General features: G+C 47.6%; 1 protein-coding gene across 1 annotated transcript; it reads left to right on the top strand.

Annotated features, from left to right (window-relative positions):
* Positions 1-12950: 12950 nt before the first annotated feature.
* On the top strand, positions 12951-55673 carry GYPC (glycophorin C (Gerbich blood group)). The gene is made up of 3 exons (XM_043576516.1): positions 12951-13362; positions 53955-54014; positions 54969-55673. Exons 1-3 carry the CDS (start codon positions 13326-13328, stop codon positions 55166-55168), a joined length of 297 nt encoding a protein of 98 aa, XP_043432451.1. The 5' UTR covers positions 12951-13325; the 3' UTR covers positions 55169-55673.
* Positions 55674-72089: the final 16416 nt, after the last annotated feature.

Here is a 72089-nt window from a genome sequence, read left to right as displayed (position 1 = left end):
GTAAAGCTGGAACTTTCATGTCTTAGGGAAGTGGAAATGACAAGTTTTGGTTGCCAAGTATCTCTCTGGGTTTTAAGTTTACTGCTCGTTGATTCAGCATGTCCATTGTTAAGGCTCTATCATTTCAGAAATTTTCATAGAAGCACACGAAGATATATTAGCTAATAATAATGTCAACATTTTTTCAGAGCTCACTGTTTGCTAGACTTAGTGCTTTTTGAGTATTAAGATATAATTCTCAAAATGACATAGAGGCAATAGATATTTCCCTGTGTGAATGGTAAGTTGAATAGGACACTAAACCTGAAAAGGGAATGTAGGGCTTGCTTTTGCCTCACTCACTAGGTAGAAGACACGAACGTCTTAAAAGGAATGTCTGAGTGGTGGCTATCAGGCACAGATCAAAATGTCGCCCAGGTGGGTCACAGGGCAATGGCATGGAACCACGTAAATAAAGCCATAAGACTGGGCTAACCAGGTCCCTAAATTTTGATAACTGTGGGAGAAGATTTCACTACCTCCACATCAAATAATGTCCATCACCTGCTGTCTCTGTGTGCTCCACTGTGCCAACTGCTGTGGGACTTACGAAAGAATGACAGGACTTAATCTGTGTCTAAAAGTCTGGACGTGATATAAGAATAGCGTGTACTCTGCTCCAGACTCTCAGAGAAGGAGCCCTGCCCAGATATCTAGCAGCATCGACAGCACACTGTGGGGACGTTCTGACACATGTTTCTCTCCAGTGCTTGTCTATGTTCTTCCTGATGGTAACTCTCTATTGGATTCATCTCTGTTATCTTCGACACCTAGTACAGTGTCTGGCAGACAGTGGGCAATCAGTTCAATAAATGAATGATTGGATCCAGGGATAAGCAGATGAAAAGCTGAGTGGATGGGTGGAGGGGAGGGTAAGTGAATACCTCCTACCAAGTATCAACCCTTTCCTCATGACAAGAAGATGAGAGGGTCACCCTAGATAATGTCTAAAGTCTACTATAAATAGTTCTATATTCTGATCTAACTTGTGTCCATACTTCAGGATTCCAGTTTTGTGGAATTTATTTCCACCCTGTAAGTTTCATCATCAGCATAGAGAAAACTATAATTAAATTGGTGCTGTTTCCCTTAGCTGTTTTTTTTCTCTTTTCCAAGCAGAAAGCTCTTTGTATTTATTGTTTCCTGTTTCTGAGAAAACAAGCACTAACAGCTTCAGGGATGAATATGAGAGTATCTGTCCACAGTCATATTAATTCCTCTCTGCAAAGAAAGTCTATTTCATGTTTATTATTTTTTATTGTTGCCATATACAATGAAATTCTGATATGTTTCAGACTGTCATCATTGTGAGCAAATCTCAACACAGGCATTCACAGCTGAATCAAGGCATCAAAATGGCATAGTAAGAGCCAGTGGGGCTTCCAAAGCGTGACTCAGGCTGAAGAGTCATCAGCTACCAGGGGCACGCTCTTCCCATGGTGGAGGGCTCGAGGACAAGAGGTCAGGCCAAACCATGCAAACATATTCCAAGCCTCCACTGGGATGCGGCTTAGGTCATGTCCACTCACATTCCATTGGCCAAAATAAATCTCAGGACCAATCCCAATATCCATAGGGCAAGACAGCATACTGGGCTCTTGCTGGGGAAGGGAAGGGTAAATATTTGCTGAATAGTAATACAAGCTATCACAGGGGGTCATTCAAAAGTTAACTCTCAAACTCCCTGCTGCTTCCTTACAGTATCCTGGAGCTCTGCCCACTTTTTATGCTTTGGTGACTTTTAATTCAATGAGTAAAAATAACAACATAAAGAGTCATTATTTCTGGAGTACCCACTATGCTTCAGCCACTTCACATGTGTCATTTGTAATTCTCACTACAGATCTACAAAGAAAGAGTTGTTACCCATATGCTATGTGTATCGCATATGAGAAACCTACAGATCCAAGAGAGAAAGTATCACATCCAATGTCACGAAGTGCATGCCAGAGATAGACACCAAGACCATTCTAGCAGCCCAACTCACAGACCATGGGCCCTTTAAAATTTCTTGGGACGCTCAACCTCACTGATCATCTTATCTGATTTATTTATTTGTGCCATTTAAGACCACAATGAAATACTCCTACACACCCAACTGAGTAAGTAAATTTAAAGGACTGAAAATACCAAGTGTTTGGAAGACAGAGTATCAACAGCTCCCTACACTGTTGGCGACAATGGAAATTGGCACTTTAGGGATCAATTTGACATTATCTATTAGAGTCAAATGCATACTGTGTTAATACCCAGCAAGTCCGCTCCTCCTAAATACACTATGTAATATGTAGACATATAGATGTAGGCGTAGATATAGATATAAATATAGAAGTAGGTATTGATGTATGTGTGTGTGTACAAGCAAACAATAATTAAAGAAAAGAATCCTCACTTAAAAGGACAAAAGAGGAAGAAATGCCCTTAAAGAAAGCCATGCTCCTGAAAGAGCAAGAACAGAAAAGTAACATCTGACAAAAAGTTGCAGAATACAAGGGAATCTGCTGCTAGGAATGTGAGTGTTGGAGCACCAGTAGAAGGGCTGAGAGAGTCAGAGGAATGGGCAATGGGCTCCCAGTAAGGATTTAAGAGCTGGGTAGGTGAAGAGCCTGGGAAGCTTGAACTTGAGGAAACAAGAATGCACAATGATACTGATCTGGGTGATCCACTGGGAGGAGGAAAAGGTTTCTGTTTTAGAGCCTCAGCTGGAATTGATTGGTGGTGGGGCAGCGGGGAGGGGGGGGGCGTTGAGGGGCTCAGGGCCAGTCCTTTAAGGAGACCACAGAGATTGAGACACCTCCCTTAGCACACACCCTGTAAATCATGCCGCGAGCAGAATTGAGGCTGAGGACTGAGCTAAATTATGTTTCCGTGGTACCATCCATGTGCATGATTTTGAAGCAAGGTCAGGGACTTAATTTAATTTGCTGCTAAATTTCATCTTTCCAGGTTAAGCCCATTTTCTAAGCCGCCTGAAGGATTTTTGGTTTTGGGTGGGTTTTGTTTTGTTTTGTTTTGATGTTTTAGGTTTTTCCTGTGGTTTTCGAGTGTTTTTCAAAATTTAATAAATAAATAAATAAATAAATAAATAAATAAATAAATACATGATTCAAATAGCACAGAGGGCTTTTGTCTTAAAACCAACCGCCTCCCACCCCATGCCCCTACCCACAGGCCTGTTCTCCAAATGCTCTTTTTACCATCACAGATAGCGGGTCTCCAGTTGGCCACATCATTTTTCTAGATAATATGCTCATTATCCTGGTTTGTGACTTGCCAACTTCAGACAATGCATTGACTTCTTGTAATGGTTACTGTCCATTTACCCATCTCCCAGACCCATTCTCCCCTACTCCCAGCCAGAGGAGGGACCTGGGGTGTAAAGGAGTAATCTTTTCTTGTCCTCCATCAACAGTCCCCCAAAATGCCATATTTTAGCGAGCTTCGTATTTGGCTTACTTGTACAGCTTTTTGTTTGTTATTCTGGGTTTTTAGCCAACATTTTTTTTTCCTCTGTGGAAAAGCAAAGTATGCATTCTTAGTTCATTTTCAGTTATATCCAGCTGCTCAATCATCTCATCTCCTACAGCATTCTCCCTCCTGAATGTCACCATTTTCCAGAACTCAGCAAAAGCCCTGGAACCTCGCTGTCCTCCCTCCAGCCACACCTACTGTCCTCTGCATCCTGGGACTCCTCTGCCTGGTCATTCTCCCTTGGTCTGACAGATCTTATTTTCCAACAGCTTTCTTCTGCATAAGAACTAAACTTGTTGAGCCTTTAGATATCCAAAGACCTCTTATTCTTCTCTCATGATAATTTATTTATTTATTTTTACTTAAACAAAATTTTAATGTTTATTTTTGGGAGAGAGAGAGAGAGCGAGCAAGCCGAGGTAGGGTAGAGAGAGGGAGACACAGAAGCAGAAGCAGGCTCCAGGCTCCGAGCGTCAGCACAGAGCCCAACACAGGGCTTGAACCCATGAACAGTGAGATCATGACCTGAGCCCAAGTTGGATGTTTACCTGACTGAGCCACCCAGGTGCCCAGGCATGACAGTTGATTTTTTGTCCAGGTGTAAGATGTAAGGTGTGAAGTCATCTTTGCCTCTTAACTTCTACATTCTGTATTTTTGATAGGTGTCCTGATGCCAGTCTGACTTGAATCTTCTGCAGAAGATGCCAGCTACGCTCCCCCACCCACCTGTCTGTGGAAGCTTTTAAATCTCTTCTCCATATCATTGCTGTTCTGAAATTGCATAATACATAGTTATGTATAATTTTTTAAATGCAGTCCTTTCTATTTGAAAACCTGTATACTCCTTTAGCTCCTCATGATTTCTTCCTCCTTTCCCCGCTCATTCTTCTCTGTCTTCCTTATACATATTTACATGTAAATTCCTCTCTTTCATTTTCTCTGCTGTTCTTTGAGAAATTCATATAAGTTGGACCTCCTAATCTCATCACTCATTTTTTCTCCAATTTTCTCTTGTTTTGTTCTTAGTCTAGAATTACAATTGCACCAAGAAGAATAGAATACCCAGAAGTAAACTTAGCCAAGGAGGTAAAAGATCTGTACTCTGAAAACTATAAAACATTGATGAAAGAAATGGAAGATGATGGAAACAAATAGATATTCCATGCTGATGGACTATAAGCATATATTTAACAATATCAGTATTGTGAAAATGTCCACACTACCCAAAACGATCTACACATTCAGTACAATCTCTATCAAAATACCAACAGCATCTTCACAGAACTAGAACAAATAATACTAAAATTAGTGTACAATGGCAAAACACCCCAAATAGCCAACGCAATCTTGAAAACCAAACTAGAGGTATCATAATTTCAGATTTCAAACTAAACTGCAAAGTTGTAATAATCAAAACGGTATGGTATAAGCAAAAAAGTAGATACATAGATCCAACAGAACAGAATTAGAGAGGCCAGAAATAAATAACTCCACACTTACGTGGCAAATTAATCTTTGACAAGAAGGCAAGAATATCAAATGCAAAAAAAAAAAATTAAAAAGACTATCTCTTCAACAAATAGTGCTGGGAAAACAGGATAGCAACATGCAAAAGAATAAAACTGGATCCTTTCTCACAATATATCCAAAAATAAAATCAAAATGGATGAAAGACCTCATTGTGAGACCTAAAATCATAAAAATCCCAGAAGGGAGCACAGATAGTAATTTCTCTCACACTAGCCATCGCAACATTTTTAAGGCCAGAGAAACAAAAGCAAACACAAACTATCAGTTATTCCTTCAGCTTTCACCTTCTTGATTGGATTTTCACTTTAGCCATTACAGATGGTCTCCCAGCATGGTTGAACCCAGCATGGTTCAACCTAGGATTTTTGGACTTTATGATGGTGCAAGTAATACACATTCAGTATTCAGAATTTTGAATTTTGATCTCTTCCCAGGGTGATGCTGCCTCATGATTCTGGGCAGTGATAGCTCCTGGTCAGTCACATGATCACAAGGCCAAACAACCCCCACATTTACCACCATTCCGTTTTTCACCTTCTGTACAGTAGTCAATGACTTATATGAGATATTCAATATTTTATGAAAAAATAGGCTTTGTGTGAGATGATTTCACCCAATCATAGGCTGGGTAAGTGTTCTGAGCATGTGTAAGGTAGACTAGGCTGAGTTATGATGCTCAGGAAGTTAAGTGGATTAAATGCATTGACAACTTATATTTTCATCTTACCTGGGTTTACGGGGATGTAGCCCCATTAAGTGGGGGAAGATCTACACATCGTTAATTGTATAATTAATCTATATGTTGTTACTGCTAATTGTCAAAAATTCCTTTCTCATTATTTGCTTTTTCTTTTACATAGAACACCTCTCTTATTTTATGGTTTTATTATTTTCCCAAATTTCTGAGTATTAAAGTTCTGCCTTGTCCCTTGGTTTTCTTTAGATCCTCGTCTTATTTAGTTCTGTTTCTTTTTTTGAAGTTAGCTTTTTTCTTTTGTTTGGCTCAGCCATGTTCTGGCTCTTGTATGTGACTTGGTTGTCATATACAGCTGTCTATCGATGCTTAAAAAGCAAAGGCCAGGCCAATCATTCTAAAGCGTTGTTAAGGATTCTCTCTTCCATTGTCTGAATATGTTTCCTGATTAGTCTTCCTTCTGGGAGGGAGAAATCTGGCTGGGAGATCTGTGTTTCTGGACTAAATGGTCTCTGCTTTAGGATGTGTGGAAAAGACCTTCTTGACAAATCCCAGAAGGAGGAGGGTTTCACCAAAAGAGGCTCCTTCCCACACTAGTAGCCTTGACTCACTTACACAGTTTCTTAATTTTCTTAGGGACATTCACATGCTTTTGTCCCCAGGGGCAAACCTTTGTGGTTGGCCTGACATTTTGTACCCAAAGGTGGGGAAGCAGGGAGGAGTTGCTTCCACAAGGAATAAACCTTTAACCAATGTCCTTGTCTGTATTCTCACTTCCAAACCCCATGCTCCAACCTGCCACTCTGAGCCCCAGCCCCTGCAGCTCTGACAAGCTGAGCCCAACCCCCCTGCCCGCACGCACCATTGCGCGCACGCGGGCACACACACACACACCACACACACACACACACACACACACACACACACACCGGCCACCCTGCAGCCTCCCCTGGGCTTCCCCTGTGCTGGAACCTCTATCTCTCTATTTCCTCCCTTGACATACTCCATACCCCATCTTCCTGGAATTCTGGAAATCTCATACACACTGAAGGATCCCCTTAGAGCCCCTTCACTTTATGAGCTTCTTTCTTTACTATTCCTATAATGTAATTGTCATGTGCTGTAAAAAGAGTACAAAATACACTAATTCTGTTGTCTCGAGCCTTACACTTGAAGGGACTTAAGATGAGAGAAATAGGTATACAGTCACCTGTGTCCCTGTGGCCTGGACAGTAGACAGAGTTATACCTAGTTGTGTTCATGGCATACTATGTCTCTCTATGTATTACACATGATTTATTTTAATTTTTTTTCTACAGTGCTACAACACTGTACATACATTTACATCTTGGTAAATGTGTGAGCTTTTGGGGGGAATCTGCACCGACCCCTTCAGAGCACATCGGATGTAGGGGGTCATTAACCCCCTTTTGCACGTGAGAAATTTTGGAGGCAAAGTCACTGAGCAAAGTCACACATGGTGAGCCAAGAATGAGAAGCCATATCTGCCACATTCCAAAACCCTGTTCTTTCTTTGCTCATGAGATTGTTTGGGGTATTACATGAGATAAAATATGCAGAGCTTGTAGCAAAAGTTTGGCAAATGTAATTACCATTCTGGTTGCCCCTTCTTAGTCACAGCTACATACCCCAAATCCCTCTGTATTCTTGGGCCAAAGGGAATAAAAGCCACAGCAAAAACTCTAAGGAGGAAACTGCCTCCTCTCTTCGTGGGCCCCAGACCTCAGCTGGAAGCAGCTAGAGTACAATTTTTTAGTTCAGGTTCACACCAACAACTTACTCACAAAGGGAGAGGGCTGTGACCCAAACAGGACTCTCTGAAAGTTAGTAATTCATTCTACCTCCTGGGAGATAATAATTTCTTTATGTGCTGGTGGGAACTGTTGGAGACTCATTTAGCAACTCCTTGCCTCCTTCCCTTGTGTCTCAGGGTTGCCAGCATGAAGAGTGCCATCAAGCTGGGCAGTAACACCAGGGAGTCCACCGGGGCACTTGGATCCTCCAGGGACACTTGGATCCTCCAGGGACACTTGGATTCTCCAGAGACATTTGGATCCTCCAGGGACATTGGGATCCACCAGGGACACTTGGATCCTCCAGCGACAGTGGGGTCCTCCAGGGGCACTGGGGTCCACCAGGGACACTTAGATCTTCCAGGGACACTTGGATTCTCCAGGGACATTGGGATCCACCAGGGACACTTGGATCCTCCAGTGACAGTGGGGTCCTCCAGGGGCACTGGGGTCCACCAGGGACACTGGATACAGGGATACAGGAGGGGTGCCAAGGAGACCAGAGCTTTAGGGTTGGACAGTCCTTGTCCAATTCTAGCTGTCACTGAGTAGCTGTGTGAGCATGAGTAGTTACCTCTCCTCTCTGGTCCTCAGTTTCCTTTTCTGTAAAAGGAAGAAAAGGGAAAGGAAGAAAAAAAAGTCAGAAACAAAATGCCACCTACCCTGTAAGGATACTGTGACATATCAGTAACCTCACATGGGAGGGCCCAACACAGCACCAGGCCTGGCACATTCTAGGTCCTCAGGAAATTGTTACTATCTGTATATTCCTATGTCTGCTAGGATGTGTTTTTCTGGAAAAATCACACTTGCTTAAGTGTTAGAACCACCCAGGCTGACTTATGTGCTGGCTGTGTCCTTTTCACTGATTCTTCCCTGCCTGAGATTCAAACCAACCCCATCCTGACATTTCTCTATGTGTTTTTTCTTTCTTTCTTTCTTTCTTTCTTTCTTTCTTTCTTTCTTTCTTTCTTTCTTTCCTTCTTTCTTCCCTCCCTCCTTCCTTCCCTCCCTCCTTCCTTCGCTGTCTCCTTTCTTCCTTTCTTTCTTCCTTTTTTTTCTTCCTTTCTTCCTTTCTTTCTTCCTCTTCTTTTCTTCCCCCACCACCAGTCTGAAGCTTCTTCATGTGTCTCAGTCCTAGTCTGTACTAGGTGGACTCTCAGAGCTGTCACCAATGCATAAGATTTTGCTTATGGTCACTTCCAACTACCCCAGCCCACCCAGTGTTCCTGCTGGGTTTCTGTGCTACTCTTCCTCTCTTAAAGATACTGTTAGAAAGTTACCAGGGTCAGACCATTCTGGATGCTTACGACCTATCTACTCCCAGATGAGGTGCTGCTATAAGCTAGGGGCCTAGGCTGCAGCTCTGGGTCTAGCATGAGTCCCACAGCCTCACTGACCTTGGACACCCTTTGCTCTGCCTGGCATGGCCAGAGCCAGCCTTTAGTAAAGTCTAGACAGAAGAGGGCCTAGCGGCTCAATCATAGCAGACACCCTTAGACCTTCTTTCCCTCAGCCTTCAAATATCCTCACTCATGGATTCTTCTCAGAAAGATGTGTGTCCTGAGGGGAAAAGGGAGAGGCTCTTGGCCAAGGCTGCAGCGTCTGCTGCCATTGATGTCTCTGTGTTCCTCTGGACCCCACCCTCCCAACTCCCAGCCCATGTTCCTCATTACTCAGAGCTCCCCCTGCTTCTTCTCTCCACGCCTCTTAAAATATGCAGAGCCACAGTGTGGTTTTCTTAAAAGCTGCCAACTTGCCAATCAGATAAGTCAAGCTATGTTTCTGTGCTAATGAGAAAGAACCAGAAAAGGGCCCAAGGAGAAAATGTTCGCAATACACATGAAAAGACGTTGTTGTCTTTTGTGTATAAAGAGTTCAAGGAAATCAATAAAAAAAACATAAAACACCTTTCTGGATGAGAAACAGCATGAACAAAACATTCAGCCAAAAGAACATGCACTTTGCAAATAAGCATGACAGTATATTCAGCCTCACTAGTAATCAAGAAAATGCAAAGTAGAATAATTACATATTTCCCGTCCACAGAATTATCAATGATTTAAAATCTAATGCTTGATTCTGTCAAGAGGCTCTGAGAGGAACGCTTGGCTGGGGAGAAGGTAAATTGTCACAGCCACAACTCATGAATGTATCAAAACCCTAAAACATAGTCCTAGCCTTTGATCCAGCCATTCCACTTGGTGGAATACAAGCTAAGGAGAAATATATGAAAAGTAGGTATTTATGTTCATATGGTTTATCCCAGCAAAGAAAAGGAAACAACTTAGTAATTAAATCAAAGAGCTTTTATACTTGTATATGGGAAAATGGTCATGGCATAATGTTTGGTAGTGAAAACACAGCACTTAAAATCACACATTCAGTAAAATCTCAGTAATATAAAGCAAATGCCCACAAATGTGTAAAAGAGATTAGCACTTAATGTGCTAGACATTATGAGCAATTGTTAGAGTTTTTTTTTTTTTAACCTCTCCATTACATTTTGTTTTAAACAAAGAACATCTATTAGTTTGATACAGGGCAAAAATTTTAATTAGAAATTTTAAAGGACCCAAGTAAAATCTGCCTGCCTCTACCTGTAAGAGCTCACAGACAAGGACTGCAGTAGGTCCCCTCCAAGAGGAAACCAGCACTATGGGTGTGTGTGCATGTGTGTGTGTGCATTTGGGTGTACGTGTGTGTGCATGTATGTGTGTGTTTGGGTGTGTGTGTGTATGTGTGTGTGTGCATGTGTGTATGTGTGTGTGCATGTGTGTATGCGTGTGTGTGTGTGTGCGTGTGTATGCGTGTATTTGGGTGTGTTTGGGTGGGGATAAGTCAGGCAGGAATCCCCCTCACATGCACAACTCCCACCCTATGTAGTTCTGGGAAGGAAGTGAAAGTTCCCCTCTGGGGCCCCATCACACCCTCTCTGTCTGTGGTGAGCTCAGCAGGGTATCCCAGCCACATCCTGCACACATTACAGAGGCTGCCAGAGCTGAGTCCCAATCCTGGCTGCACTCCGTCAAACAAGTTCTTGTCACTGCTGCCAACCTCAATTTTCTCACTTCCAAATGGGCCGTTGGCAATATTCTCTTCGATGGTGCTTATGTGAATTAGATAACTGTTTTATTGTTATAAGATATAGCTGAGTTCTTGCTACTCCATTAATAAGCACCCAACACATCAAGATACACTGCATTTCTGTGACTTAGTATCAGACCCTTACCATAGAATCTAATTTTTCATGTTATGATTTTACCTTCTTAAAATACTCCTTGTTTCTTTAAAATTAGACACTTTTAGGATTAAACCTTCTAAACTATATCAAATGTTTCTCTGCTAGCTAAATGACTACTCACTATTAAACACTATTTATCTTCTTTTCAGAATGGCCTGAAGTCCTTACTATAAAGTGTGTCCATCAGGGGACAGGACCAATGTCTTCGATAACTTACACTTAATGTCTTTATTTGTTGAGTAAGATATTGTATTATTACATTATTATCTAATGCATCAGTCACAGTGACCTCACTTTGCAGATTGTTCCAGTTTAACAGATGAGAAAACTGAGGCTCAGAGGATTTGAGTAAAATGTTGAAGGTCAGCCACATAGAAGGCAATGAGGACTCAAACCCAGATGGAGTCCCAAAGCCTCGGTTCCTTGACGGTCCATGGTGCAGTCACATCCTCCACTTATGGCTGGATCCAAGAAGCTTTTGTTGTATAATAAATGCTACTCTGTTTTTGTATCCGAACTTAGAGTTTGTGGAGCTACCTTTCTTTAGTTTTTTGGCTTCCTCTCTGTAAGGGATTCTTGTTACATTTTGGTGCTTTAAATTTTTTTTTAACATTTATTCGCTTTTGAGAGTGAGAGAGACAGAGCATGAGTGGGGGAGGGGAAGAGAGAGTGGGAGACACAGAATCCAAAGCAGGCTCCAGGCTCTGAGCTGTCAGCACAGAGCCTGATGCGGGGCTCGCACTCACAGAAGGGGAGATCATGACCTGAGCCAAAGTCAGACACATAACCAACTGAGCCCCCCAGGTGCCCCATTTTGGTGCTTTTAACCTGTCCTACTTTGGGAAATGACATAAGCAAATGTCTTATGATTATATCTAAAGGCCAGCTGGCTGTCAGTGAGGGTCTAAAAGTCTCCCCACAGGTGTTCTCACAAGTGAGATGCAATGACCTGGGGACTTGTTCTTTGGTTACCTAGTGGCTTTTTTGGCCTCCTTTGGGCTCCCCAGCTGCATTTCAGATCATTGAAGTTCTTTAAATTATGAACTCTGAATACAGGGGATTCTATCATCTAACAAGGACTTATATGCTAAATTGTTGCTAGTTTCTAGTAAATCCCTTTTCTGTCCCACTGTTATTTATAGACATTGCTTCTGCAACTTTGAAATGCAAGTGCTCCTGTCTGCATTTTCTAGGCGAAGAAATGGAGACTCCAAAGTTTCCACACCTGGCCCAAAGCATTCCGTTGAATAGTTCCCTTCACATCAACATGTATATGTAGCATGGGAGTCTCACTAAGGATTTACAAGCAGTGTGAGTTTCTTCATCATCTAACTAATGAGAATTATGAACATTTGCCCACTGTGTCAAACAGGCCGTCCTCATAATAATGCCTGGAGTTGGTCCAGCCCACATAGAGCTGGGCAAGGAGTCTGCTCTGCACACCTCCAGGGGGCAGCGTTACATTGTGTTCAACCTGGTTGGTACTCCCAAGGGCATATACATCGTGCAGACATCTGAAATGGTGCCCCGGGACTGCAGCAGAGCATCCTTACCTGGGAGAAGGGGAGAAGGTGTCACAGCTGGTGCATTGGAGGACCATCAAGTAAACAACATGAAAAGCCCCACAGGAAGGGCCATCAGACATGAGGACAGGATGTGTCTTGGATCTGAGATTTAAAACCAGGCTGACATGGTCTCAAACTCCCTTGCCCTTCTCCCTGGTGGGGAGAGGGGAGAGATCAAATTTTGCATATAACATAGCATTCCTTCTCCATGAGGTAGGCAGACTCCATTTAACTAACCAGAGTGTCAAAATCCATCTCAAAGTTTTTAACTGTCCAAGTAAAGTGAATTCTTTACAAACTCAACTATGTCTGGAAGCCTCAGACAAAAGTGATCCAAATAAATCATACGACCTTTGTCCAAGCAATCCCTTTTTCTAAGAATCTTTTCCAAACATCAGCCCACGGATGGGGACAGCGCCCTTGAGGAGGGCCAGCCAGGCAGGGACTTCCCAGGCCAACGGTGCCCCTCAGCCCTGAGTGGCCACGCAGCCATCCAGCGGCCAAGCAGCCTGCCAAGATTCAAACACAGGTCTGTCCCTATTTGGTCACTGGCCCTAACAGTGCCCTGTAGGCCATCCTGTCACATCTGGGAGTTTTTCAGTCCTCACCCAGGGGAATTCTCCACCACAACCTCTGAGTCTGATAGCTGCAGATGGAAACAGAAACACAGAAAATGTGATTCTTGCGCAGGAAAGTTGGAACAGAGAAGAGTTCAGACGTGGGCGGGTGTGTGTGTGTTTAAAAAAAAAAAAAAAGGGTGGAAACCCCACCAGCCAAGTCTGCAGAAAAAAAAATAAATGCAGTCTGCCTATCTGGGGCCGGAGCCCCTCCCCTCGGGCCGCCGGAGACCGTGACACAGGTGCCGCTTCCTCCCGGCTGCTGAGGGTCAGAAGCAGGCCCGCGCGCCCCTCGCCACCGCTCGGCTTCTCCGTGCCCCTGGCCCGACCCGCGCCCCGCACCCGCTGGCGATGAGCAGTCTCAACAGCACGTTGCCGCCCGACCAAGGTGAGTGCCCGCCGCCGCCCCGCGGGGTTGCGCCCCAAGCCCCCGGGTCCTGCCGCTCCGTTCGCGCCTCTGTGCGGTGGCAGCGCGTATCCGCCTCGGAAACTTGCCCCAGGCCGGGAAGTAAGGAACCCCTGCGCGGAGGGAGGGGACAACGCCCGCCTTGTGGCTCGGCCGCCCCGAGACGTGGGGGCGGATTCCGAGTAAACTTCAGGAAACTCAGCTGGTGCCCTGACTCCTCTCTGGGGCGGCGGGAGGGACGTGCACGCGGCGGGGGCATCTCTGGCCTTGACCCCCAGAGCGTTGTAATTCCTCTTTCTTGTTAAGAAGGCACATGCTTTCCTGCTGACGGGAAAGAGAAATCGGATACCCCGAGCTTCTCTGTAAGGGTGTTGGGGGACCTGGCCTGGCCTCCCCCACCCCTCCTCTGCCAATGGGCTTTTGCAGTAACAACATAAACAACAACAAAAACTTAAAATTTTCTTCTTAAAAAAGCGAACGTTTATCCCTCTTATCCCCAACTCTGCCCAGGTCTGCTCATTAGAAACTGTCAGAGGGGAGACATTCTGAGTCATCCTGTTAAATAATTAACGTGATAATAGGGGTACTGGGGACACCAGCTCCTTTACAAGTTTTTAACATCCAGGTGGTTCTGTGGCCTCACCAGCGGAACTGGAGCATAGTCTACTGTGGCTAGGTTTGTGGTTGTGCACTATGTGCCTGTGTGTGTGTGGCCACTGGCATGCTTGTTTGGGGGTGCGTGGGGACAGGAGTCCTGGGGGGAGGGCCCCTCCGCCTGCATTGGCATCAGGCGTGCCACTGATTAGCCAGGGGCCTGAGGCAAGCCAGCCTCTGTCTTAGCTCCAGCACCGTCCTCATCATCAGTGAAATGGGAACATAGGATATTCTTCTTTGGGTCCTGGGAAGGAAGCTCTGTGTAAAGGTCCCAGCATGGAGATGGACTGCTAAGGGCCCCATAAATGTCAGTCATCTTCATTTTTCATTTTACAGGAGACTGGATCTGGGAGCTCATGTTGGCTCCTGTTTTCGTGTGTAAACACACGTGAGTGTGAGAGTCAGACACGTGTGTGTGTGTGTGTGTGTGTGTGTGTGTGTGTGTGTTGGGGCCAGGGGTGAAGGGCAAAGCCACTGAGGAAGTGCAGGCAGGCTGCCACTCCCCCTTCTGGAGAGGCTGGCTCCCTCCCCAGGAGCCTGCCCCGCCCCCTCCCTTAAGCAGTTCACTAGGCTTCAAGTTTCAGACCAAGACCAATGGCTGCAAACACTTCCCTTCTGGAGCTCAGAGGGATGCAGCCATCACTTGCATGCCATTCTAGATTACCCTTAGGACTCCATTTATGGCAGGCTCTTTGCTGTGAGAGAACTGTGGGGCCCTCTCTCTTGCTGCTAACTCAGGCAGGATGTGTCTATATCCTGTGTCAGTTTACATCACTGCTTCTCAGAACCAGAGGTTAGGAGAGGACCGCTTGGGCTCCGCCAGGCCTGTCCCTTACCCTCTGGTCTCAGCCAACTCCCATAAGCCAGAGTGCCACAGTTACTGCGTAGGAGTCATGTGCAGAAATCCATTGCCTTGCCCTTGGATGGAAGGGGTGATTGCTCAGTGAGGAGATGGTCAGGTTTGTGGACTTTATTCAGAATTCACTGCCTCCGGCAGAAGCGAAAAGGGTTGCATTAAGTGCCAAGTGAAATTCCATCTCAGACATTGCCCAACGGCTCCAGATATATCCATGGCGGGAGGAGTCACAAGGCATTGGCACAATCAGCAGCTGGACCTTTCCAAGGGTGTCTAGGGTTGGGCAATTATTCCTGGGTATTTGGGCAACAGAGGGGTGTGGGGTAAGAGGCATTCTGTGTTTGCAATGGAAACACGTGAGCCCATCGATAACGAGGAGGAAGAGGCAGTGCAGGGAGGTTGGCACCCCAGATCAGTTTCTCTCTTTGCATGGCAGATATTCATATATCAAATGGCCTTCTGCAGCCCCAACCAAAACACCTTCCAGAGACTGTGTGGCCACAGTGAGCCCAGTAAGCTCAAGCTAAGAACAAATTTGAACAATAAATCAAGAGTAAATAATAGGAAAGAGAAAGATACCATCCCACCTCCAGAGCAATTTATCAATTTATGGGAATCCTTCTAAAGTGTTATGTGTATACACAGCTACTTTCTGTTTTACAAAATAAAACTCACTTTATATATTCTCCTTCATCTTGCTTTTTTCTCATAAGAATATATGTTGAAGATTGTACTTCATCGTCAAATATAGACTAACTCATTCTTCTCAGGGCATTGTATGAATATATAAATAAATTGGTTATTTTATTTAACCAGTCCCTACACCAATGGGCATTTAGGTTATAGACAGTCTTTATTTGATTAAAAAAAAACAGACACAGTGCAGCCATGACAAACCTTGTAAGCAGGCCTTATGTATTTACACGAATAGGTACAAATACATGTGTTTGTATAAATTTCGAGCAAATGCCCTCACACACAAATTTGATTTCTGGGACAAAGAGTGTGAACATTCAAAATGTTGTAGATACTAAAAAAAAAAATGCCCTCTAAAAAGTCACATGAATTTCTAATACCCACCAGTAGCCCATGAAAGTCATTATCCCCCCCCCCATTCACCCTGTGTGGTTTACCTCTTAGCCAATCTAGTAAGTGAAACAGGTTGCCATTTTTGAACGTGCCTCTGTAATTCTAAGTGAGGTTCTGCATGTTTTCATATCTCCATACTGGATTTGATCCCACCTCCAATACCTGTGGGCTTTGAGGAGGTACACAGTATAGCAGAGCCTCAGTTTTCTCATCTGTGAATGGGAATAATAACAGTGGCTTCGCAGGGGTCACGTGATGAACGAGAGAATAAGGGTTTGGCATCATGCCCACGAATGGTGGTGACTGTGGCTGCTGTTGTGAACAGAATTTATCACAGTAGACCTGACCTGCGAGTGCTGGTAATCTCCAAAGTCTCCTTTACAGACAGTTGCTGTTTTGGCTTCTGATAACATAACAAGGATATCAGTACCCACGTGCTGAGCCTTGTGGTAGGGCCTTGTGTGGGTCACCTTTCCATAGCCTGATCTCATGGGCATTTTCTTACCTGTTTTGCAGATGAAACACTGCAGGCTTGGGGGACAATGTATCCCAGGCCTCCCAGGCACTGAGGAGGGCTCAGCCAGGCTATGGACACAGGCTTTCAGACCCGAGAGCCAGCAGGGGCCAGCCTGAGGGGTGTGTGCAGGCAGGGCACTGTGGGGGCTGTGGCTGGGAAGTCACTACTGTAGCTTTGCACACAGAGGAACTGCATGTGGCACGGGCGCTGAGAACCTGCCAACCAGGCCACAGTTCCTCGGCCGAGCCTGTGTTCTGACCACAGTCTATGACCTCAGTCTACCACTGCCTACTGTAGTTCCCTGTTCTGCAGTTGGGCCCGACCCACACCAGGCCAGCCGCTGCCCTTCACCCTGCCTTCCACAGCCTGCTGAGGCTGTCCCCTGGAGCCTTTTCCTGTGGACTCTCCTGATGCCCAGACTGCCCTGCCTCTGTAGCTTCATTTCCAGGGCTCTCTGGGTATCCCCACCACACAGGTACCCATGCCCGTGCACACGCACATTCATATCCACATACACACACACAGCCTGCCTGCCTCACTCCTGTTCATCCCATAAAGCCAAGTTTATGACCCCCAACCTCCCTGGGCCTTCCCTGAACACTAGAAGACCACCCACCGTGGCCCTGGGGACATTGTAGCCACCCCCCAAATTCCTGGATCTGTCTGTTTCCTGGAAATTCTGACCTCCTAAGGGGCTCCATGACCTTACCCACTCCCTCCTTGAGGCCTGGTCCAGAGAGGTGAATGCTCCCAGATCTGCATCCATTCCACATGCTGAAATTGCCTTTTAAAAATCATAGGGGCTCCTGGGTGGCTCAATCAGTTATGTGACAGACTTTGGCTCAGGTTATGATCTCACCTTCTGTGAGTTCAAGCCCCGTGTGGGGCTCTGTGCTGACGGCTCTGAGCCTGGAGCCTGCTTCTGATTCTCTGTCTCCCTCTCTCTCTGCCCCTCCCCCACTCATGTTCTGTCTCTCTCAAAAATGAATAAACATTTAAAAAAAAAATCATTCACTCAATAGCTCCTAGTCCAGCACTTGGCATATACATGGAGGTCAGTGACTAATAAGTTCAAATGGACAGAAAGTCAAAACGAAACAAACTCTAAGAACAGGGCTGCTGGGCCCTGGCACTCACCGCCTGGCTCTTTCTCACTCCTGCACTGATTCTCACCTCCTGTTCTCCCCCAACACCCCAACACCTTGCCTAGGGTTTTCTCCACATCTCTCTATCATCTGAACTTCCGAGGCAGTGCTGGCTCCTGCCTTTAGTTAGTATGCATTTTCACTCTTGCACATTCTTCCAGAACAAATAGCGTGCAAAAGTGTAGCCAATGGCAGATGCTGACAAGAGCGGTTTTCCTCTTGTGCCAGCAGGCGCCGAGCCCAGGACACTGGATTCCATCACAGGTCAGGCGGGCGTGGCAGGCTCTTTGCATGACTCCCTCAGAGAGCCTGCGAGGTTGTCACCACTGCACACACAGCCCCTGTGGCCCTAGCCACAGTGGCCCAGCTGCCCAGCACAGCGGTCTGAGCCCTTCCTCCTGGCCGGGCATCTTTACCCCTCTTGTTGGTAACTCTGACACTGGGCGGTTGCTGGAGGCTCAGTGTGGACCACTCTGAGAAGTAGAAACTCCAGGGGGACCCGGTCAGAGGGAGCCCCCACAATTACCTCCCAGAGCGCGACCTGGTTCCCACAGGAAAGAGAGGAAACTTCCCTCAAGCTTCCAGCCAGGGAAGGGAAAGGTTCACATTTTGATATCGACCAGAGCACCTGTTGTTAACAAGGCCTCCCTCAGCAGAAGCTACCGCTGACTCTTGAACACCAGGGCTTTGAACTGCGTGGGACCACTGTTACGTGGATTTTTTTCGATAAATACAGTACACGCTGTAAATGCATTTTCTCCTATTTATGATTCTCTTAATAACCTTTTCCTTGCTCTAACTTACTTTGTTGTGAGGAAACACTACATAAGCCATATAACATAACAAAATCTGTGTCAATGGACTGTTGAGGTTATTGGTAAGGCCTCTGGTGAACAGCTAAGTTTTGGGGGGAGTCAAAAGTTACATATGGATTTTCACCTGTGTGCAGGGTCAGCACCTCTCACCCCCTACATTGTTCAAAGGTCAGCTAACCCCCCAGAGGTATCATTAGAACCTATCTGACCTGGAGGAAGGGACATAACCAACACCAGCCCACCGCACCCATCCTGTCCCACCTGAAGGGTGAAAAAAGAATGAGAAACACTTGTGAAGTTCACGGTCCAGAGACACAGGCTCCTACTCACGGAACCGTGGGCCACTTCCTCTGCCCCACCCCACCACGCTGTCACTGCGGTTCCTTCTACCCAATACATCATGCCTGACTGTCAACAAAATTACAAGACCCACTAAAAGGAAAATAATACAAATTGAAGAGACAGAGCAAGCCTCAGAACCAGACGTGGCAGGGATGTTGGAACCTGACCCTGTCACTTGCAGAGCCCGTGTCCCCTTCACCTGCACACAAGGCATGTTTTTAAGAGGGGCACAAGCATACAGCCGCCCAGCTGACCCCAGGCCGAGCCCTGCCATTTCTCCCCCTTGGAAAAATTTTCTCCTGGAATGGAGAAGCTTTGCGTTTTAGCCGTGGGCACATATATTCTCACCAGAGTCTAAGAGTGAAGGACATTACGGTTTGCTAATGCCTGCCTGCCTTTTGTGTTGGGCCCCAGTCTGTGATTTCTGCATTCACCAGGCAGCATGGCCCACTGGCTATGACATGGTACTTGCTCCTGAGAGGCTCACCAGACGCCAGAACCTTGCACGCCACCTTCAGCGAGCGGAGGCTTCGCGTTCAGGTCCCCCTTCTGAGCTTTTGAAAACCGTTTAACTAAATTCACTTTGTACCAATTTGCTGGTGATGAAGAGGTCAGACTGAAGAGGTCAGAGGTTTGAATCCGAACCCGTTCTGACCTGCCTGTGGCCTTGAACGTGTCGCTGGGCTCCCTGCGTCCCAGTTCTTCCTCAAGGACAGTGCTGGCTTTGTCCTATACAGTCTCACAGGACCCCCACCCTCAGAGGGCCCCACACTCTCAATGCTCTGCAGTCACTTCCTTGAAATTCTTCGCTTTTGTAAAGGGGCTCCTGTTTTCAATTCGCACTGGGCCCCACAAATTCTATAGCCAGTCTTGAGCCACTAAATGGGGATAATAATAATTTCTACCTCAGGCGTTTGTTCTGAGGATTAAATGCATTAGCCTAGATAAAATTCCTCCAGTAGCACCTGGTGCTTGTTAATCACTGCCACTTACTGAGTGCTTGAGTGTGTTGTAAATGAATGCTGGCTCACTCCCCCTGCCCCGCTCCCTCCACGTTCTTCAGTCTCTGTCCATGTTTGCCCAATTGCTGTTGAAAATAGTACCTGAGGCCAAGATGGCAGAGTCTGCCCAGGTCTGTAGGGCCTGGTCGAGGACCTCTCCAATAGCTCTGGCAATCCGCTCCCTCCTGAGCTGTGAGTGCATCAGAGGGGGTGCAGTAGGGGGAAGGTAGCCCAGAGAGGGTGTGCAGGCCACTGTGACCTCAACACCAGCTGTGGCCTCAGCAATGGGTTTCCTTACATGGTGCCTGGTGGACCCTCCTTGTTCCATTAGCCTCATCTGAACACCAGCCCCTGAACAGTAGGGGCTCAGCTGTCCTGTTCTCCATGGGGAAGAGTAGACTCCTAAAAACACTGAATGAATGAATGAATGAATGAATGAATGAATGAATGAAAAGGTCTAGCCAATGCAAGCCAAGCCTGATGTACACAGAGTGCAGTGGGTCCCCGTAGTCACCTCCCCACCCCCACCCCTTAAAGTGGCTCCTCTTGGTTGAGCCCACCAGCTTGTCCCAGCCCTGCACTCCTTACGCACCCTAACCTGTGTTACCCCCCTACCCATCTCACCCACCACCTCTCAGTGCCTTCTCTCCTGGCTCCCTTCTCTTTTTCTTCAGTGCTGCCATTTGTGTGGGTTCACAGCCAGGACTCCGCCAGGTGCTCCTTAATGCCCGGGCTCCCCTCTCTCCTGGGAGGGCTCCCCTTGTCCAGCCTACAGCCCACCCCTGAACTCCTGCAGGGGACCTGAGCCTTGCTTCCTCTGAGACTGGCTTGTCATTTGAATTGCCATCCTTCCACTTCTACCAAAATTCTCATTTTAGTGAATTAATTTCAGCTATGGCTGACAATCCTGAGTGATCTTTTTTTTTTTTAATTTCACAATCTCTTTTTTTTTTTTCCTCTTGTTACAAATTCTAAATTATCCTGACTCACCGTCCTCTTATGGTGATGGTCTCCCTGACTCAAAGGACAGAAAGTAGACTTCACTTCCCGTATGCTATCTCATTTTGCCTTGTAGCCACCTTAACTAAGGGAGGTATTTTTATCTCCATCTTGCATATGATGGCACTGAAACCTAAGAGGCAACCAACGTGGCTTGCAGAGAGAGCCACAGCCAACCCCTCACTCTCAGGCTCACATACGGTGGATTCAGGCTCATGTTCAGGGAGTTTTTCTAGGAAGGCTCAGCCAGGACCAACCCACATAGCAGGCAAGTGCTTAGAACCCAGGGTGCTTTTAGAGATCCACAAAAATTTACATTTCTTTTACAATGAAAAGGAAGAAAGGGGTGCCTGGGTGGTTCAGTCAGTTAAGCATCTGACTCTTGATTTTGGCTCTGATGGTGCATGATCTCCCAGTTCATGAGTTTGAACCCTGCATCAGGCTCTGGGCTGACAGTGCTGAGCCTGCTTGGGATTCTGTCTCCCTTTCTCTCTTCCCCTCCCCTACTTGCTCTCTCTCTCTCTCTCTCTCTCTCTCTCTCAAAATAAATAAGTAAACATTTAAGAAATTTTAAAAAGAAAAGGAAAAAATGAACTTTTGAGACTAAACATTACATTTGTCTTTATACCTATGCCACTGTAAAATACAGCTTTTGGTATTTTGGGGGAGAAGGGACCCATAAACATAAAGCACCGAGGTCCAAAACGGTCACCCTGCAGCCCTGCCTGGCTCAGCACAGCTGAGGCCATGGGACCGGGTGCCGGCCTACTGCTCCCTGCACTGCCGTTCTCCCCGCCGGACTCTGCCCTGCTCCCAGCACTGTGACCCCTCTGCGCAGCTGTCCTGCCTCGAATCCTCACATGTTTTTCCCCTGGCGGTCCTGCCTAACCCAGCAGAACCCTGGGGGCTGCGCAGCGGTAGTGGCTGCTTCTGGGCCTGCCCTGTACCCCAGCCTTCAGGAGATTTAGAATCAAAAGTAAATGCTTGAGGGAACCTAGGTCTCTCTCTCTCTGTCTCTCTTTCCCACCCACCCTCATCTCTCTTTCTCTTACTCTCTTGGCTATTTAAGCCATGAAATTAGGTTGTTCTCCACTTTAAAAAGTTTTGAAAAGAATAAGTTTTCTTTGCCCTGTTTCACTATAACAGAAACAATCACGTTCGCTGGAGAACTATGTATATGACCAAGAGGAAAGGTGTAGGATGACTGTCTCTAGAGCGGAGGTGACTTGGAGATGCCTGTGCGGCAGGCAGGTGACAGCTGGAAGGCAGTTTCAGAGAGAGATCTGGGCAAAGATAAAGACGGCCTGGGGGCCCCAGTGAGGAGCTGGGGGCCGCGAAGAGCCTGCTGGGGCTGCATGGATCACCCCAGACAATGTGGGTCTTCACACAGGCACAAAGGGGCTGGCGGGGGGGGTGGGGGGGGGAGGGCGGGGGGGGGTGGAGAGCACTTGCTCCATGCTGTCTCTGTTCCCCTCCAGACCCAGCGACGATATACAGGGTACCTTGTTTCATCCTGAAGGCGTTGCACACACGTAGATGTTGTTTGTTCCAGTTTAGGAATACAGAAACTGAGTTTTAAAAAGTCGTGTCCCCAGGCCCTCGCCATGCACCACAGGCACTGTCCAGCCTTGAGCTCGGTGTGTCTCCCTCTGCCTCTTGCATCTGGCTCCCTGCCAGGGCAGGAGGGGGGCTGCCTGTGACCCCGTGCCCTTCTGCTCAGCTCTATGCAACTCCGAGGTCACTATCAGAAAAAAAAGGCCTTTTTTTTTTTTTATCCACCCACCCCAGGCCACTTGTGCTCAGCTCTAACCTCCACTGCCGGCCCACACCTGCCAGCCCAGCAGCTGCTAATGAAATGCCCGCAGTGGCACACAAGGGCCGGGCTGTGGCTGTGAGTGCCTTGCCAGCCAAGGCCAGCCCACACACAGGTCTCGCTTTCCCCCAGGGAAGCGGTGGGCAGCTGCCTCTCAGGTTCACCGCAAGGGCACTGGGAGAGAATGAAGCCCCCACCAATTCCTCACCAATTCCTGGGATGCCTCCACCACAGAACCACCCCTGGGCTGGCAGCTTTGTCTTCTGTTAAGATGCTGTTAAGATACTAGCAGCCGCAGGACCTTTCCTGCATTGTGCAGTACTTTGCCAGGCACTTTCAAATCTGTTCCCCTTCTTCATTCAAGAGAGACTGTTCTCCCTCTCTGTGAGGAAACAAAGTAAACTTCGGAGAAGTCGAGTGACTTTTAAGAGTTCCCACAGCCAGGGGTAGTAGATGGAACAAGGCTGTGACGCAGGCTGAATCTTCTGGGGGTGTGTTGTTTGTGCCACAGAAACTCATTCATCAGGTTCTGAAGGGAGGGATAGGATGCAAGGACTGTAGGGTCACCGAAAGGGAGACACTTTGACACTGACCCTACATTCTCTTGTATATCCACATGTACACACATGCACAAGCACACACACACACGCACACTCACGTACACACGTGCATAAACAGGTGCACACACATACACACACACACACACAGTCCTTACCACTTCCTTGCAGTCATCAGCAACAGACTGGTGTCACCCCCAGGTTCAAGGTGGGGAGGAGCTCTTTTGGGTTCTAGTTTGGCCTGGGGCAGCGTGGACAGGCGTTTAGTCTATGGGTCCTATGACCTCACAGAGATAGCTGGAGACAAATGTGAGAAGTGCTGTCTACAAGCATCTTTGGCCTTGAGCATGCTTTTGAAACTATTTCCTCTTCCACTAGTTTTCAGACAGCATCCCATTTCTCTGCCTTGGTCTGGTATCCCTGCAGTACATCTGACTATCAGCAGTCTGTTCTGTCTGTGATCTCTTTTGAGGTCAGTGTGATGTCCAGGTCAGATCCCCTTTACCACCACCCACCCCCCATTGTGGCAGACAGGGACACACAGGTCTGAAGAAGGCAGCAAGGTTGTTTTGGTTATTTGGGATTTGGACTCAGCATTGCCTCTCCCCATTGAACCCATCCCAAGTCTATTAACAAAGGCAACAGTCTATTAGTAAGTCCATTAATAAAGACAGCCTTCTCTCTGGTGGGTTATCTATGCAGCCCATACATGTACCAGTAGTTAAATTTAGGGCTGGTTTCCAGATTTGATCCTTACACACACCCTCTTCACCCCCAGTCTATCACATGATCTGGATCATGTCTTCAGGGATCCCTTGGGTAGCCAGTGACACAAACCATGAGCCTTCTGGTGAATCCAGTCCAGAGGACAATCTTCAGATCACCATAATCCAATCTGATGCACTTTGATTCTGATCCAATGAGCACCACCGTGCAAGGGGCCACACAGGAGACACAGGGGACCCTGTCTTCAAAGGGTCTTCAGCCTCACTGGGGAAGCAAGACCCAGGAACATCAGAGGGCAAAGGAATTCAGAACACCCTTCAGGTTCATGCAACTGTGCAAGTCCCCTCTGGAATAAAGGCCATGTATCCCTGAAATTCCAAAAGAAGTAGCTTCTCACCTGGGGTCTCCACTCCAAACACACACACACACACACACACACACACACACACACACACAATGGTGTCACAACTATAAATCTCCATTGCAGTTATTTTCAGCAGAAAGGACATTCCCCCAAAATAAAGTATCAGATAAAGTCTAGAAATACAAAAGAGATAAAAGTTTATTTGATGTCTGTTGAGGAGAAGAAGTGAGTGACCACACTCCAGGGGCCCCTTGTAATGGTTCACTCTCAAGTTATCACTGGACACCGAGGGCTTTGTGAAACCCAGTCTGCAAATTCCTCCTGCCTGGTGCCAAAGCCAGAATGGTTCACTGATGTCCAGTCACTGTTGGTTGTCAGTGATGATACCTGGGAGCTTGGATCTCAGAGGATCTTTCCATCGTGGATGCTTCCATCACATAAAGCCAGAAAATGCTCTCACTGTGGTTAAAGGTTTGCCTATGGCCAGATTGTAATGGATGCCTAGCTGTCAATCACTTTACCAATGAATTCCATGAGGACAGTTCTTACCAACTTCAGGACCACTATGCTCAGATTCCATGAAGAAAACCTGAAAAGTGGGAAGGGAAATTGGATGGAAGAGTCCATCATGAAAGCGATTTATGCACAAATTTTTACCAACCACCATATACATTCCTGGTTCTTCAAAAGAAACACGCATCTTGTCATCTGTCCTAGGGATTAAGGAGGAAACAGATAAAGTATAAGACAATATCCCTGCCCTCAAAGCATTGTTGGGTTTGTTGGGGCAGCCAGACACACATCATAATAGGAATAAAAAGCGACCCATCCTCCTAGGGGGAAATTTCTTATCACATAAATTCAGGTTGCAAACCAAATTGCCTATATCTTGTGATTATTCACTGAAATAGCTAAATAGATATCGAGATATTTAAAGAGTAACTTAAAGTAATATAGCCCTCAAATGTAAATTATGACCTAATATTAGCTAATATTTGTAGGTAATATTAAATTATGATGAATTTCTACTTAACCAGATAGAGTTTTATCTCGGGTTAAGATTTTGTGCTTGAAAAAACAAGTTGTCAATGATCAACATTGATTCTTGAGAATGTTCTAACTTTGGGGAATGACTTCGGGAAAGATACATTGCAAGGGTGTAAAAGGAAAACTGGTGCAAATGTATGCGGTCCCATGATGTGCAGGGATGATCTGACCTGTCAGAAGAGCTGAGAAAATGTTCACTGGTCATACTCACCAGTAGCCATCACCCTCACCATCACTGTGAGGTGGGTGCTGTGGGTGACACCCCCATCTTCAGGACACAAGACATTGCCGTGAGTGGTAGGGCTGTGATTTGAACGCGAGGGGTGGACCCCTGGGCTGTCTTTTAACCTATGTGCACTGCCACCATTGGTGGGTGCAGAAAATGGGGAGTTTGCAAGGAGAACAAAGTTTTCTTTCATAGGAGGAGGCAAAGAAAGTTGGTTCCAAAGGATTTTTTAATTACATTTCTGCATGTGGGTCTCTGGTAATTACCCCAGGTCATCTCCTGTTTAAGAATCATGGAGCTTCCGAAAAGACCTTTCAGAATGTGCTATTTTTAAACAACTCATTTGAGTGAAGTGACGTTTGTCACTCACTGAAAAAGCAAACAACTCTGGGAAAAGTCAAAATATGTCTTGGAGGACAGGGCAGTCAAAGGGGGAGGAATCCGCAGTTTTCCTTCAAATTTCAGAGCTCTGAGGCTGTGTTTCCCATTCTTGATCCCTTCTGGGCCATTTGTTTCCTGAGGCTTTGGTCTCGCCTATTTTCCCTGTTCTTCCTTTTGTTTCCAGGGTGGTGCTTCTGGGGCAAGCCAACTCCGAGATTCCACTGCCTTGGAGGCACAATTATCTGAGTTCCTGGCTTTATCTTGCCCTCCTTGTCCAGGGGCTGTGGAAACAGAAGGCTGACTGTCTAGGCAGATAAAAGGCTGACCTCTCACTGCCCTGCCTCCTGCCCACCCCCACCCCCACCGGGGTCCCTCATGGTTTTCCTTTGAGCTCCTGAGAGGGCCCTCCCCAAGGGGGAATGAGTGCTTGGCAGCATTCTCCTCCGCTCAGTTCATGATGTCTCTTTCTGAGCCGACAACCCCCTACTCAGGGATGCTCGGACTGCAGCAGGCCACTGCCCGGGCCTCCTCTGGCCTCCCTCAACCCAGCCCTTAGAATGTAGCCAGGCTGTGGCCATTTCTCCTCTTCTGGGACCCAACACCCTGGGGGCTCAGGACTCCCTGGAGAGTCCCTATGTGACAGGGCTGGGACAATCAGTGCAGTTGACCAGAGAAGGTACACAGGGCCAAATCAGAGAGGCCCAGGCCACTGCCCTCACCAGCAATGATGGCTTCAACCCCATGCAAGGTTTAACTCAGAGGCAGGACCCCACCCCACCCATGACACCTTGTCAGCTACTGTCGGCTCCACCACTAAGCAGTGAGGATGACTTTGGGATAGTCATCTCGCCCCCTTTGGCTTCCGTGTCCCTGATGCTTATGTCCTCACAACTTGATGGGATGTCCAGGATGCAATGAGTCCCAGGTGCCACCAAACTCTGCAATCTGTGGAAGCAGCCATGGCAGTGGACAGAGTGCCTGCATTCAAACAGCTGAGCATTGCACAGGTTAAATTTCATGCCTCAGGTGTGACAGACCTGGGTTCAAGGTGCATCTGGGTCACTCGATAGCTTCCTCCCTGCGGGCACCTTAAATGAGAAGATGTGGGTAAAGGCCCAGGCCAAGGGACAAATTCTTGATAAATATTAGCCTGAGTGGAAAGAGAGAGACTTAGTGACACAGACTTTAAACCAAGGGTCTGCAAATTAAGGCCCATGGCACAAATCCAGCCTGCCACCTGCTTTTATAATTAAAGTTTTATTGGAACACAGCTGCACCCATTCATTGATATAGTATCCATAGCTGCTTTGTTGTAACAGAGACCATATGGCCCTCAAAGCCTGAACTGATGACTACCTGGCCCTTTATCAAAAAAAGTTTGCTGACTCCTGACTTAAACTAACAGGAAAATCTCTAATGGCTCAACTTCCAAGCCTAGAGCCCACCTGGGCCCCATTGCCCCTCTTTCTGGAGACACCACCCCCATGACAAGAAGCCATGGAAGAAAGACCAGTGCTGAAGGTCAGGGACCAGACATCAGCCAGGAAGGCTCAAATGGGCCAGGCTGGGGACACACAAAGTGCCTTGGTTCCCATCACTTGATCTGCCAATGCCCAGGCCACCAAGGAGAGGGCCTTTGTTATAGTCTTTACTTTCTCTTGTCCTCCAATCACCTATCTGTCAGTACAGGAACTCAGAGCTCTGCTGCTACCCTGCATAAAATCCTCACCTTACCTTGACAGGGGTGGGAGGAAAGGCAAAATATCAGACAGGGCCTCCTGGACCTACAGCGAAGGAGGGCCAGCCAGCTCACCTCCTAAGTTCAGAAAACAGTGCTTCTCACCCAGGGCCCAAGCAAGGGAGAGGGACACCTCTCAATTTGGCAGGAGTTGGGCCAAGTACATTGCCTCCTGACCTTACTGAAACCTCCTACCCCCTTGTGGGGTTATCCTGTCACCCCTCTTTTCAGATTTGGAGCTGGATGCTCAGAAGCGTGTCCACATTTGACCAGTTATAAAATGGTGGATCCCTGAGTCTACACCCATCTTCTCCTGTGCCACCTACACTAGTTAGCTAGTAGGCCAGGAGTCACATTCCATGACCATGTAGTGAGGACCAACTGTGTGCCAGGCCCTGCTTGAGGTTCTGGGGAAATGACAGTGAACAAACCAGCAGTAATCCCAAAAGGGAGTTCATATTCTATTGGGGTTGGACAGGAAGACACCAGACACATGGGGATAATGCCCAGTACATCAGATAGTGCTGAGTGCTAGAGAGGACAACCAAGCCAAGAAGGGAGGTAAGGAAGACCAAGGGATGAGGAAGGTACCATTTTAAAGACCATGGCCAGAGAAGTCTTCACTGGGAAAGATGATGTTTGAGAAAGACCTAAAGGAAAGCCAGTGAGTCAAACGGAAATATCTGAGAGAGGACATAATAGGCAGAGAGCACAGCAAGTGCAAAGGCCCTGAGGTAGGAGGAGGCCTGGTCTGATCAAGGAATAGCTAGGAGACAGTGTGACTGGGTAGAGGGAGAGGAGGGCAGGAAGTGGTCAGAAGGAGATGAAGTCAGACAGGTGAGGTGGGAGAGAGACAGTGGGACCATCTGTCAGCACCATTTGTAGCAGCTGGAAGCCCACCATCCTCCTGAGTCTTGGGGCCTGCAAACCTCCTCATAGAATGCTCCAGACCCTAGGAGAGGAGCCATTGAGCACCTCAGCTAATGCTCCAGCAAAAGACTAAGGACCAAGGCCCTGGGCGAGCCCTGGCAAGTGGTGAGAGTGAGCAGGAGGGAAGAAGGAGGTAGGGAACTTCTAAGGGGTGCCTGAAATACAAGAAAGTGGGAGACAGGAGGGACTGTACCAAGAGCCGCATTTGTCCTCAGCCATCCTGAGAGGTGCCTTAGTGGAGTGCCTAGGCACTCGCACACCCAGGCCAGTTTCCAGAAGCCTCTCTGAAATTGCTAGTTGCGTCTGCTGGGTCTGAAGGTTTTTCTGCTGGACTGTGCTGGGCCCTACAGGGACTGAGTGTGAGTGCGGGGTGGCAGCGGGGGGCAGGCCCCATGCACCTGCAGTTCCCAGGGCACTAGGACCCCGGAGGAGCAGCTCAGAGCAGAAGGATGTGGATCAGCCCCACACCTGCATCTCTGGGTCCACAGAAGCCCTGGGGGCAGCCACCCAGCAGAGAGCACAGAGCAGCAACCTTCTCCCCTGGGGTGGAGGGTCTGGCCTGGAAGGGGGGTAGAGAAGACGACCCTGAAGGGGTGTGGACAAGAGTGGTCTGCCCTGCTGCTCCTGGGGTCCAGGCTGCCACCTTGCTGGGGAAGGACGTCACTGTGCCCTGTTCAGCCTCATCCAGTCTTTCCTGGCAGAATGAGAGCACAGCCCAGAATACAGGCTCCTTCTCCCTGAAATCAGAGAACTGAAGAGACAGCTCAGGCTCAGACCGCTCAGGTTAGAGCCCAGGACTCCACCACCTCAGGTTCTCCCAAGCACACCCCCAACACCCATGTGCAAGGTGCAAATTCATACAACTCCCTGCACCCCCGGAGGTCCAGTTCATAAGACCAGGAAAGATGTTGAGAGGCTATCTGCACCTGCTTTATATTTGCACGCTTTTCTGTTGAGTCTGATGAGCAGTCCAGACAGCAGTTCAGTTAAGTGACCAAAGCCACTTGAACATGGACACAGGAGCTCATCCTGTGTGCCTCCTCTCCTCAGATAATATGATCCCAGTGTGAGAATCCAGTTTCTTTCTTTTTTTCTTTTTTTTAAATTTATTTCTGAGACAGAGAGAGACAGAGCATGAGTCGGGGGAGGGGGATAGAGAGAGAGACACACAGAATCCAAATCAGGCTCCAGGCTCTGAGCTGTCAGCACAGAGCCCCAGGCAGGGCTCAAACTCATAGACTGTGAGGTCATGACCTGAGCCAAAGCCAGATGCTCAACTGACTGAGCCACCCAGGCGCCCCTGCGAATCAGTTTCTACTGGAGTGACTGACTTCTCACTTCCTCCACCCGAGGGCCTGTTGGAAGTCAGGCCACCTGGGCTGTACCTGGGCTGTACTCAGGGTGGCTGGCACACACCAAAGCCATTCACATTTCCTACCTCACTCTGTCCTCACCCAGCCTGGAACAGCGGAGCGGGGAGAGCCAGAGAGGCTGTTGGCATTTACCGAGCTCTCTGTATGCCAGGGTGCCAGGGCGGACCATCCACGTGCCCACCGGGAAGGACAGTGCTGTTACACACCGCTCAGAAGAGGAGCCCGGGGTCCCCATACAAGTTAGTATCCTGAGTGTTCCTGGAAAAGATATAAAGTCTGTCCCAAGGGTGCACGGATAGCACAGGGCACAGCCAGCACTGTGATTCAGGTGTTACCTGATCCGCTAACCTCCTCCCTGGCCAGGCTCATGGGCAGGCAGGCAGTGTGGTGTCCTTATGACACCATGCACTTTATGTGCTACAGTTTTAAAGGGATAAATGCTTCATGATTAAGCACTGTCTGCTCCCCCCAACACATACACACACACACACACACACACACACACACACACACGTCCAGGAGACCTGAAAGGCAGCACACACACCAGTACTGAACTCAGGTCTCTGTGAGCTTGAAACCTGGTGTGCAGGAGGGTCCCCACTCACTCCAGCATGGGGAAGCCTGTGGTGCCTTATCCTGAGTCCCCCTCCACCTGCACTTGACTGCGTCTAAGTGCGAGCACATTATATTTCTTCCAGGGGCCTTTTTCTCTCCCCTTCACTCACATAGCATGGAGGAGAATGAGGCCTCCACCCAGGCCTGCCTCAGATAGGACTCTGGGCGGGAAGAAAGCAGAGTTGCGCCTCTTATCAGGCAGCTGCAGTGAGAAGAGATCCGGTGCCCCGCCTGGCAGGCCTGGGGCTGATAAAGTGCGTCTGGGCCCTGGCGCTCACCAGCTGCTCTCTCAGACCTGTCCCCAGGGCCTAACCGCTCAGAAACAGGGCCAGTGAGACCCAGGAAGCTTCTTTCCGTTCTTCCCCAAAGCAGACTTCTGGTGGCCACAGGCAACAGGACCCGATAGGAAGCAATTGGGGGCAAAGGTTTGGCAAGGAGGGTCGATGGAGAAGGGGATGCTGGAGAGTTCTTGGGGACTTGGACATGGCAGCGGGAGTGGACACCTCTCCTGGACATACTCAGAGGACTTCTGTGGTTTGAGCCCCCTCAGGACCCCCCGGGAGGCACACAAGGGTTCCCATTTCTTTAATGTTTTGTTTATTTTTGAGAGAGAGAGAGAATGCGCAGGGGAGGGACAGACAGGAGGACACAGGATCTGAAGCAGGCTCCATGCTGACAGCAGAGAGCCTGAGACAGGGCTCGAACTCACAAACCATGAGTTCATGACCTGAGCCAAAGTCGGACACTCAACCAACTGAGCCACCCAGGCGCTCTCTGTTCCCATTTTTTGGATCAGACGCTCAACCTAGGAGAGGGAAGGTGTTAAGGTACTTCGTTGACTGTGGTGTGGTCAGGTTGAAAGCCGGTTGGCTGACCCCAAAACCTCAGGTAGCCTCCCTCTTTCCTGGGAGCTCTGGTTTGAAGGAGATCAGAGACTCATCCCACCACCCCTCACACACACACACACACACACACACACACGCGCACGCACACACATACACACACCTTCTGGACGACAGCCAATTTTACCTTCAAAAGTTAACTACTTTTCCTTTAGGCTGTTAAACTTCTCATCGTTGGGGTAGGGCAGACTGGGTTAGCAGACTGTGATGTTCACCAAATTGTCTCTCTGGCCTTAGTTGTCCTGTCTGTAAAATGGGCTGGTCACCCCTGCCTCACAGAGCCGCTGTGTCCAGTGCCCTGCCAGGAGCACACAGGCTCCAGAGATGGAGGGCATATTGTGTCACTGGCTGCCAGGGTCCCATCCCCAGACTCAACACTACACTGGGAGACAGGGCCAGGGGCTTTCAGGGGTGGACAGCAGTAGACCCTTGGGCTTTGAATCCTGGTTCTGACTTCAGCAACTGACAATGTCTCTGAGCCTCAGTCTTTTCATATATAAAGCAGGGATGGAATATAAAAATATATATTTTGGGGGTGCCTGGGTGGTTCAGCTGGTTAAGAGTCCAACTTTGGCTCATGGTTTTCATGGTTTCATGATTTCATGGTTCAAGATTTCGAGCCCCGCATCAGGCTCTGTGCTGACAGCTCAGAGCCTGGAGCCTGCTTCGGATTCTGTGTCTCCCTCTCTCTGCCCCTCCCCCTCCTCCCTCTCTCAAAACTAAACATTAAAAAATGCTTTAATAATAAAAAAATTAAAAATTAAAAAATATAGGGGCGCCTGGGTGGCGCAGTCGGTTAAGCGTCCGACTTCAGCCAGGTCACGATCTCGCGGTCTGTGAGTTCGAGCCCCGCGTCAGGCTCTGGGCTGATGGCTCAGAGCCTGGAGCCTGTTTCCGATTCTGTGTCTCCCTCTCTCTCTGCCCCTCCCCCGTTCATGCTCTGTCTCTCTCTGTCCCAAAAATAAATAAAAATGTTGAAAAAAAATTTAAAAAAAATTAAAAAATATATTTCATATGTAAAGCAGGTTGTTTGGGGGAGTTCAGCTAATGAGAGGTGCTCATGATTTGTGTCTGTCCCATGACACAGGATTTTGAATAAGAGAAGCATCATGAGTGGCTGGAGGTACAGTTGAATTCCCAGCGTGGAACAGACCATACAAGCAGTGGCATGGGCCCGGCTGACTTCTAGCTGCCCTTTGCCCCAGGCTCTGATGCACACGGATGCAAACAGAGTCTGAAGGACCCTCCAAGACAAGGCAGACACAGCGGCCTCTGTGCAGGCGGGTCAGGCAGGGCCTCCTGGCACCCTGGCCCAGTGACTAGAGGCTTCCCTGGAGGAGGCGGACACCCAGAGGGGGCCGGCAGAATGAGCGCCTTCAGACCACCTGCCAGGACGGTTCGTCACAGCAGACCGGATAGGAAAAGTGTGTTTCCTGACTCAAATCCCCAAATTGGGACCATACAGGTGGTAAGGCCTGACATGGAGACTGAGCTCAAGGCCTGGGATTATAGCTGGACTGTGGAGAAATGAGCAAGTTTCAGACCCCAAGGCTGACAAAGCCTGACGAGCTAGAGAAAGGGCAGATCAAGGGCAAGGGCAGAAGGACTGCCAGCATAAGGGAGGAACAAGGCGGGGACTCCTCTGATCTCTACCCTGGAACGAGCCAAACCATCACCAGACATCACTAGTGCCGAAGGATTAGTGTATGTAAAAAGTTCTCTGCCCTGTGGGGCGCCTGGGTAGTTAAGCGTCCCACTCTTGATTTCAGCTCAGGTCATGATCCGAGGGTGGTGGGATTGAGCTCACGGGATCTTGGTTGGGATTCTGTCTCTCCATCTCTCTCTGCCCCTCCCCTGCTCGTTCTCTCCCTCTCTTTCTCTCTCTCTCTCTCAAAATAAATTTAAAAGAACATTTTAAAAAAGTTCTCTACAGTGTGGAAAGATAGATGCAAGAGATGGTTTTACCACCTGGTACCTAGTAGGTGCTCAGTTAAGTTGGTTTAGCACACTCCTGCTTCCATAACCTGTCTTCTGGGTGATTTGCCTGCTGCATTTCGATGTGGTCTGCTGAGAGGAGCTTGCTCTCAGTAAGCTTTTGATGACCACCTACTTACTATGTGCAAGCCACCTTGCAAAATGCCAGGATACCGAGATGAAAGTGCCATGGCCCTTCCTGCACCCCCAGAGTTATTTTGACATGCTTTGCGAGTCTGTCTGTAGTAACAGGAGGTCACTTCCACTGGGAGGTCAGGACAGACATCCTCCTTGATGGGTACACATCCATTCACCAGGTAAGCTGGGTGGAGTGGACATTTCAGGCAGAGGGAACAGCATGAGCCAAAGTCTGGAGGTGTGGAATAGAATTAGAATCCGTGTTATGCACAGTAGGCTCACCTGGGACAAGTAGGAGGGATGTGAGTGTGTGAGATAATAAAGTGGGAATTCAGACTGGCTTGTGCCTGTTGTTCTGGGCTCAGGCCCAGGAGATCCCAGGGCTCTCCTCTGGGTGTATTCACCTTAGGAGACCCCCAGTCTACCTGGTAAGCTGACAAAGAACTAAACAGTCTGTGGAGCTGGCGTGCAATATTTGGGCCATACTTAGTATACTAAAAAATTTGTTGTTGCTTATCTAAAATTCAAATTTAACTGGTGCCCTGTATTTTGTCTGGCAACCCTAGGAGGGTGGGACCTGGACAAGAGCGTCTTTTAAAGGGTCTCGTGTGGTTCTAATGTGCAGCCAGAGTTTAGAACCACCAACACACACTCAGTGCCCCAACTCCCAGACCAGGTTGCCTGGGTGCAAAACCTTCTATGTGGATGGAGCCATCGTAATCTTCAAAAGCATCCTCGTTTCAAGCAGTGTCGAGATCCCCTTGTCATTCATTCTTCCCATCCATACATGGATGCCTCTCGCAATAGTCAAAAACGTACTTTTTATGTAAATTTGAAAATCCAAAACACAGCCTAATATTTAATACTTTAAATGATATATTTATTTGATAATAAATTATGTTATGTAACTACAATATAATTATTGTGTGATTATGGAAGTCAGTCATTAAATGGATATATTTTAATACAAAATAATAAACCATTGTTCATAAACCTCCAACCTCTTCAATTACACTGTCTCCTTCATTTAACTTCTAATCATACTCCTGTCAGAATCTCAAACTCTCCAACCCTCAAGACTCCTAGCCTTGTCAAGTGGGCCTTGCTAGCCCCTCATTTCACATCCGTACCTCTCCGCTCATGTCCGCTTCTCTCAGCCTTGTTGGTCTCTCATTGTGTCATGCTGATTCTTTCTTGTCTAAACTTGGAAGAGAGAATGCTCTCTGAACTTGGAAGAGAGAATGTTCTCCCTCTCCATCCCTGTACTACTTCAGGATTTCTAGAGAATCCCTTTTTTTCATAATCTGTCATTTGCTCATGGCCTACAGTAGTAGACACAGCTTCTTTAGCCTGATATTTAAGACTCTCTACTTCCCATAATGAGTTGAATAATGAATAATGACGTTTATTAACAATACTAAATGTGGTAGTGATGGTGGAAGAAGTAATAAGACATGGAAAAGGAAGAGAGGAAAAAAAACCCAAGATATATACTGGATTTAGCCATTCATCTCTCTCCTTCCTTCCTAAACCATAGCTTTTATATTTCCCCCTCAAAAGTTAAAAATAGATATTTGGAAGGCACAGAATTACAATTTGACAATTTGCATTGGTTTACATATGAAACCATCCTTGCTAAAAAAAAAAAAAAGGATAAAATTATTTGAAATCTGCACTTAGACCATCTGGCATATCTGGGATCCCTAATCCTAACCACTCAAACAGATCCAAGTCTATAAGTGGCTGATGTCTCTTTTGGTAACTCCATTTTCACTCTGTTACTTGGTTTGCTTAAGAAAGCAGTACATCAGTTTGACGGAATAGTAAATTGTGTCTGTACCTACCCTTTTCCCCTAAGGTTACATGTTAGATTTCAACTCCACATTTTGAAATGCTAAAAACCTTGATAAGGAAAGATGCACAAAGTCTGCTTTCCATCTCAGCTGTATTAAAACATCCAATTCACCAGTCCTGTTGGTCATGCAATGTAACCAGTTGTTGGACTTTAACCACACCACCTGCAAAATTCTGAAGTGAAACAAAGTCTAAGTTTGTTGGATTTCTTGATTGGTCTCCAGGGCATTTATCACTTTCTTTGAAAGAAACATTTAATTTAGATGGCAGTTGATTTGTGTCATGGGATTTCAACTGACGGGAGGAAGAATTATGTATGTGTTTATAGCTTCTTTGCTTTTAAAAGATTAATGTTGGAGAAATATAAATCACAAGACCTTAACGGGGGGCTGGGAAGATAGAACAGGAGTGTGCCCGCGTGATGGATTGAGACATATTATAAAGTGTCTCCATCAGCCAGAAACACAGTGGGAGGATGGGGTGGTGGGGTGGTGGGGAGTGTGCAGTGAAGAGAAATGTTTTTTCCTCCCCAAGCACAAAAACAGTGCAGTGGCCTGACTGGGGCAGTCAGCCTCCTGGCTCTGGTGCTGGATACAAAATGAGGTGAATTGGTGCCTTCCTAAAGTTCCTTTCCTGCCCTGATACCCAGAGGACAAAGGAGGAGTAAAAGCAAAGTGGGAAGCATTGGGAAGCCCAATTATTCCAGGAGATAAACAAGCACTCCCTGCCCCCCAAGTCACAGGAACTGGGCCCCTCTGCTTCCCCACAGGGGCCCTGCATCCAGGGGCCATGTGGGCCTGTACACACATGCAGGAACCATGCTCAAATAAATGGGGATTATGAGAAGAGCTTGCATGTGTTGGAGACCGCCTCTCTTGGAGCCATGCAGGTGCATCGTTCTGTTCTGGCAAGTGAGCTGAGGGTTAGAGAGGGTCACATGCCAGTGGGACTCAGAAGCCAGGACCCACAGCTCTGGCATCACTACCCACATGACAGTGCCCCCGTCAAGGGCTGTAAGATGGTTTCTATAGATGGCATATTGATATGCATTTGCCCTTTTCTTCATTACCACCCCAGGATTACACTTCCTATATATATATGTCAAAATGCACCCTCCCTTTCAAACACTGGTCCAGCCTAAAAAACAAACCACAGAAATAGCACTCACAATACTAGCTAACAGGTATCGTGTAGCAAATCATACCTTGCCATCGACATGCATCATCTCATGCCATCTTCACAGCTGCCCTCCGACGCAGGTTCTTTTATGGTCCCATTGCACACGGAAGAACAGTGAGTATCAGCACACCTCCATCCAGTGTGGAAAGAAAGCAGCATCCCTCAGTGTGGGTGCCCTCACTGGCTTAGGAGGAGGAGAAATATTCCAGGGAATGGGGGAGGAACTACTCATGCCTCCTACTCCTGTGGCTTGCCTTCCTTCCAGAATCCTTACCACATCCCTACCCTCCTGGTCCATAACCTGGAGGTCCAGCTGTCTCTGGATCACTTTGGCTTCCCTTAGCACATCCTGGGGGGAAGTGACCTTGTCTGGCTTTAGAATGTGGGTACTCTGACAGGCTCTACCTGAGGCTTTGAACCAAGATCCCCAGGCAACAGGAATCCCCCCAGCTCCCATTCCCCTCTCCACCCTGCTCCCCTCCTGCCACTCCTGCCTGTCAAACCCGGGGAGGGAAGGAGAAAAACATTCTCCACATCCTGTTCACCAACTGATGAGCCTTCTGGAAAGCCAATAACAAAGCACGGCTAACTAAATCATCATTATTTACACATGCAGCCTGATCGAGGACATTTAGTCATGTAATTAGGTACCTAATTATGCTGAAAATGCAATTATATGATTTTTTAAGTGAATTAAGTCCTCCAGAGAAGTGGGAAGGATTAGCACACGTGATCCAGCTGGAGTGCAGGGAGCATGGAGGGCATGTCAGCACGACCCTGAGCTGCACAGCGACCCAGTGATCTGTACCTAAGTCACATGCATGAGCACATGCACGTACATGCACACACACACACGCACGCACGCACACACATGCACACGCACAGTATGGTGGCTTCACTTCTGTGTCCATAAGACTCTACATTGGCCTGCTGCATACCGGGGACCTAATAAATGACATCCATTAATATCACTGAAAGCTTGGTATGCATCTGTGGAGGGACTGTTTAATGGCTGACTTGGAGACTCCTAGGGAGGTTGTTTATTTAACATGTGAGAGGCAGGTGTGCAGAAAAATGATAAAACAGTCAGCTGGGACACGTCAGAGGATATTTTATGCAACATCAGTTATTCATTCACGTAGCATTGTGTCAGATGTGGAGGTATATAAAATACAGTCCTTGCCCTCTAGTAGTTAAAAGTCAGTGCAGAGACAGACAACTGCAAAGCGTTTTAATGGTGATTTTAACGAGTTGTTCAGCCTTCAGGCTAAACCCAGCCTGTGGCCTGCTTTGGTAGAGTCAACCAGCTAAGGATGGTTTTTACATTTTTAAAGTATTGAAAAAAAAAGCATACAAACCAACCAACCAATAAAATAAAGAAGAATATGCAATAGAGACCATATGTGATCTGTAAAGCCTAAAATATTTATGAGGAAGTTTGCAGCCTTCTGCAGGGGTAGAGGAAAGGAGCGCACAAGCCATTTGCAGAAGTCAGGGAAGGCTTCCTGGAGGTGACGTGGTCTAAACTTGACGGCAGAGAGGAGTCTGCAAAGGCCCGCAATCACTGTGGCATAGTGCAGAACCTTGGCCTCCCAGAGCCTCCTGCCAGCCAGGCGGCCAGCAGCACATGAGAAAAAAGAAGAGGCAAATTTAGAAGACTTGCCCCTGAAATAAGGGCTGTAGGCACCCAGAGGTTCTGAAATGTCAGGCAGTGGAACTTGGACTGGATCTTCAGCAGAAGGAGCACGAGGCATCCGGCCAGACACAGCTGGACTGCCCCCAATGCCAGTCAGAGGGGAGGGACAGACGACTCAGCTTCTCAGGCCCCTTGTGGCCCAGATGCCACTGATTTAGCCCTTGAATCATCAGAGGGTCCCTTCTGGGGATGGAATGACAGGGAAGAGAAGAGCGGCTGAGTGGAAGAGACAGGCACACACAGATAACTCTGAGTGCCCCAGGCCTCTGACACGGATGGCCAAGGACCTGGGACACCCCCGGCCCTCTCCCTGTGGCTCAGTGCTCCCCCCACAGGGCCCCGGACTGCATCACCAAGCTCCACCTTTCAACCTGTTTGAGCACAGCCTCACCTTCTCCCCCGGGGGAGGAAGCCTGGCTCCCCGAGGACACTGCGTTTCTGTCCCACACTGTTGTGCGTTGGGTGCAGGGTAGAGACAGAGGCCTTTCCCAGGCACTGTTACCCTTCGTTGCTAAGTGCCCCTTCCTTCCACAGAGCACACTTCCTGTCCTCCTGGGTGAGGCGGGCAGCTCTGCCGTCCCTCGCACCCATTGCCACCGCCATCCTTAGAGCTGTGCGCACACACAGGTGACTTACTTTAACTCCTGCCTCTGGCACCCTGCTCCTGCACTCCCTCGCTGCCATGGGGGCAGTGCCAGGGACCCCAATCTCCATTTTGGCCACCCTGCCCCCCGACGGCTCACAGCACTCCTAGCTCGTGCTGCTGTCCGTTCCACGTCTCCCCTCCCTCACTTCCTCAGCCCAGGAACACCTCCCTCCACAGCCTGGCTGCCTCCCTTCCTTCCTCATCTCCTCCCTCTCACAGCTCAGATTCCATAGCCCACCATTGTGGTCCCTTGTTGTATGTTCTCAACTCCTGCCAGCACCACCTAGAAGGTATATTCAAGCCCACCACCTCTCACCTTTTCTGCTGGAGTCCAAGCCACCATCCTCTCTACCCTGGGTTTTACCACAGCCACACACCCCCCACTGCCCCGCGTGGGTCCCTTCCCCTGCATAGTATAATCCTGCCAACGTGTCGGTCAGTTTGTGTCCCTCTTCTGCTCAGAATCCTCCCATGGCTCCCGTCTACCTCAGGGTGAGAGCTGACGCCCATGCAGTGCTCTCAAGGCCCTATGTGGTCTGGCCTCCATTCATGCTCTGACTGTCTTCTACAACTCACTTCACTACGGCCACCCTTCTGGCTATTCCTGAAATATGCAGAGCTGTTCCCACCTCAGTGCCTTTGCACTTGCTGCACCTCTGTGTGCAACACTGTTCCCCGGATACCCACATCTTCCCCCCATCACCTGGCTCAGGCCTTAGCCATATGCCGCCTTCTTCCTGACGCCCTCCCGGCCACATTTTTAAAATTGCAGCTCCCACCCAGAGCCCCATCCTTTTCTCTAGTTCATTTTTCCTCTTAGCACCATCTAGCACACTGCACACCTCATTATTTCTCCTTTGCATCATCTGTATCCCTTCCCTAGAATGTGCACTCCAGCAGGACAAGACCTCTGAGTTGTTTTTTCACTGCTGTAACCCAGCTGGGTTTGGTTGAATACACTCTTAGCCTTTTTTATTCTCTCCGTCTTGGCTCAGTCTAGATTCATCCAGCTCCTCCCTCCTGCATGCCTGCACCCAAACATGGCCATGGCTGGAAACTCACACACACACTTGCACACTCACACACATTCACACTGACCGGCCTCATCTCAGCGCCACAACCACAGCCCAAGTGCTCTGTCCAGCAAACCACCACCTTTCTCTGGCCAAGGCCTCCCCTGCCTCCACTCTCTCCAAGCCTCCCACATTCTGTAGAAGGCTCTGTTTCAGTTTATGTCACCAGAAGACAAAGAAAAAGAAGCACTTGAAACACCAAAAGTATGTAGAGAAGGCCTTTTGCAGAGCTTTGCTGTGAAGGGAACAAGGAAGAGGCCAGGAGCAGGAGGGAGACAGGCCATGGTGGGGGGCGGGGGGTCCCTTTCCTAAGTTCGGGAACAGACATGCTGCCAGAGGTGATCTGGTGGAGGGGGAAGATTCCATGATACATGGGAGAGGGCAGGATCTTAGCAGAGTTTGGGCAAAGTGAGAGGAAATGGGGCTAGTATAGACATGGAGGCCTGGAGCACAGGAAGCTCTGGGCAGCAGCAGAGGGAAGACTGGGATCTTCCTGACATGGTGCTCCCTGCTTTCCTCCTGGCCCTCTGCCTGCTTCCCCCCGGGATGCCCTATGCAAGACCCCTGGCTCCTTTTCTTGTCCCTTCCCATGGCTGTCCATGCCTTTGAGATGCTGGAGGTGCCAGCTGGGGCTCCAGCCCTCACCTGTCCCCTGAGCCCTAGACTCTGTGCCAGTGGCCTACCCTGCACCTGTGCTGCACATCTGACGGGATCCCTGGGCATAGTAGAGGTCACCCTACATCTTTGCTTGCCCTACAGCTAATCCAATAGCAACTCCTGTCAGCCTCAATTCCAGACATGTCCAAAATACCTCTGTTCCCCGTCACCAGTGCCACCACTGTGCAGGCCTAAGCACTTGCCTGGACCGTGGCCAGAGTGGCTCCCAGCACGACAGCCACGGAGATGCTTCTCAAATAGACACAACCCGAAAGGCTCCTATGGGGGACCCTCCCTGGCCTCTCAGATGGAGGCCACACTTCTTTCTATGGTTGAATGCTGCACCTTCTTGCCCCACGGTCTCTGGCTCACCGTGGAGCTCACCCAGCCTGCCTGCCCTGGCCTTCACACTGGCCCATGTCCTCCTGGAACACTCCTCTTTCAGATTCAGAATGAGCAGGCCTCTTTCTGTCCCTGCTTCACCCTGTATGAGTCAGGCTGCTACCACAGAGTACTGGTAGACTTCAATGACAGACATTTACCCAAAAGCAAGGCACTGACAGTGCCTGCATCTGATGAGAGTCTGCTTCCTGGTTCATAGACGACTGTCTTCTCTGTGGGCCCTTACAGGGCAGAAGGGGTGAAGGAGCTCTTGGAGTCTTTCTCTAAAGGAACTAATCCGAGGGCTCCACCGCCCAAAGGCCCCATCTCCTAATACCATCCAGTGAGGGCTTTCAACATAGGAGTTTTGGGAGGACACAAACATTCATTCAGTCTCTACCACAGCCCCAAAACACCTCTTCTGAGAGGCCTCCTTGATCACTCCCTCTCTTCTTCTTTCTTTATGTCTTATAGCATCTATCACCACCTGGCCTAACAACATGGGTCCACATTTTTTATGAACTGTTGACTGTTCCCTCCCCTAGAATAGAAGGCTCTGTACTGTGCACGGTTGGATCCTCAGGCTCTAAAACAGGAACACAGTAGCTTCTCAGAGACTTTTGTTGGACAGATGATTCTGGAAGGAGCTTTGGAATCAACAGACCTGGGTTTCAGTCCCACTCTTACCCATTATGTAACCTCAGGCAAGTGACCCAACCTCTCCGAGCCTCAGTTTCCTCAACTCTAAAGTGATAGGCATTATAACACCCTCCTCAATGACTTTGGTGAGAAATTGGAACAATACAGGAAATTATAAAGTGATCCCATAAAATGATGGCAATGGCATCATTATCCATATCAGGAAAGGAGTGTTTCAAGTAGAAAAAGAGAGACTCGGGCAATCTGGATCAGTAGGTAATTGGGATCCCAGGGGAAGTAGAGGGTGTGGAGGCCAAAGGGGTGGTCCAGGCTTCAGGGCATGAAGGGGAGAGCAAACAGAGGCCAAATAGACCTCTGGAGGTCTGGGCAAGTCTGGAGAAGGTGACATCCTCTTCAGAAAAACTTCAGATGCAGCCAGATGCCCTGGGTTGCTGTAGAGAGAAGCTTTATAACACCGGCCTCTGTTGTGTCCTAAGCTGGAGACGTCAGGCGCTCCTAGGTCCCCTTGCCTGAAATCAGGATTGGGGAGAGTCTCACTGGCCCACTTCCTTGGTGAGCACTGTCATTCTGAGCCTCACACCTCACTGAGAGGCACAACTGCTCCTTACAGAATTATCTTCCCTATACATGGCTCTCGCTCATCGTCCATGCACTTGACCTTGGGCTGGGACAGTCACATAGCTGGGAAGCTGACAACCTGCCAACCAGTGCCAGAGCCTGTGCCTCAGAGAAGCAGCTGCATCAGCCAAAGGAGGGGCCAGACAAGGCTGCAGGTCCCGGAAGGCTGTGTGTGTGTGTGTGTGTGTGTGCGCACACGTGTGTGTACGTGTGTATATGTCTGTGCCTGTGCACCTGCGTGTGTGATGTAATGCAGGAATTTCCATGAAGACTCAAAACTGAGGATGGGGAGCAGTAAGCACACTCACATGCCAAATGTGCACTAGGCACAGCCTGAGTGGAGTCCACACTGGTGCAAGCATGGTTACCCACAAGCCATGGTCGCAGAATGGATAGATAGCCACCCGGAGCATCCCTGAGGGCTGTTGCGGGAGAATCCCACATCATCCTCATCTGTCTCCATGGTGCTCAGCTTCTCTCTGCCTCGAGCCAAGTGAGGAGGGCCCAAGAGAGCCCGCAGAGCAAGGGGGCCGGCGCCACAGGGGAGTGAGCTCCCCGTCCATCTGTCCATGCAGCATTGGAAGCAGCAGCACATCCTCGACACCCCCGCCTGTGCAGGACTAGGCCCAGAGGGGCTGGGTGTGAACCATCTTCAAAGCAGCCCACTCCCAAGAGCCCTGTCCAGGCCGCACAGGGGGTTGCTGAAGGGTCAGTCAGCTTGAGGCCCCCCAGGGTCAGGGGCAGTGCAGTGTGGACACATCTGCCTCAGTTCTCCCCAAAGGCTATCACTCTGTCCTCAGAAAGAGCCTGCCCAGCCTAGGGCTCCCCCCACCAAGACCAAGTAACCTGTGTCACCCATGAGGGTGAAAAATGGTTTCCCTTAGCCTCACATCCCTTTCCCACTGCAGCTCTGAGGGGCTGAGCTCAGAACTGGTGGGGAGAGAGGAATTAAGGAGAGCAGGCCAGACCCCCTATCTCACTGTGGTATGAACACTTACCACGAGATCTACTCCCTTAACAAATGGTCCAGTGTACCATGCATTATAACTGACCGTGGGCACAATGTCTGAGGACACATCTCTAGAGCATCCTGCCTTCCTGTTCCGAAACTATGCTCACTGATCCGCAAGCCCCCATTTCCCCCCAGGCCCTGGCACCCGCCATTCCCTGCTTGGATTCTATGAATTGGACTATTTCAGATTCCTCACATAAGTGGAATCATGTAGCATCTGTGTTTCTATGACTTGCTTATTTCACTTAGGAGCTTTAAAATAGATGTGAGACCCTAGCTTTTGTTTCTGACTGGTCTTTTTTCCAGAAGTGACTGGAAAGTTATAGAATCTGCCCACAATGCAGTCCCAGGTTAAGAGCAGCCACATAGAGCCTGTTCTGACAACTCACAGGAAGGACATAAGCTGCGTCCCCATTGTAGGGCCCCATTCCTTTTTCTGCCTGCCTCTCCTGCACCACAGAACCCTCCTTCTCCCGAGGTGTCTGCTCAACTCAGGGCCTCCCTGCTGCAGCCATGACCTGGAGACCAGAATAAAAATTACATTGTGAATGAGTGGTTGCTTTGAATACCCATGTGCTTAACAGGGTGAGAGAATGTGTAAACTTGCTAACAAAGCATTGCTGTAGCCCATATGTATCTCATTTTCTACCCAAAACAATGGGAAGTGGTGGCGACAGCCCCATGCCAGCTCACGAAACTCTCCTGGACACATCAGGCCACAAGACAAACGCCAGATGGAGGGCTGTGTCCTGAGGCCAAGGAGCCACCCAGCTCAGGTGGAAAGAGGAGGAATCCAGGACTGAGTTGATAACCCCAAGAAGTTGTGGACACAGTGTAAGCGCTGTGGTCAAGGAGGCTGTAGAGTGATGGAAGAACAAGACAGCCATAGCTGGAATGAGCATTCAAGGTCATTTCCAACCCAAAGCTACTGTGATCCCAGCAACTGATGAGTACATGCCCACTGCATGCCCACAATAGATGATTTTAACTCCTCCAACACCCTCCCCGCAGACACTTTGAAAGACAAGATATTCTGTGACCTTGAGGCCCAGTCCTAACAATCCTGAGGTTCTAATGTTTGGCTTTCAGGGACTACAAGGATCTTTCCAGATTGAGCTCTCTGACACCCACACAGCTAAGTGCACCTCTCTGCAAGGCAAGCTAGAAGTCATTATTCCAGATGCTAAACTCTACTACTTCTTTATAAGTAGGAGAATAGACACAGCCTGCAAAAGTATAAGGGCAAAATCATTGATGGAAGATTCATTGTGCTTGAGAAAAAGAAGCAAGAGATATGGATGAGTGTGAAGTGACTGACAATGGCCACAAGGATAAGAAAAAAGGAAGAGATGCAGGAAAGAGGAGACCAAGAGGGGAAACTGAGTCTGTGCATTTCCATTATAAGGTCCCTTCCCCTGAGACTGAAATTAAAGGGACAACTGAGGCCTAACTTCAGAGAATCTTGTCCAGAGGGCTCTAACCAGTCCAGGAGGTGAGAGGGACCCTTCCAGGGTCTTTAAGAAGATACTTAAATCTGAGGATCCTTTGGAGTCCAGCTGAGTAGGACACCCACAATGACTCAAGGAGCTCCAGAAAAGCAAAACCTGGGCTCGAGCAGCCACAGGTGCTAAAATCCAGGCTCTGACCCATTTCCTGAGAGGGCCAGAGCTTGCCTCCATTTCCATCTGCAGAAACAAGGGTGTCTGTGAGCACTTTGGGACTCAAGCCACATCTGGAACTCCCCCATCTACAACTGCAGCCCAGGGAAAAGGCAGGGTGAGCTATGGGTGTCGAATGCACTTCCACTTGTCCCCAGCATGCATCTCTTCTATTGGAAAGGAAAGTGTCTACACGGAGCTGTCCCTGACCAGGTCAGGCAAAGGGTATGTGAGAACAAGACTCAGATATTCGGGAAAGTGCAACCAAAGTTGCACTGGGGTGGGGCGGGGGAGACCATAGTGGGGGATTCAGGGGGAACTTCATGGACTTTCCAGTCTGAGGCTTTGAAGACTCTGTGATGAGAGCCATTTCTGAAGATCCACTCCCATTTCTTGACCTGAAAAGTAACATGTTTGTTGGAGGTGATTTGGAAAGTACAGAAACTGCATGTTAGAAGAAAGCAACACTACCCCAACCCCACCCACCACCCAAAAGTCACCACCTCAACATGCTATTTCCTTTTATTCTTTTATCCAAGAATTTTTTTTAATATTTAACATAATTTATATTTACAGGGTCCTGCTTTTTTTTTCCTTTAAATCACACTGTAAGCATTTCCTCCTGTCACTGAGAATTTCCACACATCACTTCAATAACTGCATACTATTCTATCACATAAGTGTATTGGAATTTACATAACCAATTCCCTAATGTGGAACATTTAGATGGTTCTCTCTCTTTTATTTTCCATTTTACACCAAGTTGCAGTATACTTTTCTGAGCATGAATTTTTGTTTCCTTTTCAGGTTATGTCTCTAAGGCCCATTGCTAGAAATGAGGTTTTTGATGCTCAGGGTGACACATTTGCCAAATAGCATATGAGAGAATTAAAGGTGCCGTTTTTGGAAATCGCACTTGGAGGCCATTTTGGCATTGCTGACAACAGTCAGAATGGTGACAATGGTGTTAACAACAGTGAGAATCACACTGCTGCCCTGTGCTGGCCACTGCACTCTCCAGGATGGTCCGGTGTGGTCTAAGTGGGAGTTCAGTCATGCTGTGGGATGGCCCCTTGCTCTGGACCTCACTCCCTCACCTGTTCACTCTCGCACCTGGCCGACTCAGCCAGTGTAGGCAAGCAGGCAGGCCCCTACCCCGAGCCCAGCAGGTGGAGGCATCCTGCACCCTCATTCTCCCCCAGTCTGGAAAGAGCTGGGGCTGGAAATAGGTGTATCTAGGGCCTTCTAGGGCTTCTGCTGACTGGAGCTCAGAGCTGGAAAGCCAAGCAAATGCTGATTGGGATACACTGTCCCCTCTTGGCTCCCCAAAAAGTCCCTAAGCACCCATTTCCTTTGCCACTCTGGTGCCCCAGACACCTTTCTTTGGAGAAGCGCTTCCCTGGTGTGTCATCAGAGCCCAGGGATACTGAAAGAAATCAGCAGAGGTTACTTTTCCTTCCAGGGGATAGCTGAGACTTTTGGAGTTTCCAAAGAATGAGGCAGAGGAGACTACAGTCTCCTGATCAGGCATTCATCGGAGGCCAGTGCACCTACCAGACGCTGGCACAGGGCCTTCTGTCCTGTCTCCCAGCTCCAGTCTCTGGGGGCAGGCAAAGGAGCCAGCGCAGGGGACAAGTCCGCAGAGTAACCACTGTACCAGGTCTCAAACTACATCCGCTGGTCCTCAAAGAAAGCACACAAAGCTCAGATTTGTGGCCTGGGCAGCTGTGACTGTGTCTTCTTGTCTTCATCACTAAGAAAGTACGACCCACCCCCCATACTTTCATTTACTGGAGCCTGCTATCATCTCCTTGCAAACAAGAGCTGTGTGGTAGCACTGGAACTGGGCACGTGACCTATAAGCCAGTCTCACCATCATGAGCTCAGGGGTCCTCCCAGGGCCAGCGGCATCAACTGCACATGGGAACATGTTGAGAAATGCAGATTCTGGGGGCCACACTAGGTGTCAAAATCTGGGGTGAGTGCAGGGATCTGTGGTGTCACAAAGCCCCCAGGAAATCACGAGGCACACTCAGATTGAGACCCCACACCTTGCCGGCAGCCCCCACTAACCCTATCAGGAGCAGGTTTCACTCCCTACTTTACAGAAGTGGTAAGAAGGCTCCAAGAGGTGAGCTAACTTGCCTGAGAAGTTCTGCCTCCCACAAAAGCACAGGAAGAGGGCCCTGCATCTCACATACAATGACCAGGTACCACAGCAGTTATGCCCACACAGAAGTCCTGGCCACCCCACTGCGAAGTTCCCCTCCGTGCTCTTCTCTCACCACTGCACCCAGGTCCCCCCGCTGGCCTGTCCATCCCACCATCTGAGCAGGCCAGTGTTGGGGGGGGGGTCTCCTCCTCCAGGAAGCCCTTCTTTAAACTACCCTTTCTGAACTTACCCACAGATGCATTTCTCTCAGTCTGTCACACAGCAAGCTCCCTAAAGGCAAGGGCCTGGACTCAAGTAGAGAGCTTGCTGCTGTAAAAGTAGGTGCTAGAGACATTTTGCTGAGGAAAGAAAGAACAAACAAAAGCATGAGCAAAATCAAAACCACTGTCACAGAATCTGGGAGTCCTGCGGCCCAGAGTCTGATGGGTGAGTGCCCTCTGTGACACCCCCAGGCATATCTTTATTGCTTGTTTTGACACCTTACGACACAGACAGTGTCGGCAGTCCGTTTTCACATAAATATGTCACGTGTCCTCAACCAAGTCCTGAGCTCCCTGTGGGCACGTGCCATTGGGGCTGGGTGAATGCCACCTACACAGCCAACATGGCTGCCGTGCGAGAGACATGGACAGACAATGTGTAATTGTCACTTTGTCACACTTCCATCCTGAGACCAACTCTTCCCCAGTTGTAGCTTCAGTGTTACAGCCTTTCAGACTGTGATAACAACAAATCATCCAAGAAAAGGAAATATGATTGACCTGTTTTTCACCAAAAAAGAAAAGGCAGTTCATAAACTTCAGCCGTCAACTGCTTTCTTCTGCTTGACTGGCATGAGGACTTGGAGGCATGAATCTAGTGCAGGAAGAAGAAACCCCAGTGGGAGCCAAGGAGAACTTTCTGCAGCCACAAAGTTTCCTGTCCCTCCCCTAGTCGCTGGCCTCATCCTGAACCCAAATCAGACTCACACAAAGTCACGGCCAGGGGAGAGCAGCTCTTCTAACCAGATCCGTAGTTTCCTTGAAATAGAAGTCTGGGTGAGTGGCATGGAACTTGGCAAACCGTAGGCGGTGGTGTGGCAGCCTCTGCACTGCTGTCCTTGACACAGTTGTCATGGGAGGAACTCTCCAAGGACTCCATGACTTCCCCTTCATGGTTTTAAAGCTGAAACAATCTTCCTCTTCCCAGAACACATAGACCGCCTAGTCTGAAGGCATTCTCCCCCTTGACTCGAAGGAACTCACTCTCCCAGAGTCCTCTGCCCCAGTTGGGCGAGAGAAGCAGGGAGCAGGCATTTCCTCCATAACCTTGAGGCACCAGGAAAACCATCCGAGGTGGGCAGGAGGTGGGAAGATAACACCTCTAGGGGAAGAAGAGTGCCCTTGACACAGCTTCATCAGAAAACACCAAAGAAGGGAGATTCTGGACTTGTGTCCCTGGGGCCAGCACCTGACCTCTGCTCTCTGTCAACATCTGGGAAGCACCCCCAGCCCCCAGCCCCCAGGGTCCAGCTGCGGCTAAAGTTCTGTGTCCTGTTGGCCATGCCCAAGCTGCCAGCCGGAACCGGGAACATCACCTTCAATGAGCCGCAGCACCTGTGTGCCCCGCTGCCTTTGACCAGAAGACAGGTGGCCGGCCACCCTGTGGACTGTATGGAGGGTCGACAGCCCTTGGCTGCAGCCAGATTGCAGACTGCACAGGAGAAAGCCATTCCCAGCACTTCGGAGGGTGCACACTCTGGTTCTGGAGAATCCTCCGATTGAACACAGGCTCTGCCTTTGGTTGGCTGTGAGTTTCGCCCCATTATTTGACCTCTTTGGCACGCATGTCATTTTCTGTAACTTAGAGAAAGGGAAGGAAGTTCCCTTTTGCATGCCTGCTGCAGGATGAAATGAGGAGACTTCCGTGGAGACCGTGCCCAGTGCCCAGTGCCTGTGCCGGCCGAGTGGCCTTCCTCCTCCACACCCTCTTGAGGCTAAACCCCCAGGACACGTGGCCTTATCCCCATCATGAGGGAATGTTCCTCCCGCTCACCACCCCACCCCTGCCCCCACAGGAGGGCAACTTCCCTGAACAGTTTAGGGCAGTAACAGCTCTTCCCTTTCCTCTCCCCCAAGAGACCCACCAGCTCAGCTCACAGGAAGCATCTGTTATCCCTGCACTTGGCTCATGGCCCAGGCCCTGGCCTTGTGGCGAGGACTCTGGCTGGCCACACTGGGGTTCAGAAGCCCGGAGCTGTCATACACCGTGGCCACCTTCCCGCCTTGGCCCACGTCAGCTTTTGTCAGAGTGAAGCTGTGTTTTCTTCACCATCTGCCTGCTCAGAGTTGGGCTCCCTTGAGCCCAGTGCTGCAGGACTAGGGATTTGGTTTTTTCCCTTTTATGGTGCTGTGGTCTAAGTCATGGCCTCTGAACAGTATGGTGAATGCATTTGGTGTGTGTGCCCAAATGAAACCAAAGCCCCACCAAACAGTATTCACCCTGGCTGAATGATAGAGCCTAATGCTTTCTGAGCTCTCCTCTCTCTCTCCCTCTCTCTCTCACACACTCTCTCTCTCTCCCTCTCCTCTCTCTATTTCTCTCTCTCTAGTTAGGACCCACCAGTGGGTTGGGATTTACTGTTTGACAAACCCTGCCTTAAATAAGTTTTATGTCACAGTCGTATCTCCCAGAGAGAGACTCATTCTCTGTTTCCTGGAACCTCCTCTGTGCCGACGGTGATCCTGGGAACACAGAGACACTCAGCACCCAGATGTTGATTTACTGTCCACCAGGCCCGTCATAGGAATCCATGACCAGTGCCCATCCTCTGCATGGACTCCAAACATTTGTGAGTGGGTGGCTTAGGTGATTGGCATTGAATTATGTGCAAACCAGAGTAGTAATGAGGATGAGATCAAAAGAGTGGAGACAGGATGTGAGGACCATCTGGCTGCCACCTCTGTGACAGCAACCCATTGATGGCCCTGGTTGATTCAGCAAAACTGCCTGGCTAGGCAGGCATCCCCTTCCTCCCTCACTGCTCCCTGTGCGTCCCTCCGAAAGCTGCACACTCTGTTGAAGACGATGACCTTCCCCGATAGAGGAGGACTGCTCTTCAGTCAAGGGCATATGAGTGGCTGCACTGTCTTGCTAGAATCTCCAAACAAGGTCTCAAGGTCCATTTGTAGGAGAGCATAGGCTCGTCAAGCTTCCAAGAGCAGATACACCCAAATGAGGTGCTGCACATGGCAGTCTGCTTTTCTTTAAAAAAAAAAAATGATGACAACTTAGTAAATACCTATTCTGAGCTATGTGCCATGTAGGTCTTGTCTACACAACATACATAAAATATCATTATCATGCATATCTTTTCTAATCCCAACCACAGGGTGGGTATGGTTAATCTTGTTTTACATATACAGAAACTAAAGCCAGTCAGTGTTAAATATTTTGCTGGATGCACTACTGTGAAACTGGTCAAGCCAAGACTTGAACCCAAAGCTTGTCTTCACAATGATGTGGACAGCGCAAAGGGCAGTTTGATTCTCAGTTCCTCCAAAGGGGCCAGGTTTCAAATAACATCCAACAACCGTTCTTGGGTGCCAGGTACACAGCCCGATGCTGGGCATAGAACTTTGAGCAGGGCTAATGTGGTTCTGGGGTTTGTAGAGCTTTCTCTCTGGCGAGGGCATTGCAGTCTTAAAGGGAGCCAAGAAAGAAAACCACAGGGTACCTGGGATCTCTGTAAAAAGGTTGAGGTCTCCAATGCCTGTCCAATCTGAGGGCTACACACAGTTACTTTTTTCTGATCTCGGACCCACACCTAGCCATAAATAACACCTACCTCTGCCATAAATGCACTCCCTAAGGCTTCCCATAAATCCCTCTGCCCCAAGTCCTGAACTCAGAATGATGCCATCTCCAATCACATACTCACCCTTCAACCCCAGCTAGGGGTGGGCTTTTATTCCAGGGTCCTTATCTGCTTGCACACTAGCCCATCAACTTCCTTGGGCAGAATGGAGCTCATTCCAGCTACTCTTCCAAATATCCCTATCATCACCACCGGCTACAGGGACCCAGGACAAGGGAGCATAGCCGATGAGCATTCTAACTCCATCTCCAGAGGCAAGAGATGAAAACGTAGGCTTCACAAGCCTCAGTGTCATGGATGGCGAACAGACATTTAGAGGGAAAGTGAGAGCTACAGAGAGGTGAGCATTGTTGTGGGTGCTGAGCTCTCTGCCTACAACACTTATACTCCTGTCTATGCAGCAAACTCCTATTCATCCTTCAAAGGCCAATCCTAACGACTTCCCTCGGAGAAGTCTTCTCATACAGCAGCAGTTCTCAGCACAGAGCATGCATCAGAACCACCTAGAGGCCTATCACCACAGATTGTGAGATCCAGGTCCTTGTTTCTGATACAGCAGGTCTGAGATGGGGCGCAACAATTTGCGTTTCTAGCAGGCTTGTAGGAAATACTGTTGGTCCCAGGAATACGCTTTGAGAACCACTTCTCACACCATCTCCATCCTCCCAGACAGGCCTGAGCTTCCTCTGCTGTGCCAGTTCTGAGCTCTATAGCCGTTCCGGTCATGCTGAAGTGTCACCTCCCTGGGATCAATCACATTGTGCAAATTCAGCTCCACACACCCAGAGGGGTAGGGCATGGAGATGAGGCATGCCTGCCCACCTTGCTCCCGGGCACACATAAGCTCAGAGGGAGCCCTGTTGACCCCTCAGAGACCTCAGATCCCTCCTGTCCCCACCCCACTGGCCTGCAGGGAGAGCTTCCAGTGTTCCAGTATATAGGTTTGGGTGCAAGGTCCCTAAACACAAGCTAAGAAATTCACCCCAAGTGTTTCAAGCCAAATACCTCATCTAGCACTTAAGCAGTACTGGGCAGTGCCAGGCGGGGTTCAGCACACTGACCCAGAGCAGCCTGGGCTTGACTTGGTTGACCTCTGACTCTCTTTCAGCTATAAGATCCAGGGAATACAGTAACACTTTTCTGGCACTCAGATTCCAAATCTGTAAGATGGGAATAATAGTAACTTCTACCAAATGGGATGGCCATGGGGGCCAAGCCCGGTAAATGCTGAGGATGGCACCTGTCACAGGCTAAGCTGTTGCTAGGTGTTTTTCAAAGAGGAAGAACCAGCAATCCCTTCTAACCCTGACTGGGTTGGACACACTGGCCTAAGAAATGCTGGTCTTCAACATGGAAAATCCCAAGTGGCAATTCTAGGTATTTGAACTTCTATGGCCATCCATGCCAACTTCAGGAGGGGGCCATTCTTTATTCTTCCTGAACTCTGAAGTTCTTGGTGATTGAATAAGGTCCGCAGTGCCAGCATCTGAATCCATTCACTCATATATGCCTGCATTTATGGATGCAGTCATGCATTCAACAGATAATTATTGAGGACCTACAATGTGCTACATGCTGAAATCCGGGCTGTTGTTGTCCACCCTGAATCTCAGAGTCGGATGCCACTTGTACTTCCTGCCCCTCCTGCCTCAGTTCTCAGTACCGTGAAGCACTTAGAAGGCTGAACTGAGCTCTCCTCCTGCCTCCCCCTCCCTCCCCTTCCCTGACTCCTGCTGTGTGCTTGCTCTGTCTCTTTGCTGACTTGAGGGACCTCTTTTACCCTCTTCACCACCTCCAAACTCTGGGCAGGCTCTCCTCCTCCTCTGCCTCCAGCCTGGAGCCTTCCCTTTACTCACCACACTCTCCTTCCTCGCACCACGGCCAGTCCCTTCTCAGAAAGAGGCATCTGGAAGCTGGGGAGAATGACCTCATCCCACTATAATTAAAGTGATTATCTGAGCAGAAAGGACTATTACGAAGTAGCCTTCTCTGCTTTAATATGCGTAGCCATTATAATTGAAACATGGGATTTCCATGTTAACACTGAGATTTCTGTGGTCTAATAAATCCTTCTCCTTACTCATCTCCCAGAGGAGAGAGGAGACACTCTGTGAAGCAGCTGGAGGTGATGTACAGCTTCCTATTCCAATTGAGATGCTAGCCCTGTGGCCAGACCAGTCAGTAACTCTGAGAGTGCCCCAGTGCGGCCCTGCCCACAAGAGAGCCAATCGGAGACCACAGAGGGGACTTGGGGAGGAGCCACCAGACAGGAGCCCTCCTGGGAGGGTGGCTTCAACAGAGAAAGGAGAAAGTTGCCCCCCAGATGCGGGAGTGTGGGCTGACTGTCCTGCCAGTGTGACCCTGGGCACGTTACTCCCTCACTCTCAGGGTCCCACCTGTGAAATAGGCTAGTAATACCATCCACCTCATGGGACTGCTGGGAAGACCACATGATATGATGGGTGAGAGGCAACTGAATGAACACCTGGCATGTTTGGACCCTCCACGTGTGGGGACACTTCACAAATGGTCTGTTTTTACCATTATTGTGAGAAAGCCGAGGCCCAAAGGCAGATGCTGCTGGTACCGGGCACATGACTGCCTACCCTCATGCGCACTACTGAGCTAGCCTACCTAACGTGTCTACCGAGCACCTGCCCAATGCAAGGAGTCCGCCCCTCACCCCACTCAGAGACGCAGGAACCAGGTCAGCCTCCACTGTGGTTCCCACGTCCTCTCCAGACTGGTCAGCGACCAGGAAGAGCCAGAAGCCTGACCACACACTGCCCTCTGTCCACTCGGCCCGTTCACAATGCTGTGCACCTGTGAGTGGGGGCGGGGGTGCAGACACACTGCTGAGCATGGGAGGATTTCCTCTCCCCACTTAGGTTCTTCTCTTCTGTTCACAGAAATGGTCGACTCTGACCACATTTTCATGACGTTGGGTGTGAACATCGCCATCATTGCAGGTGAGCTGTCCTGGGCCTCCAAGCAGGAGAATCAGAGGGAGTGCTCAGGGGAGAATCCACCCAAGGCTTCAGAGCAAATGCCTGAATGAGGGTGAGGTTGCATGAGGGGCCACGCCTAAGCCCATCTAAAACTCACTGGTGTCCCCTCACCCCATCACTCCCAAGCCCTGAGTGACCTGGCCCCTACCGCCCAGCCTCCCAGCTTCACCTCCCAACCGCTCCTGAGTCCAAACAGAAATGAGGGGCTGACTGCTGTTCACACTCCACGCCTTTACTGGGTGTCCTGCAGAACCCCCTCCCTCTCCAGTCCTCTGCTTGGCTGCCCCTGCTCCTCTGGCAAACCCATGCAGCCTTCACCTCCAGAGAGCGTGCCAGAGCTAAGGTAGGGTGATGAACAGTGAGCCACACTCCCCCCAACCTGTCCCAAGTGCTTCCCATGGCCCTGTCTTGTTCCTACTAAGAGTGCACAAGGCAGGGTGGCCACCAGGGCCCAGCCTTCGGGGCACTTTCCTAGATTTAGTACCAAGTCTCACACCCTGGGGAACTTCTCAGTTGAGATCATTCTGGATTTAAAACTGCAAGTCCTGAGGCCATGAACCTCTCAGTTTTAGGTAAACTCATGTAGTTGATTCTGCAGGGTATGCACAGAAGTCTGTCTTCCTCAGTAGACTGAGTGGCCCTGAGCAAGGGTCAGTGCTGGAATCCTATCCCAGCCTCAGTCTGCGCCAGTCTGAGTGGAAGGAGGGGGAAAGAGGAAGGGAGGTTGGAGTAACTCAGATGGGTGCGGATAAGGGTGAGCACATGCCAGGCAGGAAGGAGAAGGGCAGGAATGAGCCAGCCTGTCTGGGTTGGTGCTGACTGTAGCAGTGTCTGTCCTGGCACAAGCCCTATGAGTCCTGACCCCCGTCCCAGGCGCCTGCCCCAGACAGAGCCATGCATTTGTTCCCTCTGCAGGCGTGATCACAGCGATAGCCATCATCCTGATCTGCCTGCTTGTCATCACTCTACGCTACTTGTACGGGCACAAGGGCACCTACCACACCAATGAGGCCAAGGGCACGGAGTTTGCCGAAAGTGCAGACGCAGCCCTGCAGGATGACCTCTCCCTCCAGGACACAGGTGGGGACAGCAGCAGAAAGGAGTACTTTATCTGAGGGGCACCGGGTCTCCTCTCCCCCAATGCCTTCTTCACGAGAAAAGATACACCCCACAGCCCCACCCTGCTACCTGGACCACCAGGCAGACCATGAGAGCACCCATCTCATCCCAAGATATGCACCTGACCTGAGAACTCTGGGTGCCAGCCTGGGGACAGGAAAGAAAGAAGGAGGAACTGAGCCAGGAGAGGCCTGTCCCAGGCACCCAGGGATGCAGTGGTCACCCAGGAGGCCCACCTTTGCTCTGCCAGAGGGAGAAAATCTGGGTCCCCCTGGGCAGTGTGGTTTGTCATCAGCATGGTGTGAAAGTCCTTGCTGGGTGGGTGGGCCTGAGGGCTGGGGAAGCAAGGAAGTGAGTCATCTGTAAGCTGACTGGGGATAATGGCATCAAATGTCAGTCCTTGACATTTGGGGGGAACAGCAGGTGCCAGCGCTAAAAGGCACCTTTGTCTCCCATCGATCCAGTTCTAAATGATTGGAAATAAATTTGAAATGTAACCAAGCATTCAGAGTCAAACAACATTACTGTAATTGGGGAAAGATAACCACCACCCAGGCCTTGCTTTTCACCAGTGTGACATTGTGTTCTCCACTACAGTCTGTGTGTGTGAGGATGGGACCGTCCACTTCTGGCCCCATTGGCCTGTCCTCAGCATAGACAGTGCAGAGGGCTTCTGGGCCTCCCAGGAGAAGAGGGTCCAGTGACCAGCATTCTTTTCCCCACAAAAGTACCAGCTTCATGAAACAAATGTAAACGTGGAATGTTCCTCAAGAAATAGGTTGCCCTGGATGTGAGGACACTGGCTGAAGTGATGGTTTTCTAAGGCACAGTATTAGAGAAATCGGCCCCATTAAATAATTATGAGTGAACCCATCCTTCCCCTAATGACCATGGCTGGAGCACAGACTGCAGAATGTCATTGTCTTGGGTTTGGGCCCTGGATCCTCCTTTCCTGATCCTAGGTCCTCAGTCAACTTGCTTGACCTTTCTGGCTTCAATGTTCTCATCCCTCAAGTGGACATGGCTCCATGGTAGTGTTGAGGAGGAAAAAGTTTTCTTCTATGTTTCAAGGTCCTTCTGGCTGGTCTAAGGATCAAGTTGACATGAGACAGATTGGCCACAAAAATCACATTTAATTTTGTACGTCCTGGGAATCCACATAAACGTGGGATTCCAAAGGCAGGCAAAATGAGATATATATGTCCCCCGAACTAAGGGGAAGGAGGTAGGGGTCTGGGACTTCAAAGGGAAGGAAGGCGATTCACTGGAAGGTGAAAAAGGGTAATTATTTGGTAAACAAATGTGTACTGGGCCCCTCAGAAACAATGGGACAGGGAGAGGAATTTTAACAAAGATACTTTGCTAAACTCCTCCTTTTACTTCCTCTGGATAATGTAATTGTGATGATAGCTCCATTCCTGGAGTAGGTCCTCTATCTAAATTCTTTTTTTTTTTTAATTTTTTTTTTCAACGTTTATTTATTTTTGGGACAGAGAGAGACAGAGCATGAACAGGGGAGGGGCAGAGAGAGAGGGAGACACAGAATCGGAAACAGGCTCCAGGCTCTGAGCCATCAGCCCAGAGCCCGACGCGGGGCTCGAACTCGCGGACCGCGAGATCGTGACCTGGCTGAAGTCGGACGCTTAACCGACTGCGCCACCCAGGCGCCCCAAGTCCTCTATCTAAATTCTTAGAGATAGTTGGGGGAAGGTCAGAGTTTCTTCCTTGGTGTTTTGGGCACCAATTACTTTCAGCTCAAAATAATCTGCATGGCAAAGTGACCCATCCTGAGGGACTTCTTCTGAAACCCTCTAGTACCAAGGGTCAGGGTTGATGGTGGGAACAGATGCATCAGGTGCTCAGTGCTGTCTTCTGATGTCAATTACTAGTGCTGCATAGGTAGTGCATATGTATTGGTTAATGAAACTTCCTCATTGTACCACTTCTAAACATTTCCTGAGGAGGAGTAACTGTCACTTAAACTGATGGGGACATCTGGGTGGTTCAGTCAGTTGAGCTCCGATTTCAGCTCAGGTCAGGATCTCATAGCTCACGAGTTCGAGCCCCATGTCAGGCTCACTGCTGTAGGTGTGGAGCCTGCTTCAGAACTTCTGTCCCTCTCTCTCTTTGCCCCCCCTCTCTCTCTCTCCCTCAAAAATAAATAAACATTTTATGGGGCACTTAGATGGCTTAGTCAGTTAAGCATCCAACTTCGGTTCAGGTCATGATCTCACAGTTTGTGAGTTCAAGCCCCACATTGGGCTCTGTGCTGACAGCTCAGAGCCTGGAGTCTGCTTCAGATGCTGTGTGTCTCTCTCTGCCCCTTTTCTGCTCATGCTCTGTCTCTCTCTGTCTCAAGAATAAATAAATAAATAAATAAATAAATAAATAAATAAAAACATTTTTAAAAGATAAAATGAACAACAGGGAGAGAAGATGAACTTACTAACCATCCTCTTTCGTAAGTGTCTTTCTAGACTCCCCGCAACTCAGCAGTCACTCAGAGACCAGCAGGTCCAAGTTTCAGCCTGCAGCCTGGGCTTCCCTGAACTCCCTACAACTCAGGTTTCTTGAGGCTGCACCATCTATGCCCGGGAGTCAGCAAAAAGGTCCCCCATCACTCTCCCTAGGGGATAACAGGATCCAAGCCCTGCCAGGAGTGGCCACCAAGCAAAAGAGCTGGAAGTTATAGGGTTGACATGGGAACAGGGGGGAGAAATAGAAGGAAAGGAACTGGTGATCTTCAAACGGTGAGACCTTCCGTGGAGTAACCCAAGTTTGCTGCCCCACCACTTTTTCATCTGTAAAACCAAGAGTTTGACTACATCCATGTGTCCCAAAGTGTGATCTATAAAATACCAGCCTGGAAAAATGGTGATAAACAGCCCAAACAAAAAGGGTGTTGCATGTGCAAATAGATGTGTAAAATGGCATGTTAAGCAAATCTAAAGCCATGTGAGGCCTCTTGCCATCCTGTGTTCCAATGTGTGCCATGACTCTTGGGGTGTGGGCATAGGGGGATGAATTCAGCATTTCCCAAATGTATTTTTCCAGACACCCCATTGCTTCCCAGAATACCCGTTACAAATCTGGGGGCCAAGAGTCCCCGGAACACATTTGGGAAACAACTGTACCAACCAGCTACCCAACATCCCTTCAGTTGTGACATCACTTCAGGATTTTGAGAACATACGGGGCATATGTCCTCATGTTCAAGGATGATGAGCACTCATCACTGCCCAGTGGGCACAGAGGAGGCACCCAGAATCCACATGCAGGCATGCCTTGCTTTACAAAAGTCTCCAGGGAGAGGGTCAGCCCAGAGGACCTGGGCCCCCTGATGCTGCCACTAGTGTCTGTGCTGGAAAAAGATGCTGGTGGCTCTTCCCCACTCTTTCTGCAGCAGCCCCGGGGACCCCCTACTCACTGCTCTCTCAGAACTGGTCCCTGCCTCCCCTGGTGCTTGCCCTCCATGTCCACCGAATGTCCTGGAAAACCGTACTGAAGCATAGCTCACTCCCAGCCCTCAGTCCCAACCAGAATCAGATGCAGAGGTGACATGGATGTTGCCAGGATGGGTCATCCAAGGTGGCCTATCCAAATGTCCCCAGAAGGGAGCTGTCACAGGCTAACTGTAGAGGTGAGCAAGAGCATCCTACCAATGAGAATGCACATGCACACCCCCCATGGGCATCCAGTGCACACTGGTGTGCAAATAATGGTGCTCCCTCTGGTAAGGGACTGCACATTCCTTATCTTTTATCCCTCCCCCAGCGATGCGTAGAGTCACCATGTAGCATGTCTACAACAAATGTGGATTGGGGCGAGTGTGCACTCCTATGCATGTGCCCATTCTCCAAAAGCCATTAAGGAGGAAGGAAGTGGAGAGGAAAGGCCGAAAAGGCAGATAAAATGGGAGAGGTGGAGAAAAGGAGGGCTGGAAGAAGAGGGAAGGGGAGCTAGCACACTCTGTATGCAATGCCCCCTTCCCCATGCATGTTCCTCTTAGCCTCACCACAATCCTCACAAGTGAGTGGCCTCATTCACCCTTAACACCTGCAGAAACTGAGCCTCAGGAAGCTTGGAGGGCTTGCTGGAGATGACACAGCACCTAAAGGCCATGGGAGCATTTGAGCCCAGGCCTGTCTGACCAGTAGGCTGGAGAGAGGAGACTCCTTTCTTCTGTAGGCTGAGGTGAATCAGTGAGGACTCTTTCTGTGAACAGAGCAGGTGGCACCAGGACTCAGGGACCCTGGAATGACCCAGTGCAGGGGTCAGAGCACTCCAGGCCAGGGCTCTGTGCCAGCAATGACCTGGGCTCTTACACTAACATCCCCATCCCTGTCAAGGGCTGGCCTGGGACAGAGGCCGCCCTAGAGTCCTGGGCTGTTGGCGCTCTGCAGGATGATTAGCAAGATAAAGACAGCAAGTGTTTTCAGGTTGATCACACTTGATTCATGTGCTAGCACCCAAGAATCTTGCCATCCAGGTCACTCTTATCAAAGAGGAAAATGACTGGGTAGATTACATCTTGTCAGAATATCCATAAAACATCTGTACTAATCCTCCTTGGATGTTTTGTGCTTTTAAAAAGTGCTTAACCCCAAAATAAGAGTAATGGTAAAATTTCAGATACAGAGATAGATCGTGTGTGTGTGTGTGTGTGTGTGTGTGTGTAAGTGTTTCTGAGTCTTTAGCTGCAAGCCACAAATATGAGCAGCCCTGTTTCAAGAGCTCATGGCTTGGTGGGAAAGATAAACATATCAGTGTAGATAGCTCCAAAGTGTCACAGATTCTGTGAGAGAAGGGAAACAGATAAATGTGGAACACAAAGGAAGGACAGGCCGGTTCCACCTGAGGCATGGGATGGATTAGGAAGCCTTCAGAGGAGAAGGGAAGGTTGTGTTGGCCACTCAGTAGACTAGGGCTGGACCACGGAGGGTCTTAAGCCCCAGCTAAGAAATGGGGCTTTGTGTCACAGGCCACAGGAAGCCACCGGAAAAACAGGTCACTCTCTATCATAAAGATAAGGCAATGATCAAATTAAACAGGATGAAAATGCATTGTGGAAATGTACAAGGTCATTCTGTCATCCTGGAGTAGTAGCCCATTACTCCAGCCACCCCATTGCCCCATCTGAAATTCACATGACTCAGCCCATCCTGCTCATTGGGAAATGGATCCAATCCACTCACCAGAAGAAAGGACAGTAGGTCGGAGCTGCAAGCCAACTGTTACATAAATATCAGAGAAAAACTTCTTCAATGGAAGCAACTCCTGATGGTTTTATCTTGTTTATGTTCCTTTGGAAGAGATGCTGTTTAATTGTTTTCCATTTCTCACCTGAGCTTTCTTATCATCATAGCAACAGAGATGCCTCAAAGGTCAAGGGGTTTGGGGGAGGGGGAAGGAGCTGTGCCACAAATAGAACTACAGGCACTTGAACATCTGCGATCATGTCAACATGTTATGGAAAGTTGTGGTTCTGGAATTGGACAGAGTTGAACAAAAACCTCCCCACTAGCACTAACCACCTCTGTGACTTAGGAAGAGTTAACTTCTCTGATTCAGTTCTAATCCACAAAATGAAGATTAAATTATTTTAATTTATGGTGTTTTGAATATGAAATTCAATAAGGATATAAGCTTGTCAGGAACTGTGAGGGCACTGAGATTATACCTGCTTGTGAGGTAAGCCAAGGCTGTAACAGTTCCATGGGTGCTGACAGAAGACACAGGGCAGAGGGCTTTCTTACAGCAAGGGCATAGACATTGGCATATTTGTGTGGGCACTTCCTGTTCCCTAGCCCCAGGTGGACAATGTGGGTGGTCCCCAATGGATACTTGTCCACATGGTAGGTTGAATTCCAGAAGAAGAACCCTGAACTAAGAGAACCAGAGTCTCTTCTGATGGGCAGTAAGCACGTCTGCCCCTCTATCTGGAGGAAGGTACTAGCTCAGTCTTCCAAAGCTGTTTGCTATGCAAACTTCCTTGAAAAGATAGTCCAGAACAGCCAGGTCATGCCTCACAAGATGTGAGAAATTTGAGAGACCCACAGAACATTTTTACCCCAACAAGGGAGGCACTGCCTAACAGTACCTGGTGGCCCATGAGTGTTCGGTACTTACTGAATAAGCGTGTACATACATTAAACTCTAGCAATGTGCTAAGTACCTGGGCTCAGAGCCCATTGAAATATTCCCACCTTGTCACCAGCCAACCAAAAAGCATATTCTGCTTCCTAAGGCACGTGGGGGAGTTTCAAGGGGAAAACTTTTCTCCATCCTTCTGCTAATCCCTGAGAGATGTAGCTTCAGGTTTTGTGGGTTTTATTAGTTTGCTGTCACAGGAACAAATAGAGGTATACACCGTGGGAATGTCTCAGTTCATGGGTGAACTCATAAATCCAGAGCCCTGACAATGAGACTCAATAGAATTCTCCAGCTTCTATTTCTAAGGTCACCCAGTGATCAAGAGGTCTCTCTTACCAACATTATAGATCTCAGAGGATGCTTAAGATAGGCAAACCCCCCACCCAATCTTTAACTTTAAACCAAACACTTTGGCCACCTTTTATTTTTCAGATAGCTGAAATCGTTCTTCTTTTCCCCCCAAGTCAAAGAGTAGGAAAGTGTTCTACATTCAGCTCTCCAAAGATACAACACTCTGGGGGCTCCCTTGGATGCCCCAAGGGCAGGCCACCCCTTCCTCTGGGGCAGGACCATTTAGGTCACAGCCGCTGCTTGTCGGACATTGTCCTCTAAGGGTGACAAGTGGAGACATTAGGACAAAATGATGGTGAGCATCCAGAACTCAGCATCCAGGCAGTGACATACCTTCATTCAGTCCCCAAATGTCCCCTGAGTTTATACCACACAGTAGGCACCATGCCAGGGACTTAGGGCGAGCAAGTCACTGCCACTGCCTGGAGGACACTCATCACAACAGGAAATATGTTAAAACTGCTCAGGTTGCTTGAGGTCCACACTGGAAGAAAAATGAAGAGCCTAATGGAGGCCAGGGAAGCCTTCTTGGAGGAGGAACTCTAAGCCTAGTTCTGAAGGAGTCAGCCAGTCACAGGGGTCAGAAATGCAAAGAAATAAAGGTGAGTCCAGAAACTGCCAATGCCATGTTCTTCTGGAGCATGTGGTCTGCGCAGAAGTGAAGGATGAGGCTGGACCCAGAGACTGCAAAGAACCAAGTAATGAGGGGTCTGGCCATCATACTGTGGAGGCTGGATGTCGTCTTGTAGGTGATGGAGAGCCCTTGGAGGGGCTTACAGGAGGAAATGGGGTGTAGATGTGGTCTGATTTGCACATTACATTGGTAGCCAGAGGTGAAGATGAATTAGAGGCCTGGGGAGAAAGATGGCTTAGAAATTGTTGAGGCCTGGATAAGGAAAAGCACCTTGTAACAGATCCCTTGGGATCAAAGCAAAATTCTCTTTTGACACAGTTGCGAATTCACCTGACTCTGTATTGGTTGTGGCATGCCATGCACACAGAAAACTACAGCCCCTGGAGCGGAAGTTCATACCAGATTTATTGGGTTTGTAGACGCAGACTGTTCATCAGCCATTGTCACTAAAATCTACAAAGAATGAATCAAGGTCTTCGGCATCCTACAGTCACATCTGCAACTCCTCTGGGACAAAAGATACTTGACTAGAACCCCAGAGGGGAAATCAAAACAAAGGATTCAGAAGGGCTACCTCTTAAAGCCTGCCCATAGAGCACTTGAGATGCCCAGGGAAGGCATTCTACTCAAACTTCCCACCCCAAGGAAGTCAGAAATTCTACTACTCAAGTTTTATTCTTTAGGATGAAAAGTTGCAAAGCCTTCTGCCACACACATCCTTCCAGGCACAGGAGAAATGGTGGGTAAGCCTCTGCACATCCTGTCTCTGACCAGAGGTATAGGGCATGAGAGCCTGGAGGTGGGAAAGCAGAATGGGGAGCTGAGGCGTGTTTGCGCCGTGCATGGTGGGATAGAGACAGGAGGGCAGAGAAGGAAGACATTTCTGACTTAATTACTTTGCAAAGGTTCAGCTCTGAAGCCTTTCTCGGGTCAGAACCTTGTCCTGGCCCACAGAGGACTATGATACAGAAAAGAGGCTGTGCCTTGAAGTCCAGCAAAATAGCTGCACATGTGCCAGACAAGGCCACAGAAACCAATCTGCGTACTTATGTCCAACCTTCTAATTTCCCTTGGAGAGGAGAAATGGGGTCTTGGAGCCTCCAAAAGGGGGCAGGCTCCACATATTTTGTAAATACCAGCACCTGTGCCATACTAGCAACTATACATATACCAGCCTCTGGGCAACGCCCAGCACCTGTGCAATACTAGCATATATGCAATATTGATACCTGAGAAAAACTGGCAGCTGGGCACCACTGGGTACCTGGGCAGAAGTGGGCACCTGTGAAGCCCTCCCACTCCTTGTGTCCCTGGCAGTCATTGTTGACTGTGTCGTTCTCCCACTGGAACCAGGCTGGGCTTCACCATCTTCCCCACACCTCGCTCCCGGCAGCCTGAGCCAGACTGGAAGTGACCTTGCTGTCATCTTGCCACCATCTAAAGAAGATAAGCTGGTTCCTGGGAGTTGACGTGGAGCCGAATCAGGAGGCTCCCCTCGTTGAGTCTTCATTTTCTCATCAGTAAAAAGCCCTAGCTTCCCCGTTTCATGAAACTATTAGGAGTAGGCATAGCCAGTGCTGAGACAGCGTTGCTAATGTGTGACGGGTGGAAAGCCTCCACCACCGGTCCTCCTGTCCTTGCCAATACCCTGTTGAAACGTACCATGCAAAACATACGGAGGGTCCCCCCACCTACACACAGACATGTTCAATTTTCAAAATAACAAAGCTGGAGAGTTTCAACAGCCAAGCTGAACTGGAATTCTTGGCAGCCAACAGCAGCTCCCCTCAAGGGAGGTAGAAGGAAGTTCTCTAACTTGTTTATCCCACTTATTATTAATCACCTGCCATTGAAAAATGATTCTAAGAGGAAAAAATGTGCCGCTGAGTTGCAAATCAAAGAAATATGTATGTGCATTTTATTTTATTAATTAAGGCAGAGATTATCTAAAAGAAGCTTACTCAAAGCCACTAAGGGTACAAAGAGCCCACACTGGAAGGAGTAGACTTGGCAGTCCCTTTGGCAGTGTGCCAAGAATCTCATAAATGTTCACATTCTTTGACCCTGAAATTCTATCTCTAGAAGTCTATCCTGAGAAACTATCTTGAAATGCAGACCAAGATTTCAGTTAAAAAGCATCTTTAATCGCTCTATTTACAGTAAGGGAAATATAAAACTGCTTAAGTGTTTATCATTAGGAGAATGTTAAGAAAATTATGATGTGAACTTGCAATTAGATATTCTGAAGCAATGAGATGATGTTACAGAGAATTGCTAATAAGTTCAAGAAATGCTTGTGATATAATGTTAAGGGGAACACATTAAAATACATGATACACCCCCCACCCTGCCCTGTGCAAACTCAGGTGTGCTAAAAAGGCACAGAAAAGAGAGGAAAGCCCACCTGCATGCTAACAGTAACCACTCCGGGTGCTAAGACCATTGAGAGAAGTTTCCACAAGAATCAAGGAAGCTTTTCTGAGACTCCTCGTCCTTTGGAGGTGGAGACCAGAGCTTCACTGCGGCCTGTTCAGTCTTCGCCCTCGGGGTTCGGTACATTCGTGGGCTCCCTCACCCTGCTGTGTGTCTCTTGTCAAGGGCTCCATACTGTCACATCATGAGTCCACACAGAGAGACTGCAAACCGGAAGTCTCCCTCTCTGTCTCAGTGACTGCAGAGGACTTTGGCCCCTCTGGACAAGCAGAGGTTCTGCTGCAAGAAGTTACAGGTATGAGTCATCATTTTCAGCTATTTCTTTCCTATCAAGTACATTTCCAAGTCTTCTACGAAAATTATATAATCAGGATAAAAAAGTAGTATAAATTAAATGAGCCTCAGCCAAGAATCGGCTCTGCTGTAAAATGAAGAGTATTCTACAGCCCACCTTCCTCCCTGAGCCCCGGGCAAATCCCTATGTGAATTCCCTCAGTGAAGGTTATCTACCCAGGAGAGGTGGTCTGTAGAGCCAAACAGAGAAATAGGGCAGGAGTATTGCCCAAACCACAAACAAGACCTTGTGAAAATTGATTTAGACCTATGCCCAGCCACACTATTCCACGAACACACCATCCATGTTTGGAAGCACTGCGCACCGAGGTGGCAAGACAGAAGACAATGGGGGCCCCTGCTGCTAGAAGGCACGGATGAGGTTATACAGCCCAGCTCTCTCACTGAACAGAGGGGGACACCAAGGAGATGTAGGGTACAGGGTTGTCAGATACAATACAATGCCTTGGAACTGAGCTATGACAAACATTTATAAGCTTACTAATCACTGACTGTGTACCCATTGTGATCTACTGACTCACTTAACTCTCACAGCAGTTCTTTGAGGTAGGAACCCCTTTTACAGATGAGGAAACTGAGACACAGGGACACTTGGAAGGTCATCCAGATTGCATGACATGACATGGCAGAGAGCCAGGATTTGAACCCAGCCTTCAGCCCATGAACTTAATCAGCACACAGTTTCTCATAAAGGGCTGATTCTGAAATGAAAGGGCTGCACTGAGTTTCTGGGAGCTTGATGATTGTGGGCCTGCAGGAGAATTGATCTAAGAGTGTCTAGATACTCTTTCTGTCTAGCATGAGGAGAGTGGGCTCATCTGCAACCCTGACCCAACCAAGCCAGCATCTCTAGCCCCTGAACTAGCATTTATTCCAACTGATGTAAGTGTTTTCCCAAGCAGACTCCCAGAGGCTAGGCAAATAGATTCTCAGAGACACCCCACAAGGTATATGGGGGTAACCCTGCTTCCCCCAGGATGTTTGCGTGGGATGGGGCACTAGAAGAGGGAAAGGTACTGCCTTCCAGAAATATCCTACCTGGATTCTGACATTCAGTTCTTAGAATAACGGAAAACCCTGAGGATGGTGTTGAGCAAGAGGCAAGCTGGGGAGCTTTGTTCATTGGCCATGGCAAAGCAAACCTGAGACCCTGAGAGAGCACAGCAGCACTTGTACACCATAGTAGAACAGGCCTTCATTTTGAGTCACAGATCATGTACAAAGAACCTTCTGTGGCCTGCTCTTATATGGACATTTGGTCTACAGAGATGAATGAGGGAGGTCACAAAGAACAATAGTGATAGAAAGGAACTCAAAAACTTCAATACATCTTGCTAAATACAGAGACAGAGGAGACCACAGGATGTTTCCGTATGTGACCCAGGAGACAGTGGGATGTGGGAGAGAAGCAAGGGGAAGGAATGAGAAGGGATAGAAGAGAAGAGAAGGATCAGTCAAGCAAAGGTCCCTGGGAGAAGAACTCTGCTTGTCAGTCTGAAAAAATAAGTAGGAATTACTGAGTTACCATCATTTGAATTAACAAAAGAGAATCTTGAAAAGAGGTGGGTGACAGACAGAAATGGGTCTGGTATGCCTAAAGTGCTAGAAGAATGTTCAACAACAGCCTTGAGGGCCAAGCTATGAAGTATGCATTTCACTCAATAATCATTGGGACACCCTGGAGGACTCTAGACAGGAGGAGGCTTAATCAGTTTTGAAATTTAAAAACATCACTTTTAGTGTCATGACAGATGGGCTAGAAGGACTCTTCTCCTTCCACAGGCCAAAGTCATGGAAATTCCCACTACTTCTTAAAATCCCTAATTGAGAAAAATATGTTCTCTTCAGAAAAGAACTTAATAGCACACAAATATGTTCCCTGGGTGCCTCACCATATTTCCCTGGGTATTTCTTAATATTCAGTGATTAATACATTAGCATCCACCAATACAAAAATACCTATAGCATATTAGCCTGTATCCCATTTTCAGGTTAAATGACAAAGCAAATGAAGGCCCTAAAATCATGAAGCAACGAAAGTACATTTAATGTATTTTTAATGTTATTTTTATGTACTTTTAGTACATAATGGCTGACTGAATGGCTCCAGTCAAGATGGTGTAAATAAATTCCCTCTTTAGGTGCATCATATCGTAGTTTGAATAAAGCCCAAAAGAGAGAAAGCAGCCTCAAAAGTAAGGAAGGTATTTATTTCTGTGGAGTCAGAAAAGGGATAGATATGTAGAGAGGCACCAGCTTGCTGGCTCAGAGATAGTTCTGGCTGGGTGGTAAGAAGTAAAAGTATTCACCTGGAAAGGGAGACCCAGAGTTTATAAAGTCTGACTTTCAGAGAAAACTGGCCCTCGGAGAACCAAGAAGCATGAACAAAAGTAAGCTCACACCTTGACACATCCTTGTAAAACCACAGAGAACATGGGGATAGAGACCCCCTCCAACAGAATAACAATTGAGCTAATGGAAAGTGTCTTAACAACAAAGAAAATCAGAAAGCAATGAATTACCTACAATACACTGAGTAGAAATTATCCAGGAAATGAAGAATGTGAACAATAAGATGGGAAAAGAAGTTTTAAGAGATGAAATATATATAAAGCATTCAGGAAGGATATCTAATAAACATCTAGTCAAATTTCTAGAAAGAGAAGAGAGAAACTGAAGGAGACAAATTTTTAGAATTATTAAAAGACACCAATCTTCAGAATATAGAAATCTTAAAGATTCTCAAGTAGGAAAATACAAGGAGCCCACAACTAGGCAAATCATAGCAAAATGGCTAAACAATGAAGACAAGAAGACTATATTTGAAATGATAGAAAAAATAAAGATTAAATTCAAAATTATCAGCAATTATTTTGACAGATAACTTCTCAACAGAAAAAAAAAGCAGCCTTGAAAACTGAAATAATACTTTCAAAGAGAAAGTAGAGAAAACTGTCAAAATTGGATACTTATCAAAACTACTCTTCAAGAACATGATGAAAGAAAGACATTTTCAGATGAACAAGAAACTCTCACTAAAGGACATTCTAAAATAATTCAGGCAGAGAACAGAATTCCAGATGGAAAGTATAAGATGCAAAATAAAATAAGCAAAATATGTGGCAAATATATAAGTAAATCTAAACAAATTCAGACTTTATAAAACAATAATAATAATGTCTTGTGAGATTATAAATATGGTATGACTGGGGCGCCTGGGTGGCACAGTCGGTTAAGCGTCTGACTTCAGCCAGGTCACGATCTCGCGGTCCGGGAGTTCGAGCCCCGCGTCGGGCTCTGGGATGATGGCTTGGAGCCTGGAGCCTGTTTCCGATTCTGTGTCTCCCTCTCTCTCTGCCCCTCCCCCGTTCATGCTCTGTCTCTCTCTGTCCCAAAAATAAATAAACGTTGAAAAAAAAATTAAAAAAAAAAATATGGTATGACTAAAATACTGAACATCAACCTCATATTTAGAAAGGGAAGTTAAAATTAAAATGTTCTTGAGGTTTTTTGTTTAAGAAAATTACAAAGATATTAATTAAATTTTGACTCATAAGTTAAATATGCATATTAAATAACATTACATAAAAATGTATAAATTCCAAATTGTAAGCAAAATATGGAATGAGAAAAAATAAGCAATCAATTCAAAAGAAGGCAAGAAAAACAGAAAAGATTAGACAGAGAGCAAAAAGGAGGTTATTGGAAATCAATCTTATTCTGTCAGAAATATAAAAATGTAAATTTATTAAGGTCTCCATTAAAAAAAAGATTGTCAAAATAGAAAAGTAAAAACAGCTATAACCAACACACAAGATGAAAGTAAAACAGGACAAAAAAATCTAACCATTTAAATAACTGATTTCCCCCCAAACTAATAAATACTTAGAAACTTGTATGCATCTAAAAATATGGTCTTAAATATATAAAACAAAAGTTGACAGAACTGCAAGAAAACATAGACAAATCCAGCATTATTTTAGGAGATATTGACACAACTGTCGGGAATAGCTAGATTAAGCAAGCAAAAATAAAACAAAAAAACAAAAAATAGAGACATAAAAGATCTGAAAAGCACACCAATCTTGACATAACCGAGATTAGATAGATGAGAGAGAGAGAGAGAGAGAGAGAGAGACAATTAATATTCATAGCATTCAACAGTTTTGAAATGCACATTCTATTCAAGTGTACATGGAATATTTACAAACTTGTCCAGGTATTAAGACCAAAACAAACAAACAAAAATGTCTCAAATACTTGTAAAGAATTGGTATCCTGGTATCTTCAAACTACATTCTCTGACCACAACGTAATTAAATTAGAAATTAATAATAAAGACAATTACTGGATGTAAATTCAACAACATACTTCTGAATAGCAAGGGTCAAATAAGAAATCATAATGGATACTAGAAAACATTTCAAACTGGAAGAATGTAGAAGAATCAACATGTAATGGAATGCTAATTTGATATATAGATAGAAATCTATCACCTTAAATACTCATATTAAGAACAAGAAAGGTTAATGAGCTAAACATATGACTTAAAAAGAACAATAAAACATACCTAAAGAAAATGAAAGGAAGAGTATACTAAAGATGAAAGCAAAAATAACTGAAAAATAATCAAAACAGTATGGTGCTGGCACAAAAATAGATACATAGATCAAAGGAACAGAGTAGAAACCCAGAAATGAACCCACAACTTAATTTTCAACAAAGCAGGAAAGAATATTCAATGGGAAAAAGACAGTCTCTTCAACAACGGTGTTAGGAAAACTGGACAGAAACATACAAAAGAATGAAACCGGACCACTTTCTTACACCATACACAAAAATAAATTCAGAATGAATTAAAGATCTAAGTGTGAGACAGGAAACTATAAAAATCCTGGAAGAGAAAAAGGCCATAACTTCTTAGACATCAACAGTAACAACTTCTTTCTAGATGTGTCTCCTGAGGCAAAGGAAACACAAGCAAAAATAAATATAGGGACTTCACCAAAATAAAAATCTGTACAGCGAAGGAAACAATCAACATAACTAAAAGGCAACCTACAGAATGGGAGAAGATATTTATAAATGACACCTGAGAGAAGGTTAGTATCCAAAATATACAAAGAACTTACAAAACTCCACACCCAAAAAAATGAATAATCCAATTCATCTGGGCAGAATACACAGAAGACATGAATAGACATTTTTCCAAAGAACACATACAGCTGTCCAACAGACACATGGAAAGATGCTCAAATCACTGATCACCAGAGAAATGCAAATCAAATCTATAATGAGATATCATTTCACTCCTGTCAGAATGGCTAAAATCAACATGTATTGGAGAGGATATGGAGAAAGGGAACCCCTCTTGCACTATTGGTAGGAATGCAAACTGGTGCAGCCACTGTAGAAAACAGTATGGAGATTCCTCAAAACATGGAAAATAGAACTACCCTAAGATTCAGTAATCACACTGCTGGGTATTTACCCCAAAAAATACAAAAACACTAATTCAAAGGGATACATGCACCACATTGTTTATAGCAGCATTATCTATAATAGCCAAATTTTGGGAACAGCACAAGTGTTCTTTGACTGATGAATGGATAAGGAAGATTATATAATATATACAATGGAATATTATTCAGCCATAAAAAAGAATGAAACCTTACTATTTGCAATGACATGGACAGAGCTATGGAGTATAAGGCTAAGCAAAATAAATTGGTCAGAGAATGCCAAATACCATATGATTTCATGTATGTGTAGAACTTAACAAACAAAACAAATGAGCAAAGAGAAAAAAGAGAGAGAGAGAGGCAAACCAAGAAACAGACTCACTATAGTGAGAAAACTGCTGGTTACCAGAGAGGAGGTGGGGGGGGGCGGTATGGGTGAAATAGGTGATGGGGATTAAGGGCACTTGTGATAACGAACACCGGGTGATGGATGTTAAGTGTTGAATCACCATATTATACCTCTGAAACTAATGCTACACTGCATGTTAACTGGAATTTTTTTAAAAAAAGCTTAAAAAGAATAAGTAAATAAAAACACTCCCTTCTTATTGAAGAAAAATTAATGAAAGATAAGCACATACAATGAGGAGAAAAATAATGCCAAAGACTGGTTCTTGGAAAAGGCCAATTTTAAAACTTCAGGCAAAAGTAATCAAGGAAAAACATGAGAGAAGGCATGAATAAATAATTTAAGAATAAAACAGAAAATGTAACTTTAAATGTTGCAGATATTAAAAAGGCAATACAAGGACATTATGAGGAATATTACACCAATAAAGCTGAAAACTTAGATGAAATGTAAAAATTCATGAAAAATATAACTTACTCATATAGGAACATTTTTTTTAGAAAACACAGAAATTCTGAATAGTCTTATAATCATTTTAAAAACCTGACCAGGGGTGCCTGGGTGGCTCAGTCAGTTAAGCGTTCCACGCTTGATGTTGTCTCAGGTCATAATCTCAGAGTTTGTGGTTTCGAGTCCCATGTTCAACTCTGCTGACAGTGCAGAGCCTGCTTGGGATTCCCTCTCCTTCCTTCTCTGTCCCTCCGCTGCTCATGCTCTCTCTCTCTTTCTCTCTCTCTCTGTCTCTCTCTCTCAAAATAAATAAATAAACAGAAAACATTTTTTAAATAATAAACCTAATAGTTAAAACTTCCCCACACAGAGACCACCTGGTCCATAGAGTTGCACCAAGAGCTATACCAAATATCTAAAAGACACAAAATTCTAATTTTACCCAGACTCTTCCAGAGAAAAGGCAATGGGCTCATTTTATGAGGCTGGCATGAACTAAACACCAAAATCCCACCACAACTGTATAAGAAAATAAAATTATAGGCTATTTTTTTATGAATATAGATGTGAGAAATCCTTGAAAATGTATTAGAAACCTGAATCCAGCATTATATAAAAAAACTTACATATTACAACCACACTGGGTTGAATATAGGAGTGTACGATTAATT

This window comes from Prionailurus bengalensis, chromosome C1 (genome assembly GCF_016509475.1).
Source record: "Prionailurus bengalensis isolate Pbe53 chromosome C1, Fcat_Pben_1.1_paternal_pri, whole genome shotgun sequence".
Lineage (NCBI taxonomy): Eukaryota > Metazoa > Chordata > Mammalia > Carnivora > Felidae > Prionailurus > Prionailurus bengalensis.
The sequence above is the reverse complement of the archived record's forward strand: the minus strand, read 5'-3'. Positions and strand labels throughout refer to the sequence as shown.

Coding starts and splice junctions, on each gene's coding strand:
- GYPC (XM_043576516.1), top strand. CDS start 13,326: ATGAGCAGTCTCAACAGCACGTTGCCGCCCGACCAAG. Junction 13,363..53,954: donor CACGTTGCCGCCCGACCAAG/GTGAGTGCCCGC, acceptor TTCTGTTCACAG/AAATGGTCGACTCTGACCAC. Junction 54,015..54,968: donor GAACATCGCCATCATTGCAG/GTGAGCTGTCCT, acceptor TTCCCTCTGCAG/GCGTGATCACAGCGATAGCC.